Below are 54,709 nucleotides of genomic sequence, written 5' to 3' on the forward strand. Positions count from 1 at the left end.
GTCGGTGCCCTAACTCACGAAGGCTGGGACTGTAATTAAACGTCGATGGACAGAGCGCGAACACACACACGCACCCACGTAGCCTCAAATCTCTGTGTGCGTGTCCCCACTCGAACATGAGACATTCAATAACTGCGGGATAGACGGAGGCTCTGGGCGGCTGGAAAGCCCTGTCTTTTATTTTCTCTGCCTTTCTGCTGGACGTCTCTGCGTTGGTGCTGGAGGTCTTGCCGTACGTGGAGCTGTTGTCACTCTCACAGGCCACGGATCGGCTCTCGTTGCTGGGAGGAGACCCTAAAGAGACTCTCTGCTAGTACTATTTAGCTGGCTATGATGCGTCGCTGCTGCAGGTGTATTTTCCACACGGCAGGCCACTGTACAGCGAGGCGGGTCCTCGATTAATTGTTCACCCGGACTGATCTGGAGAGTGACTCGGAGATACACCACACCTTTCAAGGTAATGTGTTGTCAGCTAGCTAACGTCATTCACGGGGCCGACGAACGCAGTGCCGCTCCAAGCTAACGGTTAGCCAGCTAGTTAGCTAGCAGCCATTTATTTGCATGCATGACCGCGTAGCCAACCTCACGTTAAACAAGTGGCTACTTGGCCAGCTAACTGATATTATCTTCATTTGAGATTAGCACAAACGGCAACTTTTTTAACGTTAAATTGAAATGAATCTTTTTAATTAGCGTTTACCTAGCTTGTCCAACATGCAATCACTGTGCTGTCAATACTAACGCAAAGTAACACTGAGTTAATGCTACAGGTAATGATAACCAAAACTGAACAACACACAACATCAAGTAAAACACTGTTAAGTAATCCTGTGTGCTAGTATGCTAGTCCATTTGTTTTTCCCATCATCTTTATCCCATTAATACATTACATTCCCACTCAAAACAAACAAAAGGTGCGTTGAGAGAGATTTAAACACAAGTATGTTTGCATTAAAGCAGACACTCTTTAACAAATGACTAAATGTTATTCCAAAGGATTGGAAGAGGCAGGATATAGAAATATGTAATGTGTACAGGCTACAAGGAAGTTACTAGGTTAAGAAGATTCAGTGCCTGACAGGTCTGACTGCTAAAACAATCTTGTGTTGTAGTTGTTGGGAAATGCTTTTACTGCAATTGCACAGTCTGAGATTGTTTATCAGCATAGGGTTGTAAATAGTTTTTCCTTTATCAACATTGACCTTTGAATGCAGTCAGAATGTGCTTTATGTATGTGGTTTTGATTAAAGCACCGTAGTAAACTCACAGTCAAATAAACGTTGTTATAGTTATAGATTACAGGACGTGACATGCTTCTTTCAACATACAGAACATAATGTGTCTGACAGTTTTGATACTGCAAAGACATTTCACCCTGTCAACAATACACACAATGACTCAGTGATTGTGATTATGGCTGCCAGGATGCTACTTTGGTACTTATGCCTTAATTACTAGATTCAAGCCCCAATAGATGGTTCAGCAAGATAACAATAATAAGATGGTTCAGAGCACAACTCAAAACAATACTTTTCTCAATAATTAAACACTGGGGAATATTTTTTTCAAAAGAAAATTATTTAATGCAGCATCAATCTTCATTTAAGATCTTGGAACAAGCATTACAAAATGGCACACTGAATACTGAGTTGCTGTTATTTGACTGTGGCTCTTGTGCTCAGAATATGTGTAACATCATGTTTATTTCTGTTCTTTCAAGGATGGATGTTGATTTTTGTGCTGGTGGGGACAGTACCAGGAGAAAAATGGATCTGGCTGGGCTTGCAGAAGGCACAATGGATGTTACACCATTGGAGATGTATGACTCTTCCAGAGCAAAAATAGCTGCCAACCTTCGGTGGCTGTTTGCCAAAGCTTATGGCATTGGTAAGTTATGTGAATTCACATTAAAGCGATACCACTGTTATTTATCATTTTATTTTTATAGATTGTATATTTATTTTGAAATGCTGTTTGCATGTCTTAAAGTAATGGATGAATTCCTCAAAATATAATAAAAATAAATATAAAATTAGCAGCAATTTTTTCTTCTCATTTTCTCATAGTTATCTCACAAATTCAGATGTTTTTGTTGGAGGAGTGTTTTTACTTTTCTCAACGTATGGATCACCAGACTGTCTTGAAACTTTCAAAACAGAAATATTAGTAGACCTGTCCCATTTTATTATTTATTTTATGTGGAATGCAAAGAGGTATTAGGCTTTATTTGTTCTATCACAGCATGCTGATCTGCACTGCCAGTCTCTGGCACCCCATGTTAAGATTGTATCACTGGGCCTTATGGATAGAATTTGCTGTTGTGGTTGGAGCTAAGTCAGGTAGTGCAATAATTGTATGGATAAGTTGTATGTGTAATTCAGGACAGTGTTTTGTCGATGTTGAGCAGCTTTAAAATTCCAGCACTGTGACCACTTATATTTTGACATCAGGGGCATGTCCACATCCACTCTGATCTGATCTCGGCTACAGTGGTCATGATCACATGAAAATTAGTTGACACGATTAATTGTGTCATTGTCCAGCTTTTTCCTTATTATAGGTTTCTTTGCAGTGTAGAAAGTTGTTGCTGGTGTTGGAGTAGCATTATTTGCATCGAACGGATGTGTATGCAGAGCATTTGTAGTCAAATGAGCGCTTTGTCTCCTAAACTGTCTGTGACTAAATAGTGGTCAGCGGTACAAAATGTGTCCATGGTAGGGCTGTAGCGATACACTAATCTCACGATACGATACACAATATTCAGCTCACAATACAATATATATCAAGATATTCAGCGATTATTCAACGATTCGGTATAATTCGATACTCTTACATCATTTTCTGAACGATTTAAAGGGGACAAAGTGATTTTGGTGACATCTTGCGAGTGTTCCATTTACTTGGATTGAATTAATTGAACTGAAAACTAAAAACATCAATTACACAATATATGTCTCTGACTGGACAGAGTCTACAGCTGGACAAAATGAATTAAATATGTGATTAATGTGATGAGAAAATTAGTTCCCTTTATTGAGACAGTGCAAACTTCAGCTTACAAGCCTGAATAGTAAACAAAGTTCAGTATTGCAATTAACAATGGAGAGTTTAAAAAGTGCATCAAGTGGCCTGTTCTGAACAGTTGCTTTTTTAGCTTGACATTGAACACATGAAGCAGCCAGTCTAGCCACCAGGTAAGTAAACATAGTACCATGGCTTTCCCCAAACAGTCAATAAGGACAACTTTTAAACATTTAACTTTAAATTAGTCCTCGGCCATGAACGGCGTTAACGCATGACTCGTTTCCATGACAGAAATACACGCGTTACGTCATGTTTATGTGACTCCCGATTGTTAAAATGAGTCTCTAAAGTAACGCTAAAGTTTAAAAACAGAGGCACACATACGCAGTACACAGGTATGTATGGAGTAAGACAACTGTCAAAAAGACCTATCCATAATTCTAAACATTCGTATTCGTAATGATAAACATTTGTATGTAAATAAAAAAGTTGTACACAAAATTCTGTTCTCATACACATGAGTCTGAGAAATTGTTCGGTTAGGATTGTTTTTATGTGAGTATGAATCTAAAAGCTGTGAGTGCAAAGTCTTGTGAGTACAACTCTAATTTCTACGACTACGAAATGTTCTCTGTGAAGACTAATTCAATTTACGGGTACGAGTTGAAAAGTGTTAAAATGACGTCACATAGGTCACAGGCAGGTCACAGACGAAAGTAATCGAACGCCGATTGCACCAAAGCCGGCTGACAAGTGCAACTATGGACACCGCGAGGAAAGCATCGCAGCTAAGTCAATAACACATCCAATATTTGTTTATTTTTATTAAGTTATTTATTTCATGAAATTGTACTGTTTTAAATGGGGCCGTACCTATGTTCCCTGGGTCCTATGTTTCCTGCTTTGTGTGTGACCAGGGAACATCGAACCCTTTTTTCTGTGAACAAACCGGGGAAACTCTCTCTCTGCTGACAGATGTGCAACTGACAGTGACAGTTTTCCTCTCGTCTTTGAACAATCTGATTATATAAATGTTGAATCGAAATGTTTATTATTATTAGTATTATTATTATGATGATGATGATGATTATTATTATTATAATTAAATACTATTAATAATCGATATTAATACAAATATTATTCATGTTTTCTAATTTTTACCTGTAACCGCCATGTTCGTTTGTGGACGACCAGAGAATTCACAGATTTGCGCCGACATTATTTGTCTTGCTGCGCTCTTAACGTCTGTCTGGCTACTTCACACACCAACACACGGCGCAGAAATTATTTTCCAGATTGGTAAAAATAATGTGGAAGAGGTGTAGCTACATGTAGGGGAAACATATCAACAATATATTTTTCAGTTTTTAGGAGCAAACTAGTGACTAGACCAAGGGTCAGCAACCTTTACTTTCCCCCAATTAATCTGGAGCTGCAAAACCTATTTGACCCTTAAAATGAAGATAACACAGTGTATTAGGGGTGTGACGATACACTTAGCTCACGAGACGAGACGAGACACGATATTGGGTTCACGAGAACGAGACGAGACGAGATTTTAAGAAAATTACAATGACAATATATATGACTGGACCAACAGATTTATTTAAACAAGTTGCACATGCATTTTGAAATGTATAACTCTTTACATGCATGATGTAAGCAGGGTTTCCCCCCAGAAAACCGGCTAAGCCCGGTGGTATCTCTCGGGGCCCACTGACGTTTATTAACAATACTTAAACACCAACTATAGAGTCTTGCAAAAAGACACTCTTGAAATTAAATAAATAATATAAATTTTTTTCACTTAAGTTAAATATTAATTAATAATCGGCCAGTGAATCTTAAAACAAACCATGCAATGGTTACATTTAAAAGTAAAATAAAGCAACATAAACATAAAAGTGGTAGTGCCCCCTCATCTGCCTCATCTGGTGCAGACAAACTGCCCTTTTATTTCTGCGCACCGCCCCTGCGCTGTTCTCTTCTCCCTCTCCTGCGCCGTTCCTCGCTCTGCGCTCCTCCAAGCGGTCTCTTCCAAAGCAGACTGGATAATTTCTCTACGTGTTTTATCCCCACATAAGAATAATGATCTTTATGACGAGGATGGAGTACAGTCACGATAAAGTGCAGGTGATCTGAGTGAAACGTGACAGACTCTGAAGAGCAGAGCGCCCTTTTCATCGTTTTCACTCCGTGGTCTTTGTGAAAGAAGATGCTTTAAAGCTGTAATTAAGGGAATAACAGATGCATCAGATGAGCTGATGTCTTAAGTTAACTGCTCAAAGAGAGAGAACGTTCTCTGCTGTGAAATGAATGTCGCGGGGAGTTCATAATCTGTGCCGCACGCAGCCAAGTTTCACTTTTGCGCAGAGACTTTCCAGCGTTTAACAGGTGCGTGTTTCTACCGCCGAATTATCGCTGCATCCCTAAATATAACATCTTTATTGACAAGAATGATGTAACTGTAATAATGCCGGACTTGATAGTGTGACTTGGGTTTCAATCGGCACATGGACAAGCGTGCGCTGCGCTGATTACATGCGCTCTTGTTCCCCGAGGTGTATAAAAAATCTATTTTAAATAAATAAACAAGCAACGCTGGCGACCCGCCAGGCTTATAATACACTGGGGGAAACCCTGATGTAAGGATGAGCTTTTAATAAACGTCTTCTTCCACAAATTGAAACAAAAATTCTTCTTTTCCTTCTCCTTCTTTAGGTCACAAATCTCGCGGGACAGTTTTTACCGCGACGAGAAATATCGTCAAGTTTAATCTCGCGAGATCTCGTGGCACGAGATCTCGTCACACCCCTACAGTGTATAGTTTTATATATAGTTATACTATATTCAGAGGTATTTGAATCTATCCAAAAGTTTATTTCTAGTATGTTTGACAGAAGTTTTTTTAATACAAAAGGGGGTCATACAAGATACTAATTACATTTTTGTTTCCAAGGTTTTTTTTGTCATCCACTGTAAGCAAACTATAGTTTGTTGCATTTATGAAATTATAGAACAAAATGAAAACTGTTGACATTTTATTGTTGTTTCAAAAAAGGCATGCCTGACATCTGTTCAATTTAACATGAGACAGGAGTCCCAAACACTTTTATTGAAAACTTTCCCATGAAAGTCATCTGAAGTTCCAATAAGCGAGTAGCCTCTGGTCCCTGTAAACAACAAAATGCAGGTTTGATGCATTAAATGACACTGTTAACATAGTCATTTATGAACATACAGTACTCTATCAATTCCATATAGGCTGGACAGTCATCCAAAATAATGTTGTATTTTTAGCTATATAATATGTATGCCAATCATTAGCATGCAAGTTAATACAACAAATATCAATGATTATATAATTTATTATTCAGGGTTCGTACACTTTTTAGCAATAGTTTTCCATGACTTTTCAATGACTTTTCCATAACCTTTCATTGACTTTCCAAGACTGAAAATCGGTGCCATCCCAGTCTTACATGAATGTCCATTTGTTTTGACTGCAAAACTTTGTCCGTGGTCTGCATCTTACAGTAGCCAAAGTTTAAAGCTCTCCTTAAAAAGCCACTCTGTTGTAACTTTCTTTCATACTTATTGATTTTAATTATTATTTGAGTAATGCTTAAAAGTAATGGTTAAAAGAGAGGAAGTGGTTGTATTCTGTAAGGGCTTTTTTGTTCTTCACGTTTAGGCTCACGCCTGCAGTATACACTTGCAGCCACTGTGTGGCATCGTTTGCATGTGAATTGTCGTTCCATTTTTTTTTTTTTTACGTCCGAGGAAGAACGCCACCGGAAGTGTGTTGCCTTGTGTTTTTAGCTTCTCTGTTAGCTTTTGTGTTAGCCGGCGAAACCCACACGCCAGGACTGAATGATCGTCTCCGTACGCCTTATTTGCAGAGACGCAGTTAAATCATATCACACTCGTTGAAACTACACTTTCCTGGCATTTTGTCGTTGAATAGATCTCAAAATCCATGTGAGGACTGGAGGGTCGCTAAGCACGGTGATCTGCTTGTTTCCGCTTGACACTTCTGTGTCAATTTAAATTTTAATCGCACATTACATCATTTTATTTAGGTTTTACGCATCCAAAATATTGTCCATGCAATATTTCCATGACTTTTCCAAAACTTTACAGGACCTAGAAAATGCATTTACAATTTCCAAAACTTTTCCAGGTTTTTCATGACCGTACGAACCCTGATTATGATTATTATTATTATTATTATTATTATTATTATTATTATTATTATTATTATCATTATTACTACAGTCTGGACCCATGCAAACCACACTTGTGCGCCTGATCTCAAGCAAATGACTGCAGGCAAATAATAATTCTTATAGGGCTTTATTGAGTGTTATCAATGTTTGTGTCATCAATTGTTAACCTTGATTCAACCGCTTCAGAGTAATAGTGCTGGTTAAATAAACGACCCAGCTCTCGTCTCTGCAGCACCGCAACACAAATGCGCCCCGTAACCTCTTGTTTATGACAGATAAGACTACACAAATATACACATGGTGATGTTTATGCTTCGTTTTGTTCGTATTTTGCAGTGCTAATTAACTAGCACTTAAACCAACTTCTAATGCTAGTAATGCAATCACTAACTGAGTGTCACCGGCATGTCGTTAGCTTGCAAGCTAACGCAGTATGTCTGTACATCCTTAAACTGTATATTATTTAAAACAGTACAATTTCATGAAATAAATAAATAACTTAATAAAAATAAACAAATATTGGATGTGTCATTGACTTTACCTGCGATGCTTTCCTCGCGGTGTCCATAGTTGCACTCGTCAGCCGGTTTTGGAGCATGCAAATTTGGTGCAATCGGCGTTCGATTACTTTCCTCTGTGACCTGCCTGTGACCTATGTGACATCATTTCAACACTTTTCGACTCGTACCCGTAAACTTCAATTCGTCTTCACAGAGAAGATTTCGTAGTCGTAGAAATTAGAGTTGTACTCACAAGACTTTGCACTCACAGCTTTTAGATTCATACTCACATAAAAATAATCCTAACCCGAACAATTTCTCAGACTCATGTGTATGAGAGCAGAATTGTGGGTACAACTTTTTTATTTACATACAAATGTTTATCATTACGAATACGAATGTTTAGAATTGTGGATACGTCTTTTTGACAGTTGTCTTACTCCATAGGTATGCTGGTTATTTGTAGCGCTGCTCTTTTCCTTTGATAAACAGACCGCTCCAGTTTGACTGTAGGCTAACGGAGCTAACTGCTAAACAGTGGCTGGACTCCGGTGACACGGCATGAAAAACTGTTACTTTCTTCTTTTTAAACCCAAAGTGCTCCCACACATCTGCTTTTAAGCACGAAAGTGTTGGACTTATGTTCGCCGCTATTCTCTTAAATCTCCTCGCTCTCACTGAGTAAACAGGAAGAGGGAGACGTCGGCGTGTGAAGATGGGTCACTTGCTATAAATGCTCTACAGCACCACTAGCGGCTGGCTGACCAAATTGCTCTTCCTGCAAGGACGTGCCAGGCGGAACACAGGGATTTGAATGGGACTTAATGTATCGATACTCGCGCCTGAAAATCGATACTTTCTGGGAAAATAAAAAATCGATATATATCGCAGAATCTATAAAATCGCCCAGCCCTAGTCCATGGTATTTTTTTTATACCGGCCAACTGCGATAATGTGTGTCGACTTCCTTGAGGTCAAGACTAAAAGTTGCAAGGTTTCATGGCTGAGGGTAGCGTGTGTGGGGATTGAACACACCTAACATCTCCAGAGTTTCCCAGTAATTGATCGATGTCTGGCGACAGAGTCAAAACTGACGGTCACAAATTGATTCTGTCTTTTTTTGGCTGACGATACCGTCACTACAGTAGACCACACTACAGTGTTATATAGTAGTATTATATTATATAGTATGGTAGGACCATACATATTTTCAACAGAGTTGTAGTTATTGAATACAGTTTGACTTGAAATTGCCATTAATTATGTTATTATGCATTTGTATGCCATACTATTTGCAATATAACCACTACAAAATGGTCAAGATTTTCCCTGTTGATTATCTAACCAGAGAAAAACAAATTAAGACAAACCTTTATCTCTCTGGCCACGATTAAATCTCTTGACCAAAGGTACCGTATGTAGTGCCTAGCCGAGAGATGGAAATGCCCACATTTTATGCCCAAGTCTGTGAGCAAGAGGAGAAAAGAATGTACTCGTGTACATACCTACGAATATATTGCAATATCCTTGTACCTCACCACAAATATAGATATTCAAACGGTTCTAACCTATGGTTTTTGTATTTAGACGGAATATTTGAATGTCATTTTGAAGCAGTTTTGACAGACCGTTACCCCAAGATGTTTTGAAATTATACTGAGTTTTAAGCCATGTTGCCCATCCCTGATGCTAAAATAAATAGAAATATTAATCAGTAATGCCAACATAAATTGTTCTAAAAGGTTCTGTCTTGAACATTGAAACAAGTTTTGTTTCCTCCTCTTCATATGGCCTTTAAAAGTGTGAAAATGAATTATTAAGTAGTTAATATGAAAGGATGTGTAATGTTTTGTGAGAGTGTTACTATAATTGTATTTCTTTAATTCTTAACTCATGAATTTTATTCTTAATCTTTACTCGGGTATGGCAATCAGAGTCTTGGCTGTCAGGCAGGTTTTTAATCAACGATACTTAGAAATGTTGGCTGTTAACTGTTGGATGTGCTACAGGGTGTCTTATTATTATGATTATTATTAAAGCAGTTAAACATAATATTCCGTCTTGCATATCTGTTGCAGCAGCGCAATCTCAGATAAAATCATCCCTCATTATTTCAAGGCCAGTTCAAGCTTTCCTTTGTGTTTTTGTGGTCTCTATAGTAGTTCGAGTGGTTGCCTGTGTAGTAAGAGGTCAAAGTTCAAACTAGGGCTGAACGATATATCGTTATCGTATCGATATCGAGATATGAACATTCAAGATATTAATATCGAAAAAGCGACGATATAAACAATATAGATTTTTCCCCGCGCTCGCCATGCATGTACACCTCCGGCAGTCGAAATAAACATCTTTTTTACGATTGTCCTTGAATGCACCACTACGGCCAGCCAATCACAAACCTTATTTCATGCTTGCTGTGGATCGACAGCTGAAGCAAACCAATGACAAACATAGGAGGGCGGGAAAACGACATACAGTGGGAAAATCAAGAAAAAAGAAAGAAAAGTGACATGAGTGCGGAAGATGAGGCCGTTGCCGATTTTGTGCCAAAACATAAATCATCGATCATTTCGCCACAACCACGGACCTGTGGTCAAGCCAGACAACCGAACCTTACATCAGTTTAATGATCCATTTTATTACAACAAACTCCGAACTCAAGAGCCGCTGTCTGCAGACGTCCTTCTTCCCCGGGGAGCATACAGGTGATAATATAGCGCAGGAGACAACGGTTTAGCAGACTGGGACTTGAAGGAGGATCAATAGGTTTGCGCGATGACTGATAACGCATAGAACATTAAAGCGGAGCTGCCAGGGATTAAAACTAACTTTTTCACCACCGTCCCGGAAACGTCCCGAAAAACATTTTGAACCGTCCCGAATTGTCCCGAAAATCTTTTTTTACATTTTGAGTTGTTACTTACTGGTAATATAATAAAAACACAATACATTATGTTGATAATAAATAATACATTTATTTCCAGACTAGATTTGTTGTGTTGTAGATGACAACCAATACACTCAGTCACAGAACTGTGGTCTGCCGGACCTAATGCCACTACTCCACCATTTAGTGACTGCATTTAGTGGGTTGTAGTCGTCATGAGAAGGGCCATGCATTGAGATTTGCATGAGGCTGTTTAGGGCTGTCAAAATTACTCAAAAATGACTTTTGAAAAAACACAAATATTCGAATATCTGTATTTGTGCATGATATCAATGACGTGCATCTGGTGTGCGCTGCATCCGCTGCATCTGGGGGCTTTAAATCAGCCAGACTGTCAGGTGATGACAGCATGACGTCAATAACAGGACGAACTAATACAACCAGACATAACTACTTGTAGATGTAGTTTATTTAAGTTTAAACATATTTCACAACATATTACCTACACAACAATAAGTAAATTAACTAATAACCAAGAGCGCAGATCTCTCTCTCTCTCTCTCTCTCTCCCTCCCTCCCTCCCTCCCTCTCTCTCTCTCTCTCTCTCTCTGCGCACACTGGTTTAGAGACTTTCCAGCGTTTAACAGGTGATGTTCCACAGTGTACTTGCTCTGTTTCGACCGCCGAATTATCGGTGCATCCTTATATAACATCTTTATTGACAAGAACAATGTAACCGTAATAATGACGCACTTGATAATGTGACTTGGGTTTCAATCGGCACCTGGACATGCTTGCGCTGCGCTGATTACATGGGGGCGCATGCGCTCTTGTTCCCCGGTATAGAAAAAGCCGTGGTGTATAAAACAATCTATTTTAAATAAATAAACAAGCAACGCTAAGCCTGGCGGGGGCTTCATTCAGTGATTGAAACAAACATGTCAACATTAATGAAATGTTTAAATGCAGTGCGGGCGCGCAAAGCAGACGGCAGCGCTGCTGCTCTAGCGGCGCACAGTGAGAGAGGAGCAGTTTCTGCGTCTCACTGAACAACACAAACATGAGCGCGCAGCCATTTACCTTTTCACATAAGTATTTCACACCGATCACGAACCCGTTCTGGTTTACAGAAAGTGTTGAAAACTTTAACAGAAAAATTTAGTCAGTCAAAATTCTACAATATTGATCGTCCCGATGACGATTAATGACGTCCCCGGGACGACGGGACGGTGTTAATTTTAATCCCTGGGAGCTGCAGTAAAAAAATGTGATGATGATGAAAAGTTATTTTTTATTTATTCTTTGGTAACTTTATGTTAATGTTGATGACTTGCAGTGAGTTCTCATCAATAAAACTGCACTTTCCATGTGGAAAGTTTCCACAGTCTTTTGTATAATGTTTTTATTTTTCAGAAAAATGCTTGGTTTTCACCGAACCTGTAGTCATATCGTATCGTATCGTATCGAGATATCTGGCATGAATATCGAGATATGAAATTTTGTCCATATCGTTCAGCCCTAGTTCATACCCTGACTGAAAAAGAGATTACCGCCCCTTTGAGGGGAGAGTAGAAATGCATGCTGCTTTATGTTATGGAAATTAGAGATGAGCATCAGCTGCATGCTCCTTCATGAAGGGCCCGATGCCAACAATTACCTTCCATTTGCACCATGGACCATTACGTTTTCCCAATGTTAAGTCCCCTGGAAGTTTCACTGCAGATACATCTCTTGTATCACAGATGAATAGAAGTAGAGATGATTCTCAGTGACAATAGAACGTAAACAGTTGTCCCAAAGCTTTAGTGGCTCATAGGGAGGCAACTCTTTCTCAGGATCAGCCGCAATCATCTTCCTCTTTTGGAGCTGAATATATGTGACCCGACACGGACCAAGCGGGAACAAGTCGGCCGATCGCAAAACGAGAAAAACAGGAAAACGTTTTTTTTTTCAAAATTAGGGATTTCCGTTTTTTTCAAAATTACACAAGTTGAAGTTTTGAAGAAGCCACTACATGCTTCAAATCACAGTATTGTGGGTCTTAAAACCATAAACTTTGTGTTTGAATTAAGGTTGTTTTATCGCTGTGAATCGCTCCTAGTTTGGGTGTGGTGATCACATTCCAGAGCTTTTGTTGTTTTTTCAGCCAATCAGCTGACGATCACGGAGAATACACATGGCTAATTAATATGCAGAGAGAGAGGGAGGGGGAGAGAGAGTGTGTCGAAAGTCCAGCGCTTATGTGTGCAGTGTGTGTGTGTATGTGTGCAGTGCGAAATTAAAGTGTGGTCATCATCAAAGCATTCATCATCAAAGCTTTGTTTGACAAAGGAAGGCAAAGAGAACAGGACAATAAGTCAGCTGTGGCTGAGCAGCTTCTTCACAAGGACAGAGAAAGTACAGAGACGGCTGGTATGTGGACTGTTAGCATTTTAAGCTAGCGATCTTTATGCTAACGTGTTAGCAGACTTCATCGTCACAAAAACAACAAACAGATGATTATTCCGCGGCTGAAAGAGAGCAGGACAGACACAGTAGTTGTCTGAGATGATGACATGACGCCAGCACCGCGCTATCTCTTATCGAATTGGACATTTGGAGGCGAACAGACTTAAAACTGCGACGAAAAGGAAGCACGCCTGGACCTCTTATCTGATCGGAGGCACTGAAGTCTGCCGGAATACCTTTCAGTTTCTTATGGGGTGAGTTTACATTAACGTTGTTAATCTATGTTATGTAAGTGTTCATTCAAAGTCACATACAGACGCACATAGGGACGCTGTCTTTTAATAATCCACTGTGCGTTTCATAACGCCGTTTGGCTACATTGTTATTAGCTGTGCTTGCTTAGCTCGCTAGCTCGGTACTGTATTATTACAATGAGAATGATGCGCACATCGAAACTTTTGTTCGGTCAGATGAGCGTATTATAAGCCGTAAGAGGAGCATGTCACGGCCCTCTTTGAGATTTTGTACACCCGCAGGTTCAGTTTGATGATTCAAATGCTTTGAGACGAAACTCCTGTGTTCGAAACATAACATTGCATTGAATGATGTGTGAATGCCACACCTTTGCATGCATGAATCACACATGTGATTAACAGACATGTGATTAACACAATGTGTGATGAACGTGTTAATTACACGTGCGATTCATGCACATAAAGGTGTGGCATTCACACATAATTCAAGCAATACTACTGATCAATCTATACTGATTCAGTGATTAAATGCCTGTTAACATGAACCATGATCTGAAACAAGTATTTTTTTATTTTTTTTCAGAATCCTGGGCATAAGAATTGGCATGTGAAGTTGCTGCCAACCCATGTGTCCAAGGCCTCAGTTGTTGTCTATACATGAGGTCGGCTAAGGCTCTTGGTATGTGTATAAATTGATTCTATACAATAGCCAAATGCTTATATAGACTGCTATATGTAATGTGTAAAATTTGATTTTTTTGGAAAAGTAAAATAATTATTTTCATTGTGGTCCTGGCCCCACCTGGACTGACCATGGACAGGCAGACGTATCTTTTGGTAAAAATCAGGCCTTTCTGTTCTGATGAGGCAAAAGACTTCACATGCCCAGCACCAAAGGTTACAGCACAGAAGAGTAAGCAGAAGAGGGTGCATTTGTGATGTCATCATTTAGTCCACATATCAACTGTGATGGACAGAGTGGGTACAGCCACATTGTGGGGGAGGAACTGGTATTGAAGATGATAATATAGTCCATGGTCTGGAAAATATTGAACTCTCCTTCACACACTTAGATATATTTTATTTGATATTTGAAGTATGTATCTATCTTTCACCTTTCTTGTTTCTCATTTTTATTCAAGTGCTTTTTGTAACAGAAGAATTTCCCTCTGGGGATCAATAAAGTAAATTCTGATTCTTATCAGTCCACTGAAGTACTTACAGCAAATAACACTACATTGACATGAACTACATACATTCCTTTTTTTTTTTTCAAACTGCTACACTGTTACTGTCCTGTGGGCTAATAGACATCAGATGTCACTGACAGCTAGACTGGGTGGGGGGTTGTGGCCATGTTAATGTGATGCAAATGAGCAGCTACTCCTCAAGAAGGTCGAAATCTTTCAGGCTGAATTTCTCCCTAAAGCAGTTTGAGGAGTGTCTACATTCAAATGGCCACATCTTCTTCAAAAATGATCAGATGGACATGTGTATGACATTGTTGGAAAGCTTAGAAATCACGCTTTCGGAATCTGTAAATAATTCCAAATACACATATTAGGCCTGTTTGGTTTTCACTCCATGAGTCATATGGTGCCTGTTAACAATGCTAATGCTATACCATTGTTTACTTTGCTCGTATAAACAGTCCTGATGACGTAGTTCCATTGTAAACAACTGCAGCAAATCTCATGATGTGGGTGTAGTTGAGAGTCATATGCATCAAGTGTGAACTCGATATCATCTATCTATAAGGCAAGTTGTGTCTGTGTGTCTGTGTCAGGCGTATCTCGCTGACCGTTAATCAGATTGCCCTGAAATTTTGGATATGGGTTGAGAATGGCCCGATGGTATGCATCCTTGATTTTTAATTTTAATTTTCACTGATTTATCACGCAGGCAGCGGCTCATTTCACGCAGTTCAAAGCAGAATATGGTTTTATATTGAAACGACAAAGTCGGTGTCCATTCACCAATACTCAAGCACATATTTATTTAGCATTAGCATGCTACTATTTTGAGGCTAACTTAATGAACCTGTTTCCAAAGGTAAGCTAGCGAGGCTATGATAAGCATTAACGTAGGGCTAACATAATATAAACACTGTGTAACCTCATTAGGCACAACTCAAATTTTTTACATTTTTGATAATAAGCATTAGCGCAGCTAGCTGTTTGGCTGACATTTGCAACAGCATTTACGTTCCTTATCATGCATTACCGTAACTGAAAAATCTTCTTCAGCTCACACTATAGCAGGGGTGAGCAACCTTTACAATCAAAAGAGCTATTTTTGACCCCTCCCCCCTAAATACAATTTACCTGGAGCTGCAAAACCTATTTGACCCTTAAAATGAAGAGTATATAGTTTTGTATATAGTTATACCATATTCAGAGGGATTTGAATCTACCCAAAAGCTTATTTCTAGTATGTTTGACAGAAGTTTTTAATGCAAAAGGAGGTCATACAAGATATTAATTTAATTTTCGTTTCCAAGTTTTTTTTGTCATCCACTGAAAACGAACTATAGTTTGTTGCATTTATGAAATTATAGAATAACAAAAAGAAAACTGTTGACATTTTATTACTGTTTTTACCTGTAATAACCAGCACCCCCTGCTGATGACCCCAAAATGTAAATTGTCGCAGAGACGTCTGCAGCTCCCGTGCGTAAAGACGCAAATGCCACTGTTCACCAAACGGGTGCTGCAAAGTAACAACGCATCACTCACTGTCAACTAGGGCTGGGCGGTATGACCAAAAATATATATCACAGTATTTTTCAAAATTTGAACGGTTTCACGGTATCTGACGGTATTTTTTTTTTTTCTTGCATAATTAAGATTAAGATTAAGATTCCCTTATTACTCCCGCAGTGGGGAAATTTCCAATCTCTGCATTTTAACCCATCCGTGAGTTAGTGAACACACACAGCACACAGTGAGGTGAAGTACATGCTAACCCAGAACAGTGAGCTGCCTGCATTCAGCGGCGCTTGGGGGTGTCAGGTGTTCACAGCATTTTCTACTGGTAGAGAACATAATTACTCCAGTAGATTAACTTAGGATGGTCTATTTTACTGTCATGAATACTGTAGAATAACTCCACACTAGTACAGGTTTGCATGGCACAGAAAATGATGCTGTTTACAAAGAAGAGCTCATGATTCTAATGAAGTGAGGAATCGGAATGCAAAGACAATTACAGAACTTTGACTGTGTAAATGAACATCTTTTATAAAAAATCCCCGTGTTACCTGCTGATGTGGAAGGTGCTGAGTTTAACTTCATGCATTCTTGATATTCCAAGACATTGACATGCTTACTAGGGCTGTCAAAATTGCTCAAAAATGATATTCGAATATTCCCTCTAAAAAACACAGATATTCGAATATATTCTCATAGTATTTGCATCGTGCATCTGGGATGCGTTGCATCCACTGCATCTGAGAGCTTTCAATCAGCCAGACTGTCAGGTGATGACAGCATGACGTCAATAACAGGACAAACTAATACAACGAGACATAACTACCTGTAGATGTAGTTTATTTAAGTTTAAACATATTTCACACCAGAGAACATTCTCTCTCTTTGAGCAGTTAACTAAAGACATCAGCTCATCTGATGCATCTGTTATTCCCTTAATTACAGCGTTAAAGCGTCTTCTTTCACAAAGATTAAGACCACGGAGTGAATACGATGAAAAGTGCGCTCTGCTCTTCAGAGTCTGTCACCACTCAGTTTCACTCAGATCACCTGCACTTCATCACGACTGTACTCCATCCTCGTCATAAAGATCATTATTCTTATTTGGGGATAAAACACGTAGAGAAATGATCCAGTCTGCTTTAGATAAAATCAAAATCAAATGAGCGCTTGGAGACGCAGGAGCAACGAAAGGCGCAGGAGAGGGACCTCTGAATCGTAATCGAATCGTGAGGTGCCAAGAGATTCCCACCCCTAGTATTACGTCGGCTGCAGGAGGTTGCGGAGCTGATTATCCTAACTCTTGGTCAATAATGCTCGTCTGCTAGCTGGCTGTAAACTGGAATGGATTTCCTGAAGGCAGAGGCGTGCATCATTACTCCACATTTTATTAAGACACACCTTTGTTCAGGAAATCCATTCCACTTTTTGCAGCCAGCTAGCAGAGCAGTCGGGGAATAACTTGTGAATTAAGTCTGTATCAGAACTCGATACTGGATCGGATCGGCCTCACCCGTTGTTGTTTGTCCTCATGCTCCTCCCAGCCCACTAAGTACATTTCATCTACCTGGCCTGTGGTGGTAAGAGGGTGGGGGCAGCTGCTAGATTGCATCTGGGTCTGTGGGATCAATCAATCAAGTTTTATTTGTATAGCACTTTACAATAGCCAGACGGTAGCCAAAGTGCTTTACATAAAATCAATAAAATAACACATAAAAACATAAAAACAATATGTAAAAACAATACATAAAAACAGAAAGTGCTACTAGTGCTGCAGGGTGTTAGAGGCCTTCTAAAAGTGCATAAAGTAGAAAACCGGTAAAATAAGTACACCTGAGAGAAGGACTACCCAAGTCAGAGTTAAAAGCCAATCTAAAAAAGTGTGTCTTCAGCTTCGATTTAAAAAGGCTGAGGTCAGTAGTGGTGCGAATCTCAGAGGGCAGTCTGTTCCACAGCCTGGGAGCTGCAACAGCAAAAGAGCGATCGCCCCACTGTTTACGCCTGGACCTCGGGACCTCTAACAGGAGCTGGCCAGAAGAACGGAGGGCTCTGCCATGATCGAGAACAGTTAAAATCTCTGACGGGTAGGAGGGAGCCTGGCCATTAATGGCGTAAAAAACAAACAATAAGAGTTTAAAATCAATTCTAAAACAAACCTGTAGCCAGTGGATGAAGTCATTAACATTATGATTTTCAATTACACAATTACTGTTTAACTTAACTTATTTTCAAGTAGTTATGTGTGCTTCACCTTGCAGAATACATTGGTTTTGTGCATGCCTCAAGTCAAGTGCTCTTTCATCCCATGCCCATTAAAGGCTTTGGTTTTTGAGAATGACTTCACATCCAGTGCAATAGAATCTCTTGTTTAGGTCAGAGCTTCCTTTTTGATTTTTAGCCTTGGCTGAGAAAGGATCATTTTCCCCCTGCACTCTTTAGGCAAGAAGCTGCTACTTACAGTTTCAAATGTCTATATTTGCCCCACGTAAACTGAAGCTGACTTGGAGAATAAATAGTTCAAATTCAAATTCACACCTCGATATTTGGGTTTCATTCTCTCTCGCTATGTCAAAAGCTTTTGAGAGTTGTGCCAATAAGTTGATTAAAAAAAATAACAGGCTATGCAGGGTTTTCCCCAGAAAACCTGCTAAGCACGGTGGTATCTCTCGGGCCCAGCGGCGGCCCACAGCGTTTTTGTAAAAATAATAATAATAATTAAAAGTTCACAGGAAATGTTTAATTATGACTATTATGTGTTATTGCAAGACAGTTATTAACAATACTTAAACACCAGCTATAGAGTTTCACAAAAAGACACTCTTGAAATGTAATAAATAATATTCATTTTTTTCACATAAGTTAAATATCCATTAAGTAATCGGCCAGTGTATCTTAAAACAAAACATGCAATGGTTACATTTAAAAGTAAAATAAAGCAACATAAATATAAAAGTGGTTGTGCCCCCTCATCTGCCTCATCTGGTGCAAACAAACAGCCCTTTTATTTCTGCGCACCTCCCCTGCGCTGTTCTCTTCTCCCTCTCCTGTGCCGTTCATCACTCTGCGCTCCTGCATCTCCAAGCGGTCTCTTCCAAAGCAGCCTGGATAATTTCTCTACGTCTTTTATCCCCACATAAAAATAATGATCTTTATGACGATGATGGAGTATAGTCGCGATGAAGTGCAGGTGATCCGAGCAGTATGAGTAAAACGCTGGTGACAGACGCACTTTTCATCGTTTTCCCTCCGTGGTCTTAATCTTTGTGAAAGAAGAATATTTAACGCTGTAATTAAGGGAATAACGGATGCATCAGATGAGCTGATGTCTTTAGTTAACTGCTCAAAGAGAGAGAATGTTCTCAGGTGCGAAGTGAATGTCGCGGGGAGTTCATAATCTGTGCTGCACGCAGCCAAGTTTCGCTTTTGCGCAGAGATTTTTCCAGCGTTTAATGGTTGCTGTTCCACAGTGTACTCGCTGTGTTTCGACCACCGAATTATCGGTGCATCCCTAAATATAACATCTTTATTGACAAGAACGATGTAACCGTAATAATGACGCACTTGATAGTGTGACTTGGGTTTCAATCGGCACCTGGACAATCGTGCGCTGTGCTGATTACATGGGGGCACATGCGCTCTTGTTCCCCGGTATAGAAAAATCTGTGGTGTATAAAAAAATCTATTTTAAATAAATAAACAAGCAACGCTAAGGCCACCAGGCTTATAATACACTGGGGGAAACCCTGCTATGTATCTTGTCTTCAGTTCAAGTTACAGTTAAAAAAAAAAAAAGTACTCTTTCTTCTTTTGCAGACCATATTCCAGATGACCTGAGGGATCCATTCTACACGGATCAGTATGAGCAGGAACACATAAAGCCACCTGTCATCCGCCTACTGCTGTCATGTGAGCTTTACTGCCGAGTCTGCACCCTCATTCTCAAGACGGAGCAGGCAGCGTCTCTACAGTCCCACCTGTCCGTCATCCAGTCTCTGTCCCGTAAAGGTATTTATGTCGTGGACAGTGACGATACCCGCGTCACAGAGGGGGACCTGGCCTGTGTACCCATCAAAATGGTGAGTGGTTGTCCTCAACAATGGCTTTTGTTGTAAATCAGCATTTTCATTGTACACTAATATGGTCATCAACATACTCGGGGTGAATTTAAATACTGAAATTTTTATACTCTGTAGCTTTTACAAAATGTGACTTGTAGCTATGGGTGGGTGCTGAATCCTGATTCCAGTATTTCAGCTCACCTGAATCACAGCACAAGTTTTAGTTGGGTTGTGTATCGCTGCTTATTACCTGCATGGTTTTGCAAGTTACTGGTTACTGAAAGTCATTTCATCATGTTTCTGCCATACAGCGATGCAGGCTGGCTGTGTGTGGAATAGGGATGGTATGGAGAGAGTTTTGTTCCTTTATTATTCAATCAAACAGAATAGATTTGAAACCAAAAAAGAGATTTGAGAGCAAAAAACAATAAGTTGCAATGAAAAAAAATTAATTTGAGATCGAAACAGAACAGGTTGCAATTGAAAAAAAAATATGAGAGAATATATTTCTTCAAATTCAATCAAAACTAATGTTTGTAAGTAAAAACATACAACCATTTTGCTTATAAATCAGTCCTCTTTGCTTTCAAGTTAAAAAATTTTGTTTGCAAATCAGTCCTCTTTGTTTGCAACTACAAAAGTTTTGGTTGCAAATTCAACAGCACTTGATGGGTGGGGCCTACGCTAGTGGATGGGAGAAGAGTTTCTATTGGTTGGTTTGACCTGACTCCGGCGCAGCTACCTGCATCACACCCACTTCTCCCCTGTGCTGTGCTGCTACAATGTAGGGCTGTGATTAAAACATTTAGTGTTGCATGGTACTCTTGGTGCCAAAACGTCACGGTTCCTACACAACAGTGCTACCGCTGAACACAGTGCCAGTTTCCATTGTGTCTCGGACTGTGTCCCGGACTGTGTCCCGGCGGTAGTCCACGACACAGTGGAAACTGGCACCGCGTTCAGCGGCGACTCTGCTCAGGCTGTGACTCGCAGAGAAAACCATGTTGCTGCTAATAAGTGTGATTGCAGCAGCAGGGCATTATAATTCATTACTTGTGTTGTTGTTGTTGGAAATGTATGGCAGGCTGTAGCGATACGATATAACGATAAAGAAATTAAGAATCAGTTAGAGATGTGCTACATGTGGATTTATGGGCTACGTGTCATGGGGGGACATCGGGTAAGTGGTGAGGGTTGAGAAATTGAGGACGGGGTAGAGAAAGTGCGGCTCGTGCAAAGTCTGTGTGCTCATTCTAAGTGCATGATGGGAAATTCCCTCAGCAGTCTAAACCTATGGCTGCATAAGATAGACTATTCTAATCAAGACATACCTGATCTAGTTTGACTATAGGCTATGTTAAAGAGGTAGGTTTTCAGGTTACCTACCAGACTGAGTCAGAGTCAGTTAGACTGTCTGACTGAAAGTGGGAGTTGTTCCACAGGAGAGGAGCCTGGTAGCTAAATGTTCTACCACCGATTCTACTTTGATTTAATACATGAAATTGTGGTGGTGCCTCATGTGATAGATTTGGCTCATCTGAGGTTTGGCACATTTGAGGTGGTCAAATTTTAAATGCCAGTTCAGGCACTGTTGAAACACAAGCACTATAAGAAAAACAGAACCTGACCAGTCTGACTGTTGTAGCGCAGACTGCCTGTGAGAGAAGAAGGAAACAAGGCCAGTAGCTACAACAGCCTTGCATATTACCTGTAAAGCTGTTCCTGCTTCTGATTTATTATCTTACCACAGTGAAATCAGTGAACGTAGCTCATGCTTTTATTTCCACCCAGCAGTGCAGCCATTTCAAACCACAGGCATTTGTCACTGGGAAACCTCTGTTGTGTAGGGTGGCTTGAAAAACTTGTGGATATGCACATCATTACCACTGCAATAGTTTGATATTATAAACTGTATAAAAAGAGGGTGTATGGCATGTTTAGAGTTTCAGATTGATTTGAGTGGAGCCTTATTATTCATTCAAATTATCTATTTGATGATTTCATGCGAGCTCAGGCTGAGATTAAGATTTGTAATGTGTTTATTGTACAATGATCCTGAGGCCTGTTTCAGAAAGCAGGTTTAGTGAAAACTCTGAGTCTGTTAACCCTGAAATGAGGAAAACTCTGGTTTTTCGGGTTTCAAAAAGCCAGTTCAGCTTAACTCTGAATCAGTTACCCTGGCAACATACGCCGTGGACCTAACCTGTTCACTGGCAGGTTTTCTTCAACTAACCTTGAGTTTCTCTCTGTCTCCGCCCTCTTTCAGACACACACGGTATTTGAATTACTCATTCATTCAGTCAGCAGAGTTTTGGCGTAGTATAGTTCTGCCGTCTACATTAGAAGTTATATTAGGTGGAGACTATTTTCACTACCATTTCATGTGCTTTTGACAGTGATCCCGTGGATGAAGGTGCAGCATTACAGCGCAGAGAATTCAATATTTCTCAGGAGATGATTATTAGACCGCGCATAGATTTCCAGACACTTATCTTTTTGAGCAGTACCATTTCACATCACAGTTCATCATTTACATCCACAACCTAATCCGTCCTTACATTTACATTTTACATTTTTTTTTACAAATGGGAGTTTTTTATAGAACGTCGGAGATGCAGAGCACTTGAACATGATATAAATGAGAAGTCATTCATGTGTGTGAAAACAACATTATGTTGGGGATAAAACAACGGTACAGTCAAACAGCCACTTAATATTTACTTTACAATGTAAAACCTGATCAAAATGAGGTAATCCCATGAGATTATACCGAGGTCTTACCTGTTTGAACAATGTTTTTATGTTTCATATTAAACTTCTGCCAACTGCGCTTCTCCCCCTCGGGATTACAACTAAATGAAATAAATTAAAAGTCTACCACTCAAGCAGTTTCCCCACATAATATTATTGTGATTGTGCAAAGGACGACATTTAAACTTCCGCATCAACAGCAATGTTCTCTATCGCCGTCTCCCCTTCTTTTACTGCTGCAGCGGTGTTACACTTCCTTCTAAAAAACTTTCTCAAACTCACCGTATGAGCGCATTAAGATTTACAACTCCACTGAGGTGAAGAACGTCGCCCTCTGCTTCCCCGTTGTCATGGTGACTCGTCGAAACGGGGCTCCATTCATGTTGTCTTTTTATACTTGTGGTGCACGCGCTTAACTCGAGGTGAAACTACTCCGAGTTGAACAAACTAACTCAAATCGGCTGTTCTGAAACCGAAAACTCAGAGTTTCCTATCTCAGAGTAGATCAACTCAGAGTTCAGGGTTAGAATGAGAGTTTGTTGAACCTTTGTGAAACAGACCCCTGCTTGTCTTCTCTTTGTTGCCATTTTGTATTTTACATTGTTTTTATTCAGCTCTCGTAGTAGTGACTTCAACTATTGCGTTAATAGTTTCTTCAGTATGGTTTTTCTCACAACACATCACTCACAATATTATTGTCAAAAATACTCACAAATTTTAGATGCTCCTAATGCAACATTTCACTGTTGATTGTATTCGAGTAAGTCAAACTGTTGACAAAGAGGTTTTGTCTTATGAAGGAAACCGTTGCTTTGACTCTCCTGATCCCTTTCCGTTGTCACCATCACCACAACAATATTGTCACAGATCAGCTTTAAAATATGTTCTAATGCTCCTGGTATGCACTGAACATCCTGTAGGTCATCACTGGAAATGGCAGCACCACGTCACAGCCATTGTCCCTGGCAATGGGATCTGATGTCTCACAGTTTAACCGAGGGGATAGAATGAACACTAATTAGTTCACTTGATCTTGGCCATCTTCTTAATCTTTTTCTTCTGCTATGGAAACTAGCATTGGTACCTATCTGAAGACTTGTTAATGTCCTCTGCATTAGGCTCACAATATAATCCACACTGGTCTGGGTGTAAGCGACCTGACACAAAGCATGTTAAAGGGGCTTTGTTATTTTTATGATTGCCAATATTATTATATATATATAATATGTATAATAGGAGACATATTATGCAAATTCAACTTTTTAATCATTAATACATTTGGGACTCTGGAGACCCTATGAGTAGAGGAAGTGTGAAAAATAATGACTCACTCATGTTCTTGTGGTCCGTCTAAGTACAGGAGATAAAACACTCGATGTTGACTTCCGCGCTCATTGTTACGTCACAATGAGACATTCTTGGAATTGTCGTCCCGCTGAGCACCGCTTTGTAGCAGTGAAATAATGGCCTCAAATGATGACCAAAGGTCGTCCAAGAAAATCCTTAGTTTACATGCAGTGAAATAAGTGAAATTGATTGTCCTGTGTTTTTCTTTCTCACTCACCCAGAGTGCTCACATGCCCATGATCGATGCTCTGATGATGGCCTACACAGTGGAGATGATCAGTATCGAGAAAGTGGTGGCTTCAGTCAAGTGTTTCTCAACCTTCAGTGCCTCCAAAGAGCTGCCCTTTGACATAGAGGATGCTATGGTCTTCTGGATCAACAAGGTTCGAACAACAATATCCATCTGGTCATGATGGTCATGCTTCATGCTCATTTTTCAGGCTGCGCCATTTTTCATAAAAAGCTTTCACATTGGCATCACAATTCACAGTGGAACACTTGTGTTCTTGAGGCCTGTATGTCAATGGTGCTCAGAGACAAGTCTGCAGATAGCAGTGCAGATCTGTTGTATGCACTCCAAACGCTCAGGCTCACATGCAGTCATCTTTAAAAGGGTCAAATGCCCGAAGCAGTGAAAACCATGACGCAATGTCTCCATGAATCATCATATGATGTCCCGCAACATAACTGTCATTGAAATGGAAACGGTCTGTTACTGATCGTTAATAAATGTAGTTTTTTCTAATGTTGATTAATCTATACATTTTGAAGTCCACAAAATATCAGAAAATATTATTTTTCAAAAGCATCTAGAATGTAATGACTAATGCAGAATATCCTATCATTGAGAGGGTTACATTAGATTTATTTTTACATTTTCTATTACTGACTAAGATGATCATTCCTTAGTAAGTGGAATATTAGAAGGACATTTCCTCCACTAGAGTCCTTATTGAAATGTAGGATGAGTTTGTGTGCGTGTACATGGGTAATTATTTTCCATAATTGGCTTTTTACGACACAAATCTGCCAAAAATGCAAATGAATTTGTGTTGCCAAACTCTGCTTTAATGTGAATGTTAGTAGTTGCCTGTTTAGAGGTGCTTTAACCACAAATGGTGATAACAAAGAAGAAAACATCATTTGTTTTTAGAGTTTTTTTTTTTTTTTTTTTTTAATAATGAAAACAAACATTCTGATTTTTGGGCTTCTTAAATGTGAATTTATTCTGGCTTCATTGCTCCATTTGACAAAGAAATCTTTAAAACAGAATAATTTTCATCTGAGGTCATTAGTATTTCAAGGTTTGGGTCCAAATAAGTACTCGGTTAATCGAGAAAATAATTGACAGATGAATTGATTATGAAAATAATCGTAACTTACAGCTCTAATCATGAGTTTCATTTGCTTTTTGATCTTTTATTGAATCCATTATCAGAGCACCCATCCTTCATCTCATTTAAAATTGGCTTGTTTGTTTTGTACATTTTAATTATAGGGCACATCTGCTTAATTTCTCTGAGTTGAATGAGATACTGGATTAATGGCCTGCTGTATTGCACACACATTTATTGTGGCCAGATATCTACAGAACATATAAACAGGCTGTTGGATAATCTATTTAACCTGGTTTCTCTGCTTGTTTCTTGAGGACATCTATATGAACTGAATGTGTCATTGCTTCTTCTTCAGGTGAACATGAAGATGAGAGAGATTGCAGAAAGGGAACACAAAGTCAAGCACCATCCTCTGGAGTCCCCCAGCCACCAAAAGGTAAAGAAACCTATGTATTTACAGGTCCAGATCCTCAAAAGGCCATATGTGGTTGTTAAAAGACTTAATAATTTGAATTTCATTAGAAACATTCATGTAGCCATCATCTCTACCTAAAATATTAATTTTTCGCTAATGGCACTGACACTGCTGTCTTTTTCTGTTTAAACTGGAAACAGATCCAAACCTTTTTTTTCTGTGACCTGATCTGTTAAACTTTCTGCTCCTGTTCCTCACCTGTACCTCCCGCCCCTCTCTTATCCCTGCAAACTGGATAGTCTCCCTCCAAATGGTATTGGAAGCTAGTCCCTGTAAGTTGGATGCCAGCCCTCCCACCCCCATAACCCCATTTTCTTCCCCTCTCCCACCACGCATATTTCTGTGCTGATGTGTGCGCACACTTCAACACAGCTCATTTAAGCTCATTCTGTGCTGCCAGTGTGTCTGCAAGGGGAAGAGAAAGCTGATGGATATATTTTTTTTACGCCTAGTGGCAAATAATGTCAGCCTGGTGAAAGACTTTTCTGACCTTTGTCAAGTATTCAAAAGTGTGGTATTTCATTTCAAGCTCAAGTAGGCAACATGGATTTGTTGTGCAAGTGTGTTCTTCCTTAAGTTTTAAACCATAGTGTGAGAACAGTATTAGGAAAGTTGGAACATTTTGGCTAGTTTTGCTTTTCTTATTATACACCTTTTACAATAAAAGTTAAAGGTCCCATATTATACCCTATCTCTCCAAGTCAACCTAGTTCCCTGTTGTCCAAATTAACATGTCTGTGACATGCTTTGGTCAAAATACTATAAGGATGAAGCAACACAGCAGTTCAATCCCCATGCCAAAACAGCCCTGTTCAGACGGATCTGTTTAGTAGTATCTCTTTAAGTCCACCTTAAAGGTCCACCTTAAAAAAAAAAAGAAAGAAAAAGAAAAAGTAAAACAAAACTTAAGGGACAGGAAATGACATCCACCACAGAGGCTACTGGGAGCTAACAGCAGGCTCTAGCAGGCATTTTTCACAGACTTCCGGTTTTTGGATACTGTTGCCCTCGCCAGCGCTCTTGCGTTTTTTAGGGAGCTCGCGGAGCTCCACGAGACAACAATTCCAGGAATTTAGCGCACTGTGACGTCCCAATGAGTGCGGAAGTCATCGCATGTTTTATCTACTGTACTTAGACTGAGGAGGACCACAAAAACATGATTGAGTCTTCTTTTTTCACACTTTGCTGACTGATAGGGCCTCCAGAGTCCCAAATATAAGGATTTAAATTATTAAAATGTTGATTTTGCATAATATGGGACCATTTTTAGGGTTAGTATTTGGTTGTTGGCGCTGGTTTCCATCATACGGGACAATTAAAATAATTAACTATTTACTCACCCAGAAGCCACCCATCGCGCACTGTTCCAGCCTGTTCAATTTGCGCATCACATATGATTTGAACATTGATGGAATGAAAATGTTTCCTATTAACGTAAACACATTCTGTGACGGCGCTTTTATAGCGATGTGTGTGCAGTCAATAGCTCCGATTACATTAGGGAAACCGGCTCTCGCTGAAAATTGCGCTTTAATGTTGGCCTGTTCAACAGCATTGTATGGGAGTGTGATGGCTGGCACACTCCTGACCGCATCGGCTTATGAGCCAATTATCATTGTTTGCAAGTAAATCCTCGCGTTCCCTAAATACTCGCTCACTTCAGATTGTTCATAAGTGTCTCTGATGTGCACATCACTCTGATGACTACATATTTTCACATTATTAACAGTTTCCCAGCATCACCACTAAGTGTCGCCAAAGGAACAATAGCTGTAGAAACGGGCGTACGCCAGCCATGAAGTTGGCGTGGGCACCGCACATTTCCACGGTCATTTCACGTTTCATACATCTGAACGTGAGCGTGGAAAAGGACGTACGCCACGTTTTTGTGCGTACGCAACCTTCGTACATGAGGCCCCTGGTCTTTATTGAAAATGAAGTTTTTGGTTATGTGAATCGTGGGATGCAAATGACCCAAAATTGCTTACGTTGAAATTTAAACTAAATAAAATGTTATGAAAGCCAATCTGTAAATAGACATGAATCAACCTACTGCCAAACTTGCACAAGAGTGGGTGGTGGTGGTAGCATTTGATATTAAAAGACCCATAAGGCATTTTATGGTGAGGGCAAGAAGATAGGAGAATTAATTTTAGTTGACTGCAAATCCATGCCTACACCTCTCCTTTGCTTTGCAGTCCCATCCCTTGTCACCTTTCACTGACCTGCTTTGCTATTCAGCCTCCAGTCGCTCTAATCGGCTCTCACACTTGTCCCTTCTGTTCCCGTTGTCTCTTCTGTCAGCATCTCTGCTTTTGTATGTTTTATGTTTGTGTGTCAAACTGATGTTGTGCACGAGCTGGCTCACAGCATGCTGGAGCTCACTGAAGTCGTATAGTGTTAGTGTTTCCTCTGTCCGTAATAGAGCTTCTGCCTAGGGTTTGTTTCATCAGCTGGTATATTTTTTTAGACGTATTGAAGTAGTTATTAAATGGTGTTTATTTTGATCTCAATGTAGTTTTGCTGCTTGCCTTTTCTGTCCTGTACATGATCAGTTTAATAGTATATGTGGCAGAGCCATGCAAGGAATTAACCTGTGGACTTGGCTAGGGATGGGGCCGATTTGATCCAGTATCGGTATCGGGTTCCGATACAGACATAATTCACGGATCAGATCCGTCTGTGTGTGTGTGTCTGCTGAAAAGTCTCCTCAAGTGATTCCCTGACTGCTCTGCTAGCTGGCTGCAAAAAGTGGAATGGGTTTCCTGAACTGAGGCGTGTCTAAATGAGACGCGGAGTAATGATGCACGACTCTGTTGAGGAAATCCATTCCACAGTTTACAGCCAGCTATCAGGAAAGTATGATTGACCAGGAGTTAACCAGGAAGTTCAGCTCCGCAACCTTTAGCCGACGTAATCACAGCCATCACCGTTTTAAAACACCTGCTCGCTGAGGAGAACAGTACTGTGCAAAACAGTGAAAATCACACTCCTCCAAGCCAGAGTTTATGTTAGCCGGGTTCATATGCCGGTTTTTGTGTCCCTACTGTGGTCATCAATCATCTCCACCCCTGCTCTCTCCCTGTAGTTGATGTGTGGCTGTCAGAAAGCCAGACACCGCTGCGCTTCATTCAACCAAATTATAGTAACTCACTTGACATTCTCGGTAACGGCGTTGCAACGATAGGAAAAGTAATTTATTAGTTTACTCCGTTGCTGAAAAAATCACGCCGTTATATTTAAACGCCGTTACTCCCAACACTGGTGATAGAATCTTCTTGGTGATGGCTCTCTTCGTCAATTCTCTCTCTGCAGGCCCTATAAACCAAGGGAAGTGTCTGAGAGAAATATTTACGACCAGGGAGTTGGTAACAAGGGTCAATTACTTTTTTCAGCCACTTAAATCTGTTATTTCCCACTGTGCTTAATTGCACCATGCATTGTGTGTTCTCGGGATGGCACTGCTTCAAGTGTCTTCTTCGATAACACTGTTGCTAGAGGTTTTCGTGGGGATTTTCTGTTCTAATTTTCTCTTTTAACTCGCTCTCATATCTGTCAATGTGCATGGCTACAGCCATTAAAGCTCCCATAGAGTGGTCCTGTTGCACATAATGTGTCCAGCCATGGCAAAAGCGTTCACAAGTCTACTTTGGGACATTTGGAGTTATTTACAGATTCAGAAAGCGTGATTTCTAAGCTTTCCAACAATGTCAAACACATGTCCATCTGATCATTTTTGAAGAAGAGGTGACCATTTGAATGTAGGCACTCCTCAAACTGCTTTAGGGAGAAATTCAGCCTGAAAGATCTTGACCAACTTGAGGAGCCAGGCCAATGGCTGCTCATTTGCATCACATTAACATGGTCACAACCCCCCACCCAGTCTAGCTGTCAGTGACATCTGATATATGTTAGCCCACAGGACAGAAACAGTGTAGCAGTTTGAAAAAAAAAAAAGGAATGAATGTAGTTCATGTCAATGTAGTGTTATTTGCTGTAAGTACTTCAGTGGACTGATAAGAATCAGAATTTACTTTATTGATCCCCAGAGGGAAATTCTTCTGTTACAAAAAGCACTTGAATAAAAATGAGAAACAAGAAAGGTGAAAGATAGATACATACTTCAAATAAAATATATCCAAGTGTGTAAAGGAGAGTTCAATATTTTCCAGACCATGGACTATATTACAAACTAGGAGCGATTCACAGCGATAAAACAACCTTTATTCAAACACAAAGTTTATGGTTTTAAGACCCACAATACTGTGATTTAAAGCATGTAGTGGCTTCTTCAAAACTTCAACTTGTGTAATTTTGAAAAAAACGGAAATCCCTGAATTTTGAAAAAAAAAACTTTTTCCAGTTTTTTCTCGTTTTGCGCTTTGCCGACTTGTTCCTGCTTGGTCCGTGGCGGGTCACATATGTTAGTTATGGAGGTCTACTTACATACATTAACTTGTTTTTATGGTCGAAAACCTCCTAGTTGCTGTAAACGAGCTGATAGAAATCTCTCTTTTCTCTTTCTCTAGTCGGCCGCAATATTTCAGACATAAATCACCCCCAGAAGACAGAGTGTGTTGTGATTGGCCAGCCAGCGTAGAGCCTTTCCGATCTGTCTTGTGATTGGCCAATACCCGGAAGTGACCTATGCAGCACACCCACTCTCAGAAGCGCAGCTCCCCCCTGTGGAACGGTGGATGCACTGCTACTCATTATCAAAACATTGTTTTAACAATGTTTAAAAATAACTTCTTCACGACTCCCCGCCGGAGTCCCTTTTATGACTTTGACCCAGAGTCAGACTCACGGTCAGATGACACTGTCGCTCGTGAAACACCTCCACAACGCACGTTATTCTTCTTCTGCGGTTCAATGTACGCAACCGGATGTACCCGGACTAGTGCCCGGAGCAGCACGATCTGCTGTTCAGGAGAACCGCTGTTTACGTAACAGGACCGGGTTTTTTCAGAGATCTCACTGAGCCTGAGATTACAATAAAACACAGCGTTCTCAGCAATGGCTGAACTGCTTGTTTTGAACCTTTAGGGCTTGGTAAACAAGGTAATGACGCAGATACACACTAAAAAACAGCGTTAATTGGAACTTCGGGTCTAGGTCCGCTTTAAAACATTACCACGCGTGCATCAACCTAAGATGATGTGGCAGCTATTCCAGCCACACCATTGGTTCAAAGCACACTTGAAATTAGATCTATTAAAGTTTAATCAAGCATATCTTGTTTTTAGGTGAACCCAAGTGGTGATGACTCTCAAATTTACAATTGATGGCTCAGCTGTTGTATGAGTTTGCATAAGATTTTAGTGTTGTTTTTTAACAACTATGTTAAATATGCTTTTAGTGGCACAGAGATTGTCGAGTTGATTAATCATTACATGGGGAGAGGTTTTTCCAGCATCCTGCAGAAGCATTATTATAGTGCAGCTACAGCCATGATGCTATCCTTTGTGGATCACTACTTTTCAGATGCATCTAATAGTACTGAAACAGAGGTTAATAAACCATAAACTTCCTCTGTGACAGATTCTGCACTCTGCAAATGCACCATGTTTCTTTATATCTAAATCTGTGTCATCATAGAGAGCGTTTTCTGCAGCCTGGTGGGCAAAGCATGTGGCTTTTTCAAGCAGCAGCCTTGTTTTATTAGGATCACAACATGTTGGAAGCTGAAATGAGCACTGGACATGTCCATCATACTTAACAGATGCATATAATTGTTGGTATAATATTTGGTGTGAGCAATTATCTGTACCAGCTTAAGTGGGCCAGTGATTACCCCAGTTTGTTAAATATTAGTGCTGGGCACTAGGTTAAAGCATGTTAACGGAAAAAGACGTGTGTGACGTTATGTTTACGTGCTGTGACACCGGAGTCCAGGCACCGTTTACCAGTTAGCTGCATTAGCTCCTTTAGCGCTGTTAGCGCGCCTACTATCGAACTGGAGCGGTCTGTTTATTAAATGAAAAGAGAAGCACTACAAATAACCAGTGTATCTGTGTACTACATATGTGTACCTCTGTTTTTAAAGTTAAGCGTTACTTTAGAGACTCATTTTAACAATCCGGAGTCACGTAAACATGTTTTTCTGGTGAGTCGTCATGGAAACGCGTCATGCATTAACATGCGTCAGTTGACGCCGTTAACCACAACTATCGCGCCCAGCACTAATAAATATGCTTTTAGTCAGTCAGCTGTGTCACCCTGCTCGTGTTGACTGGGCTCCACTCCAGGTCACCTTCTCTTTGACCACCAACTGTGTTCACATCACTGCTCCAACATCCTCACCTTCAATGTGTCTCATTGGTTCTCCCTTTTAAATTGGTAATAACAATATAATAAAATAATAGTGTTGCTCAACTCGGCAGCATCTTATGATGAATGTCATTAAACCTGATGCTGGATTAGTTGAAGAGGAGTTTCACCTTGAGCTTTTGAAACGCCTGGAGAGAATCTTGATTTGATGCTTAAATGAATTGGCTGGCGCATTAATCGTCCTACCATGTCGGGATGTGTGTGTTTTTCTTTGTAGCTTTACTTTTTCTCCCTTCTTAATTCTTAACTGCCATCCTCTCTCCCTGCTGGTTAGGTGAGGTATCGTCGGGAGCATGCCTCAGGCCAACATCTGGCCTTCCCTTTAGTGGAGGACCTGATGAGGGATGTTTGTGATGGAGCTGCACTGCTCACTGTGGTCCACTACTACTGCTCAGACATCATGAAGCTGGAGGGTATGCTGTGCACTGTCATGTTTATTAGCTTCACAAAACTAATTATCAGTTGCCCTCAAAGAATTTGAATATCATCAGTCTATCTTTCCTGACAATGAAGTTAATATCCAGAACCTCTGTCCATGTGTAACACATTTATGGCACCTTCACATGGCTTATTGGTTCAGTTCTGTGTCTGTGATATGTCTCACCATCAGATCATTGAACGTGTACTAATGTGACCTCTTCTCTGCCTGTCTGATCAGATATTCGCCTGAAGGAAGTCCCCTCTGTTAATGATAGCCTGTACAACATTCAGCTGGTTAGAGAGTTCGCCAATGAGTATCTGAATAAAAGTTTCTACTTGACAACAGAGGATATGCTTTACTCGCCACTCGTGCTAAAGGTTTGTAAACTAAAAAATTATGTATTTGAAAATAAAGTAACTCACTAGTACAAGTTAAATGTCTGGATTCAAGCCTTTTTTTAACCATGTTACCTATTCCTTGTAGCACAATGTCATGGTTTTTATCGCTGAGCTCTTCTGGTGGTTTGAGACCGTCAAGCCAGAGTTTGTCCAGCCCAGAGATCTGCAGGAGTTAAAAGATGGTAAGCATCATGGTGCCACTTCCTCGCATACAGGATGAAAGTATCACATTGGTGAAAGACTGACTGAATCACATCTGCATGTGGTAATGCTGCACACTGTGATGTTACATTATTCTCATCAGCTGCATTGGACATTTCTTAACCATGACAATCCTTGTCTCAAGTTACTGGAGAAGTAATATCTGGTGATGATTGATTAAGACATTTATCACAAATTGGACCCGCAGATATTGCATTTCAAATACACATTGCTGTCTTGTCTCTTTGATTTGCACACAATTGCATGTAATTGCAATCGTTTACCCCTGGTTTCACTGCATTAGTGACAACAGTCCTTAGCCACTGTCTGTCTGAGGTGATCATCATCTTTGTCCTTTCCTCAGCACGAGCTGCAGCTCAGCCCAAGAGTGCACGACCATCAGTGCCCATCTCCAATGCCACCAAGCGCAGCTTCCTGGTTAGTCCTAGTGTGGCCGATAACCAGAGCAGCCCTGAAGTCTGTAACAGGTACTTCCTGCACCCTGACGACTCTGACCCCCTGTAAGTCTTCTCTCACTTTTCCTTCTCATTCCACCTCACGATCCTATCTGCTAACCAGTTACAGTTACTGTTTAAGGTTAAGTAAATATGCACTTAATTCTGTCGCATCATTCATTTCATGTGTCTTTCACCTTTCTCGTCTGCACCAAACTATTATGATATGCACCAAGTAAAGCTAAGCTTTACATGTATGAGTGTGTGCTTGAAGGCTGCGACTGTTTTCTTTTCTTTGTTGATTTATCTGTCGATAGTTTTTTCAGTTAACTGATGAATTGTTTGTTCCATAAAAATTGATCAGGTAATTATATTAGGGTTACATTAAAACACAGCTGGATGTTACCAGATTTACAAACGCTGATATTGCAGCCTGGTTTTCATGTTAAGGTTAGTTTATCTTAAGTTTAGGGGTACATGCAACATACTCTTGACCTCGGTTAGGTCCATGAATATTGGTACATCGACATAATTCTCTTTATTTTGGCTCTATACACCACTACAATGGATTTGAAATGAAACGAACAAGATCCAGCTTTAATTTGAGGGGATTTACATCCAAATCAAGTGAACGGTGTAGGAATTACAACACTTTCTATATGTGCCTCCCACTTTTTAGGGGACCAAAGGTAATGGGACAAACTAAACAATCATAAAACAAACTTTCATTGTTTAATACTTGGTTGAAAATCCTTTGCAGTCAATTACAGCCTGAAGTCTGGAAGGCATAGACATCACCAGACACTGGGTTTCATCCCTGGTGATACTCTGTCAGGCCTCTGCTGTAACGGTCCTCAGTTCCTGCTTGTTCTTGGGGCATTTTCCCTTCAGTTTGGTCTTCAGCAAGTGAAATGCATGCTCAATCAGATTCAGGTCAGGTGATTGACTTGGCCATTGCATAACATTACATTTATTTGCCTTAAAAACGCCATCCAATGAGCTCTGAAGCATTTGGCTGAATATGAGCAGATAGTATTGCTGGAAACACTTCAGAATTCATCCTGCTGCTTTTGTCAGCAGTTACATCACCAATAAATACAAGGGAACCAGTTCCATTGGCAGCCATACATGCCCACGCCATGACACTACCACCACCATGCTTCACTGATGAGGTGGTATGTTGTGGATCATGAGCAGTTCCTTTCCTTCTCCACACTCTTCTCTTCCCATCACCGTGGTACAAGTTGATCTTGGTCTCATCTGTCCAGAGGATGTTCTTCCAGAATTATAACAGCTTTTTTAGGTGTTGTTTGGCAAATTCTAATCTCATCTTCCTGCTTTTGAGGCTCACCAATGGTTTACATCTTGTGGTGAACCCTCTGTATTAACTCTGGTGAAGTCTTCTTTTGATTGTTGACTTTGAAACACAAAGTCAACAATCTTCACCAGGGAAATAATTATTCTGTCGTCCACCACAGTGGTTTTCTGTGGTCTTCCAGGTCCTTTGGTGTTGCTGAGCTCGCCGGTGCATTCTTTCTTTTTAAGAATGTTCCAAACCGTTGATTTGGCCACACGTAATGTTTTTGCTATTTCTCTGATGGGTTTGTTTCGATTTTTCAGCCTAATGATGGCTTGCTTCACTGACAGTGACAGTCCCTTGGATCTCATATAGAAAGTTAACAGCAACAGATTCCAAATGCAAATGTCACTCCTGGAATCAACTCTAGAACTTTTACCTGCTTAATTGAAGATGAAATAATAAGGGAACAGCCCACCCACCCGTCCATGAAATAGCTTTTCAGTCAATTATTCTATTACTTTTGGTCCCCTAAAAAGTGGGAGGCACATACATAAAGTGTTGTAATTCCTACACCGTTCACCTGATTTGGATGTAAAAACCCTCAAATTAAAGTTGAAAGTGTGCCGTTGGAGCACATCTTTTTCGTTTCCTGTCAAATCCATTGTAGTGGTGTATAGAGCCAAAATAAAGAGAATTGTGTCAATGTCCCAATGTTTATGGACCTAACTGTAAATACCTTTCACTCTACCTCTTCTACTCTGTTTGTGTGCCTTTGCATGCTGGAGGGGGAAAAACACACGTCAAAGACGCACTGACCTGAGATAAAACAAGTGCTGCTACAAAAAACACATGGTAGAGGAAACACTGACTCTGTTTATAGGAATGAACAACGTTGTTTCGGAGTAAACAAACCAGAACACAAAAAAAAACCGTATATTTTACAAGGTACAAATAATTTCATTATTGTATTAAGAGTTGCAAATTCATTTAATAATTTAGTCAATTCCTAAATGATTTTGTTGCAGCTAGGGCTGCTACAAAATCTTTTCCTCACTATAAAAACAAGATGCAAGATGTGAACTGCATTTGATTGGCAGAAGTTGCAGCCCTTTGTTTGGGTGTGACCTTCATACTGCCCTGAGCTAACAAATGATTTGTGTGACTGCTTCGCTTGCATTATTCTGATGACGGTATTTCATTCTACATAAATTAGTGTTCCAAATGACTTTGTATTGTCTGCTGTTCTTTTTGGTTTTAGTAAAGGGGGTCCAACCTTCAGTCCTTCCCACCCACTTCTACCCCTACGACAGAGGCAGCAGATGCAGCAAGGAGAAGACACTCCAGGTTTGCGATTCCGTTCAAACTCTTTGACTCAAATGGATGGACAACCCAGAGCCTCTGTCGCTGCATGGCCTGAGAAGAGGCAGAGGTATGGAGCATAGTAGCACACATGCATTTATAAATCTAAAAGAAAAGCTGCCTAAAAAGTTCAATTTGTTTTTTAATTATTATTATTTTTCCAATGCACTAATTTTCTAATGCAGCTAATACCTGTAGCTGTCAGGTGTGTGCAAAAACAGAGTTACAGTGGATATTTAATTCATTCATCTAAAAACAAGGCCTTATTTGGTATTATTTCAAATCGTTCTTACAAAAGTCTTGGGAAAACATTTATGATTTGTTTATCTAACATAATTAATGTAATTAAATATGTGTTTGTATGGATATATGTGTATATATATTATTTTATTTACACCTCTTGCTGTAATATCATGCAGGTCAGAGTAGTGTAACCAACAAAACATTAAGCAGATATTCAAATTCTGTACATTAAAATAAATTTTGATTGTCCCGATCCCTAACTAATCAATGTTTTTCTTTTCATTTTTGTTGTAAAATTGGTCTTAAATTTATTATAATAATTTATTATATAAGTCGCATTAAAAAAGATCATAAAATATCTTGAATTTAACTTGCCTTATGCTGGAAGAAACTTGTTGTGTTTTTTGTTTTTTTTAATTATACTGACAAAAATGTCTCTGTCTCTGTAGACCGCTGTCCACCCTGAGCCCCTTCATGTTGCATGCAGCCACAGACAGTGATGCAGACATCGCCTCTGGTGACAATATTAGTCTGGCTCGGTCTATAAGTAAGGACAGCCTGGCGTCCAACATAACCAACATCACACCCAAACACCAGACTTCTGTCCACCAGCCTTCACAAGGTGTGGTGCGCAAAGTCAACGGCCACAGCCTATTGAGTAATGTCAACATTGAAGATGAGGATGAATCTCTGTTGGCTGTTGCAAGGACTGATTGTACCACCATACAAAAACAGGTTGATGGGACACCAGCAGCTGCCACTGTAGGACCTAAACCTTCCACACAGTCCAAACCTGCAACAGATAGCTTTTACCTAGAACCACTGATGCCTGCCGTGCTCAAAACGGCTAAAGAAAAGTCTGTATGCCTTAACAAGGAGGAAGAGTATGGTGAGGGGCCACAATCGTCAGGACGGGGCTCATTACGACGAGGAGATGGAGCTACATCAGCCGTTCGTAGGAAAACGCCCATCAACTTAAACCAAACATTTACCCCTCCAGCTGAGGAGACCGACTCGTCAGAGGAGCCTACACAAGGCCAGACAGGTTTCAGGCTCGCTTCCACAGACGGTATGGACCTCCTGTCCAGAGAGTCAGCAGGTGTTTTCTACCTGCATTCAGATGCTGAAGAACCAAAGTCTGGTCAGGGTGTGGACACTGAGCTGGAAGACCTGGATGAGGAGGAAGAGGATTTGGATGAAGCAGTTACCACTAAAGACCCTAGTTGGCCTAGGAAAGACCTCAATGAAGAGGATGAAGAAGAGGAATCAGCCAAACTACAAGAGGATATGAATGTGAAAGAGCATGAGGACAAAGACATAAATGGTGGCAGTGGTCGCTCCAGCCCTTGTCTCAGCACTCACTCCCAGGCCAGCAGCATGGCCAGCGGTAGTGTGCGCATGACCTCGTTCGCAGAGCGCAAATACCAGCAGCAGCGCTTTGGCAGCAACCATGACCTACGCTCCAGTGCCTCTAGCTCACAAAGGACCACCCCAGATGGATCAGAGAGCAGTGGGCCGCTGGCTTCCTCCTGGAGGATGAAAAGAGATCAGAGCCCCTCGTCACCTTTGGGAGGATGCATCCGTACAGGTGATGGTGGTGGTAACGTTCTGTCTTCTGAACTTGTCCAGCTACGTATGCAGTTGGAGGAGAAGCGGCGGGCCATTGAGCACCAAAAGAAGAAGATGGAGGTGCTGTCAGCAAGGCAGAGGCAGAAGCTTGGAAAGGCAGCTTTCCTGCACATTGTTAAGAAAGGTGGAGGCAGGAGTGAAACTTTACCCAACCCACTTAAAGCTGACATTCCTAAAGATGAGCTCAATGGCGAAAAGGGACCAAGAAGTAAAGATGATGTATGTGCTGATGCCTTGAGAGGGGCAAAAGAGGTGGCAGCAACCACAGTGCCTGGTGCCTTAGAAGCAGACAAGAAAGTAAACAGTGGAAGCTTCTATTTAGAAGAAGAGTTGGACCTGAACGAGTGTAGCCGCTCCATTGAGCTGCTGAACGACGCCATCGGTAGCATCCAGCAGCAGATGATGCAGCTGTCAGTGCAGCAAGAAATGTTGATGAAACAGAATGTACAGTCCCCACCTGCTGCAACTCCACCTCCTCCCACTGGTGAAAAGAAATGTGACTCTAAGTCAAGTGCAAGTTTTCATTATGTGGAGCACCTCTCTAGCACTAACACTGCCCCCACCAGGAAGCCCCCCAAGCTGAGCTCAGGCCGGAGCTCCAGATCCAAACCATCAGAGCTGAAAATAGCCAAGGAACAAGGCAGACACACATCCAGGACCCTCACCCCCACCTACAGTGGGTCAGAGTCGCTACCACATCTAAGGCATTTAGGTGGGGGCAGGTCCCCCAGGACCGAGCAGCCCGACAGCCCTAGAAACCTTACCACAAGAGAGACCGTCGATATGCATGGCTCCAGCCACATTCGGAGCCCCACCTTCCACCTTCATGACGAGGCAAATATGCGTTTGCCAACTCGAGTGGACCTGACGGCACTGGTTTCCCCAGAAGTGGTCTTGGACAAATGCATGTCCAGCACCATGAGAGAGCCTGAGCTCAATTCTTCAGACACTTCAGAGAATATCTCATCAGAGGCGGTGCAGCGCAGCAAAACCCACCTGATCGAGGTTGATCTGTCTGAGCTGAATGCTACTGATGATGAGGTCGCTGCGGACGCAACAACAGAAGCAGGTGATGGAGAGCAGAAATCAGTTATGGGCTTCTTCTTCAAGGTAATGCAGTTTTGATTATTCCCCGACTTATTATTATATATGTATTGTAGCTTCATAAAAGATGAATTGGTTTACATTTGATTCATTCCCATCAGGGATTAAAATTAACACCGTCCCGTCGTCCCGGGGACGTCATTAATCGTCATCGGGATGATCAATATTCTCTTTCGGGACGACCACGGGACGAAAGAGAATTTTGACTGACTAAATTTTTCTGTTAAAGTTTTCAACACTTTCTGTAAACCAGAACGGGTTCGTGATCGGTGTGAAATACTTATGTGAAAAAGGTAAATGGCTGCGTGCTCATGTTTGTGTTGTTCAGTGAGACGCAGAAACTGCTCCTCTATCACTGTGCGCCGCTCGAGCCGCAGCGCTGCTGTCTGCTTTGCGCGCCCGCACTGCATGTAAACATTTCATTAATGTTGACATGTTTGTTTCAATCACTGAATGAAGCCCCGCCAGGCTTAGCGTTGCTTGTTTATTTATTTAAAATAGATTTTTTATACACCACGGCTTTTTCTATACCGGGGAACAAGAGCGCATGCGCCCCCATGTAATCAGCGCAGCGCAACATGTCCAGGTGCCGATTGAAACCCAAGTCACATTATCAAGTGTGTCTTTATTACGGTTACATCGTTCTTGTCAATAAAGATGTTATATAAGGATGCACCGATAATTCGGCGGTCGAAACAGAGCAAGTACACTGTGGAACATCACCTGTTAAACGCTGGAAAGTCTCTAAACCAGTGTGCACAGAGAGAGAGAGAGATATATGCGCTCTTGGTCATACTTATTTTTGTGTAGGTAATATGTTGTGAAATATGTTTAAACTTAAATAAACTACATCTACAAGTAGTTATGTCTGGTTGTATTAGTTCGTCCTGTTATTGACGTCATGCTGTCATCACCTGACAGTCTGGCTGATTTAAAGCCCCCAGATGCAGCGGATGCAGCACACACCAGATGCGCGTCATTGATATCATGCACAAATACAGATATTCGAATATTTGTGTTTTTTCAAAAGTCATTTTTGAGTAATTTTGACAGCCCTAAACAGCCTCATGCAAATCTCAATGCATGGCCCTTCTCATGACGACTACAACCCACTAAATGCAGTCACTAAATGGTGGAGTAGTGGCATTAGGTCCGGTAGACCACAGTTCTGTGACTGAGTGTGTTGGTTGTCATCTACAACACAACAAATCTAGTCTGGAAATAAATATATTATTTATTATCAACATAATGTATTGTGTTTTTATTATATTACAAGTAAGTAACAACTCAAAATGTAAAAAAAGATTTTCGGGACGATTCAGGACGATTCGGGACGGTTCAAAATGTTTTTCGGGACGTTTCCGGGACGGTGGTGAAAAAAGTTAGTTTTAATCCCCGATTCCCATGTTATAGGATGAGCAGAAGGCCGAGGATGAGCTTGCTAAGAAAAGAGCAGCATTCTTGCTGAAACAGCAGAAGAAGGCTGAGGAGGCTCGTCTTCGTAAACATCAACTGGAAGCTGAATCTGAGCTGAAACGAGATGAAGCTAGGTAACCAAGTTGTCATGCTTAAATATTTGGATTAGAAATGCTATTCAACAAAATAAGATGCTAATAACCAGGTGTTTAACTGCTTCAGACGGAAGGCTGAGGAGGAGCGCCTTCGCAAAGAGGAGGAGAAGACGCGTCGGGAGATAATAAAGCAGGAGTATCTGCGGCGGAAGCAGCAGGAGATGTTTGAGGAGCAGGGACTGGTGAAGCCGAAAACCCCAAAACCCAAACCGAAACACAGAACAAAGACTGTGTTCAGAGAAGAATCCTCCAGCGACAATTTCTCCAAGTGCTCTTCAACACGTAAGATTGTTCTATGACCAGTTTGACGTTAACCCAATACTCCATCTGTCAGTATTTGGTTTTGTTAACAAAGTTGTTGGACTACCACTCTGGTAGCCCTCACACTATTGTCATAAATAACAGCCAAACATTACATCGAATTGATTTGCTGATGTACTTCTACCTGCATGTATTCAGCCCAATTTTGCAACTCTTTTAATGAATAAAAGTGTGACTTTTAATGGAAAACACAAAAAAATTGTATAGACCCCAAACTTTTGAACGGTGTAGCGTTTTAGCACTGGATCTTGACATGTCTTTTGCAGTTTTCTCGGTCGTATGAAGTTGAATTTTACTTAGTTGTCAACACGCTTACAAACCAGCACACTCCTGATGTGTTTATTGACTTGAACACTTATTGTATATTTCACAGCTGAAAACCTGAGCACTGCCCAATCAGGCTCCAGTCTATCTCTGGCCTCCGCTGCAACCAACGAGGCCGACAGCGTCAACTCTGGAGGAGCTAGCTCCCAGCGGTAAACTGCACAGTGCTTTTTAAATGTTTATTTGTGTGCTTGTATTTAAATAATATTTTGTAAGCGTTTTTTATTCTTGAGACTAGTGTTTAAATCAATCCTGTTTTCATGGTGTCTTCCAGCTGTGACTCTGTGGAGTCATTTCCCGGCAGTCGTACCAACAGTCGAACCGCTGAGAGAGACTGGGACAACGGCTCCACTGCATCTTCAATCACATCCATGGCAGAATATACAGGTCAGTGGGTAGAATCACACGCTATTCTCAGCATTGATGAAAAGATCGGGATTCACCTTCATGTTTAAGGAAACAATAATAATATTATATTATGATATTAATAATTAAATTGCAGTTATCTGCCACGGCGCCTGTTGTGTGATGTGTACCTCGAATTAAGGTGGTTTTCCCTCTTTAGGTCCCAAACTCTTTAAGGAGCCCAGCGCCAAGTCAAACAAGCCGATCATCCACAATGCAATCTCACACTGCTGCCTGGCTGGCAAGGTCAACGAGCCGCAGAAGAACCAGATCTTAGAGGTTAGTCGTCTTCAGGAAACACAAATATTTGTTGTTTTCTTTACATATTCATTTCAGTTATGCAAACTAATGTTTTGATTTATTTTTGTTCTTTTGTGGACTGGACACAGACATTTTTAAATCTTTGACTCTTTGTAGCTATTTATCCAAGCAGAAGAATTGTTTTCAGAATGCAAAGCCTGGATAAGGAGTCACTAAATGGCAGACTCTGATTTTGCTCTGGACCAAGATCCACCGTTCTATCCAGACCCAGACCTGTTTCCATAAATCACTAATAACATTGTCATTTAGTGACCTGTAATCTAGGCTTCGTTAATAACTGCCACGTTTTGATGGAGCGTTCGTTTATCAACTGGAGCAGCTTTTCCTGCCTTTAATGCACCAGACGTCCAGGAAATGCAGACCAATTATGAGCTGTAAATGACCAAGTCACAACACTCAGTAGCAAACTGGAGCCACACGGGATGCAGCTTGTGTGCATCGCTGAATCTTAAATCATTTTGTTTTGTTTCACCTCAACATAGACAGAGAAAATCATCTGTCATTCCCATTTCAAAGTAGCATATGCCACAAATCCAATTCTTCCTGTTTGTTTCAAAGTAAATTAACTTTACTGTCACTTCTTTGAATCCATACATTTTTAAACGGCTTTTATTGTGAAATATTTGCATGATCGACATAGCAGCTGCTTCATGTGTGATCAACAGTGAGTGAAACCCAAGTTAGTGCATGTTTTTGAGGGAGTGTGCATTTGGCATGAACTGAATGTCAATTTCACCACCATAACAATTTGGCAGAACAACAGGCCTCATGTAATCATAGCAGCCCAGGACGACCACGTCGGGTGTCCTCACCTGAAATATTAGCTCAGATTAGCCACTCAAACAGCTGACCAAATAGTTGGTGCTCGTCGACGAGGGCTGCATGTAATGATCTGTATCCAACATGTTTTGGGACCAGAAAAGTTGTTTCCCTCTTATTCACTCTCTGGATTTCCCTGCATTTCAATCACTGCTGTTTACGTGATTCCTTGTCATACAACCGCTATGATAGACAACTGTCTTCTACTTCTTTGATAACCAGGAGCTGGAGAAGTGCGAGTCCAACCACCTGATGATCCTGTTCCGTGACGGCGGCTGTCAGTTCAGAGCCCTCTACTCGTACTTCCCCGACACCGAGGAGATCCAGAAGCTGACGGGCACCGGACCCAAGAGCATCAGCAAGAAGATGATTGACAAGCTGTACAAGTACAGCTCGGACCGAAAGCAGTTTACTGTCATACCTGCCAAGACTGTGTCGGTGAGCGTGGATGCCATTACCATCCACAACCACCTGTGGCAGCCCAAGAGAGGCACTGTGCCAAAGAAGAGTGTAAAATAGCAGGAAGGACTGGTCAACCCTCTGTCAGACAAATCATCCTTTACTCATCTTGCTTGTGTCCCACATCAACTGCTCATCGCCACGTTTACCGCCACGCTCGCTCTGGAAAACCTACTCAGGAGCGTCCACATCTACCAACATGTGGTGATGTGTAGGTCAAAATGGACAACAAAGGAGGTGTGTGTGTGTGTGTGTGTGTGTGTGTGTGTGTGTGTGTGTGTGTGTGTGTGTGTGTGTGTGTGTGTGTGTGGGTGTGGGTGTGGGTGTGGGTGTGGGTGTGTGTGGGTGTGTGTGTCAGTCACAGGTGGTCTGAGGGTCTGGTGCTTGCAACAAAAAGAGGAACGTGGATTGAATGTGCTTCTTCTCTCTGTGATCTCAGTGCGGTCTGTTCAGACATTGTCTGGTCTGGCTCTATTTTCTACAACAACCACGACTCGAACATGTGGCGTTTTGAGTTCTTTCTCTCTGGTTCATAAGTGGTGGATGTTTTAATTTTTACATGAAGTATTTATTAGTTCAACACTGTCATGACGGAGAGTTCAGCTGCAGTAAAACTCAAATCCTTTCCTCTCTCCAGGACTTTGGAGGACGGGGATTATGGGGATTTCTGGTCATTTCTTTTGGAACATCTGAAAGGCATGACTTCTGTAGGACTGCTCTGTCGTCCCAACAAAAGAACTCTTCCTGTCATATCTGGCATTGCCATTTTTTTTGCCTCACCAGGGATTTACCCCCCAGCATACCCTGCTGCTGAAGTTGTTTTTGCTCCTTTGGGACGTCCTCTGACATCCGTTGGCCTTTTAACGCATGGTGGTACCATCGTCTATTTATTAAAGCGCTTTTTAAACTATACGCTGATCGTGTAGCTCTGGATGTGTGTATAGCAGAAGGAAACAAGTCAGTGATGGTCATTTTTATTTTTTATTTGAACACTCCCTCGCCACGAGGGTGTGAGAAGAGGCTTTGGTACAGAAATTATGCTTTTATTTTGGATTTTAACATTTTTTTTTGCATTCTTGCTGTTTAGAGTTTGAGCTGATGTTATGTGTTTTCATCATAACAGGAATTCTCTGATGTTTAGGGCTTAGTTTTTCTGTCTCTCTCCACTGGGCACTCTTGAATTGTCCTGTATAAAGGTGCACTCATGAACACTTGCAGTCCAAGTCTTCTTTCATGCTAATGCTAACGTCTGTCCTGTCCTTAATCTACAGCAGGAGCACGCACACACTCTTATTGTGAAGAGGGTTTTTGTACCACTGCAGCTGCTGTGAGTGAATGAATGAATGACAGTGTTCGTTTTATTCTTTATTAGATTCCGTGTGTGTGTGTGTGTGTGTGTGTGTGTGTGTGTGTGTGTGTGTGTGACTGTGGTTCAGATGTACTGACATTAAAGAACATTCCTCCACAGTGTTGACAGACACTGCCACATGGCCTCGATCGTCTCTCTCTGTCTTTGAAACGTAATCAAAGTGCTTTTATTTTGCTGGAGAGCAACCACAAGTGTCGCACAAGCACTTTACTTTCTCTATGTCGGTGGAATTTCACCTTTTTAAATGGGCATAAATCCTTAATTATTTATGGAAGGGATAGTTCAGGATTTCTAAAGTCATGTTGTGTTGCATACAGGTGACTGCACTCTACACTGCATGTGGTGAGAAGCAGCCAGGTGTGGTCAAACATGGCAACACCAGGAGACGAGGGGGGGGGGGAAACAGATGTCAGCCTTTCAGAAAAGTCTCACCTTAAGTTTAAAGCTCTTAAGAATTGATATTTCACCAAAAAATGGCTTTTACATCAGGAAACTTCAGTTTGTGTCATTTTGTAAACCACTGTACCTCTCACCAAATCCCAGCAGGGTATTCTGTCTTCCAGTTTTTCTGTCTTGGGGAAAAAAGGGACTAGATTAGATAGAAACTGGTAAATACTTAAGTCACACAATAACACAATAGGACCAACTGATGGAGGCCAATCACAGTTGTTTCAGTAGATTTACAAAGCAACACAAAAGCTTGACTTTCTGGTCAAAAAAGGCTATGTAATGTCGAGATTAAAACAGAATATATTCTTGAGATAATGAACCCTACACATGTAGATTTGGTTCGGTGAGTAGATTTTGTTAAGTGGCTGAAATCTGTTTTGTTGTGTTTAGAAATCCCAAACTATCCCTTTAATTATAACTGCTGTCGTGCACTCGTAAAAGTGTGAAAACTAAACCAAACACTAAGGTGAAATACTGACATAAAGGGCCTCTACTGATGTGATACTACTGCTGTCTCGACAAACATCAGGATCCTTGATTTCTGCTGCGTTGTTTTTGGGGGCGTGGCTTAGGGAGGGGCTCCGCCTTTAGTACCATGTGAGTGTATTTTTATGTTCACTTAAAAGATTGTATTGGCATTGGTCACCTTTTTTGTTACACTAGTGTATTTTTTCATCCTCGTCGATTGTCTTTGATCCCATGCCATCTATTTATTTTAAAATGGAAGCACTGAAACGGAATAAATTTTCAAGTGAATAAAAGTCACATTTTTCATTTTGATTCTTTCCTCATGGTTTGATTATTATTTCTTCACTGTTTTCTTTCCATTTACTGCTTTTAGACCCCACGCTGTTTAAGCATGTCAACATTTCTTTTCCACAAATGTATGTTTTTACCCTAATTTATGGCTCTTTTGCTGGACATGCTATTGCTATTAGCAACTGTGCCATGAGAGCTGATGTCTGATGAAATGCTCGTTTCCACTGATCCAAGATTTTATGGGTTCTTCTTCATATCATGCCCCGTCCTTCCTCAAAATGTCATTTAACTCTTGTAATTTAGTCAGTAGATAAAAGATAAAATACAAATGCTCCAAAACTGTTACTTATGATTAAAGTTGGTTCTATTTTAATCACAAATGCCCTTAGATAGTTAGATATTACCTTCAATTTTAACCTAAAGATGAATCTAGCAACGGCAAACCTGGTATAACCAAAATACAACCAAACCGTAACGTTGTGTGGAAACCACGGTGCAATCATAAGAGAATGTTTCAGTTCAACGTTTAAGGAAAGTTAGGCTCCGACCTAACTCTGAGGGAACGTTCCCTAAATGTTAGTTTTAGGTTTGGTTGTAGCTAACCTAAGGAGAACCTTGAGAACCTAACGCTCTTCAAAAAATCGCCAAAATTGTCATGGTTGCTGTGGCCACACCCCTTTTTTAAGACAAGTTTGTTCAGGTTTGTACTGAGACATTTTGCACCACTTTTATGTATTTTGCTTAATTTATATAATTTTGCCAGTTTTTGTCCATTTTCTAGGGTGGCCCTGAGGTGCAAAAAACATGAAAATCAAAATATACAAATCACAAAATATAAATGCAAAAGCAGAAAACACAAAAAAATTAACTCAAAACGGAAATGCAAATCAAAAAACAAATTTATTTTGTGTTTGTTTATTTCTTTTAATTTGCATTTACGTTTTGTGATTTGCGTTTGTGGGTTTTTTTAGTGCCTCAAAAATACCTTACTAGTTCCAGGAATTGCAATAGGTCCTCGCACCACTGTGTGAGTGCTCAGGCCCTAATGAAACAAACAAAACAAAACATATCACACAAATTGATGCTTAAAAATTGGAATTGGTTATTAGTTCAATAATCACGTCTGTGGTGGAAGTAAATGTGTGATTTAACACCGTGAAATAAGTGAAATTGTTTTAGTTTCCCCTTGTGATTCTCCAGTTCTGCTGTTCCAGTTGGTCGGTGGCGTCACCGACCAACTGGAACAGCGGCTTTTAAAAGTCTTCCACACCAGCGCACATCACCACGCTGAACGTTCATCTGTCATAGCAACTGCAACATAGCAGTTGGTCTGTTCCACACCTGGTGGTCCAGGAGATCATGAGACCATCACACGCGGAGAAACGTCCCTCCAGATACTGTAGGAGTCCAGATCACCGCAGACTTGCCACCATGTCAGGTATGTGAGTTCATTTAACCCTGTAAGACCCAAATTAAGAAAAACCTAAAAATAAAAATTATTTGACCTTTCAGAGGTCTTTTTGCTTATGTACTTTTTTAGAGAAATGTAATTTTGCAAGGTTGGGCCTTGGTGGTAGCAGAATTTCTGTATTTGTACTCACCAGGGTATCCGCGGAGTCTTAAAAAGTCTTAAATCCAATAATTTGAATTTAAGGTCTTAAAATGTCTTAAATTCTCATAAAATCTCATAAAAGGTCTTAAATACAATTTTGAAAGGTCTTAAAAATCTATTAACGTTACTTTTATTTAAAACATGCATAAACTTCAGTTTCGCTTTGAAACTGAAGAACTACAACACGGAACTAAAGTAGGCCACCTGTGCTGCCCGGGGAGAATTTATCAAGCACCACTGGCTAGTGTTCTGTGCGCACTCACTTTGTCTGAACAACAATTCACAACAACTAAGGGTTCATTTGCAGAGTAGATTGATTACTTAGCTCCATAAATGTATAACATTTATAAATAATCACACAGTCATATTTTTATGAAATCATTTATTAAAAATAAATAAATAAACAGGCTAAACTCTAGCTTTTTCTAGCAACTTCTTCATTCCTTTTTTTCTTTACATGACTGACTTTCATTGTTAGTGAAAGTCCTAAAACAGTTCTTGTCCTCTGCAAAGCAAAGGTGAACATTACACTTGCTGCATTGTGTGTTGGTGAATCCTTTGTGCAGCATCCTCTCCCTCTTCATGTCCTTGTGTACGTCCAATGGCAGGTGTGCACATCTCTTGGATGGTCTCTTCTGAGCATTCAGAGGCTTCATGATGTCACTTTCTGTGTTGCTGGGCTCTCTTTACCTGAAGATGAAATCCAGACCAGAAAAATCAGTGTTGTGACTGATGAAATATTTTTCAGGCCAGTGACACCTGTCACGGTGCATGTTGTGTTTATGTGTTTTTGGCTCTATGTCCATGTAATTATCAGCTGGACAGACCATGGGTGGTTGGTTTTCTTTGTCCACTTGTTGACAGACATCTTCATCTGAGTCTTCATCACTCTCATCAGTGTCATTGAGTTCCTTCTCAACTTCACTCTCTCCAGTTTGGATGATATCAATCACATCCTGCACACTGTATCACAGCTCTCTCCTTGCTGGTGGCATTCTGAAAAAAAAGCAATGTAGTTACATATATAAATATGCTTTTTATATTGTAGCACATAATCTGAAGGAATAGATAGGGTGGTGGACCAAGTCCTCTGAGTAGAAATGCTTTCAAGGCAGACAATACTATTGTATACAATACAATATACAATACTAAGAAGTCGCTTTGGACTAAAGCATCTGCTAAATGCCCTAAATGTAAATGTAATTGTCTTAGACTATGGTCTCTACTTATCATACTAAAAGAAAAACATGCAAACCCCCACTTACATCCACACCCCACATTCAGGAACATTTACACCTTTCCCAGAACTGAATTGTCTGTTGATATCCTCTTTGTGGACAAATTTTAGCTCAGTCTGATCAAATTAACTATATATTTTTTTAGACATAAAACTTTTAAATCAGTCAAATTTGACCAGAACACAACACAAGGGTATAATGTATGTAATGTATACTGTTCATGTATAAAGAAAATCCTCTGTTTCAGGCTGTGGTGTTGTGGAGGGAAAACAAGCCTGCTATTTTTGCTACCACCAAGACCCAGTGTTGTAAAATTACAACAATTATGTAACAAGCTCTAAATGAAATTTGATGCATATTTTCCACAATAACTAAATATGTACATGCTCTACACATTGTAATAACAACCAAAAAACATATAAAAGACATTTTACTTACTTTAATCTGATGAATCCAGTCCAATGAAACAAAGAGATTTTGTTCGGAAGAAATATTGAGAAGTTATGTGCGTTTATGGCCATAAATCAGGACTTATAAACAAATGTAGCATCCACTAACATTGTTAGACTGAACAGTAAGACCCAATGACTATGTACATGTGGTAAAAAACCAGATAACATATAACAGATTGTTTTTTGGGATGGCTAAAGGTAACGTTGTAATTTTACAACCGTGTGTGTCCTGTACATGTGAAGAAAATGTGTGTTCTCATGTGTCCCCACAGTCGCTGCTGTCCTCGTGTTGTTGCTGAATGTGCAGCTCAGTTGTTCCTGTGACGCAGAAGGACAGTCGCTCATCTGCCACGGCGTTCCTTCATGTGAGTACTGGAAATGTCTCATATTCAACAAAACAAAGACTCTAAAGATGAAAGAGTGTTTTCTACCTTTTAAACACAATGAGACAAATGTAATATGTGATAGACTCAAAGTATTTGACAACTCATGAATAAATCAGCTTGATCTTAATGTTTTAGAGCTATAACTAACTTTATTTTCATTTACTCTGCTCAATTCAGCATTTCCCTAAATTAGATTAAAAAAGCTTTCCTTTTTGTGGTCATCATAAAGAGCACTGCATCGCTAAACATTACCACTAGATGGCAGTGAAAGCACTTTTCATTTTCTATGTAGATTTTCTTTGTGCAGTCTTGTATAAAGTACCTTTAAAGGGTTCTTGATTAAAAGTACAAGTATCTTACCAATGAAGTCACTTTTTATAATATTACTGAAATAAATGTATATGACATTAGCTGTACTTAAGTAGCAAAACTAATTTGATATACTCTAATCTGTGGCTCAGTGGTAGGATGAGTTTTCTTTCAACTGGAAGTGAAATTTTGTAGTAACGACTAACAAAATATTGAATATATATATAAAATTAAAAATATTTAGAGGAAATGTAGAGTAAAATTAAAAGAATGCTAGAAATATAAATAAAGTAAATTACAGATGCGGTCATTTAGTTTCTTAACATAATATTTCTAACACTGTCATCAAGGTCACTGAACTTCACTCCCTCTGCCACCAGAAATGATTGGTTTACTTATTTTGTGTAACAAAACACAAACTCAGTATAACTGAGTGATTCAGAAAAGGACTTCGGACTTAAGATATTAGCAAGCTCAAACTTGCAAGCTAATTTAGTGACTAAATCTGCACAGACGAGCAGAATGATTATCTTTCAAAAGATAGGTAACATAAATAATAACAAAAAGAAACATGATAGTTAAAATAATGTAAATGTTGAATACTACGTACATTTTCATGCACAAAATAGAAGTCAGTAAAAAGGAACAACCCTCACTGACAATGAGTCTGTCTGTAAAATTCTTAAAAAGTAGTGGTAAGTACAAATTTGGATGTAATTGCTCCATTTGTACTTGAGAACATTGAGAAGTAAACCATTTCTTTCTCTCATGACTTGCTGTAATGCACTCTCTCACTCTTTCACTCTCTCACTGGACTACACTTTGTTCACATTACTCCAATTTTAGCATCATTGAGTCATTTTAAAAGTCTTTTTTAAAGCCTTCATGGTCTTGCCCCACATTGTCTGTACACTCCCTCACACAAGTTCCTCTTCCTGTTTTTTAGTCCTCCCTTAAAACACTAATTTTTTTCTCTTTGGCTTTTAACTCAGTTTGTTTTGTCCTCATGTCTGTGTACAGCACTTTAAATGTTGCTTCTTTAATAAAGTTGGCCTGGATTAGGAGGTGAAGCAATTCTCGTCTCGTGGTCCGTTTATGAAAATCCGACTGTATGAAATTGCAGCGGAATGAAAACAGGTTGATAACAGAGTTTTAAACGTGGTCGCTTCACCTGAGACCTGAGCCACAACATAAAGCTCTCAAATTCCTGTTCCATCTATGTTCTAACCCTCATCTATGGTCTTGAGCTGTGAGACAAGACTGAAAGAACAAGATCATAGATCCAAGCTGTGGAGATAAGACAGGTGAGATAAGGTGAGGAGCTCAAGTAGAGCCAGCTGAGGTGGTACGGCTCCCAAAACACCTCCCCTCTGAAGTATTTTTGGATGTGTCCACCTGGGAGGAGACCCCTGGGCAGACCAAGGACTTAAACTTGGAAACACCTTCAGGTTCTTCTAGAGGAGAAGAGTGTCTGGACTTCTCTTCTGAAACTTCGGATCCTGTGAATTCTTACACTCTTTCCTAGTTTTGAAAATCTAATCTCAGGTTTATTCTCCTCTCCATTTTGCAGATTTCAGGTCTGGTTGTTTGACCCTGCTGATGTACGTGAAAAATGTTGGGAACATCAACTCCACGGTGTTTCACAGCAAAAGTCTGGCCTCTGTGACGCGGCTCAGGATGGACGACGCTGACATCACAGGAATCGCAGAAGGAGCCTTCGATTCTTTCCAGAACCTGACAAGTGTCAGTTTGATGAGGAACTCTTTGACCCAGGTTCAGTCAAACTGGTTCAGTCGGCCCAGTGTCCTCAGTGAACTCAGCCTCTCAGAAAACCAGATAGAGGCTGTGAATGAGTCCATGCTCGGCAGGTTCACCGGCCTCACAAAGCTCAGTCTGAGTAAGAACAGAATCAGAACCATCGGTCCAGACAGTTTCGGCTCACAGAGCAGTCTAGCAGAGTTGGACTTGTCGGAGAACAGGCTGACCCGGCTCTCACCGAAGGTCCTCGGGTCTCTCAGGTCCACCAAGATCAGACTGGATGGAAATCCCTGGGACTGTTCCTGCATCGCTCGAGACTCTGTTCTCTTCATCAAAGGTTTGTGGAAACACGAGACGAAAAGTCTGCAGGTTTGAAGAACTCTAATGTGAACCTGCTTCTGTTCCCAGTTCTTCAGAATCGATCTCAGCTGGACAGAGAGTCTCAGGTGACCTGTGTGACTCCATCATCCCTGAAGGGTCTGCCGGTGTGGAACACGACGGCGTGCAAGACGTCGCCTGAACCAGGATCTACATCAGTGTCCGTCACAACTGCAGCCTCTGGTACAGCACATTCTTCTTCCATGGTTTTGTTTATTACAGGAAGTTAAAAGGTCAAATTGAATTGTGTAAAATGTGTTTATTTAAAGGTGAAGTAAGTAGTTTATAGTGACATCTAGAGGAGAGGCTGAAATTTACAACAAAGAACTGCTCCTCTGCTCACCTCCTCCCTTCCCTGAGCGCTACAGTATCCTCAGCCGATCAAATGTCGTCCTCGTCGTCTTTCATACGGTCAGGTACTGGTGTTCCTTTATCCGCTGTAAAATACGTGTGCTCCTCCATTCTAAACGCGTAAAAAGATCCGCTCTCAGCCTCGTCTTGGCGCTCGATTTGTTCTCGCGCGTTTGTCCTTACAGGCTCCCGTAGAAACATGGCGTCGTGGCAATGCAACAGCGGCCTGCGACCATGTTATTTTACATGACTTTTTGAAACACTACGAAAATGAAACAAAAAATATTATACAGCGACTAGACAATGCAGGAGCACACAATATGTATAAAAAGTGGATTTTGGGTAATTTAAACCCATAAATACTACACAGTGTCCCTTTAAATGTTCGTAGCAAGAATATAATGTTTTTCTGGTACACTTCACTTTATAAGAGGATACAAAGGTTTTATCTACTAAAAGATGTCACAGGTTCAGTGAGAATATGTTATAAACAGCAGGAAAAGTGACTTTTTTAAATTTTAGAAATAAGTGGTTATGTATAACAGCTGAGTCGCCTCAATTCTATAACATGGATTGTGCTTAAATGATGGATCATTATCGGTGTGTGATGCAAAATAAATTCCTTTCCATTTCATAAAACAAGCAATTAATTCAAAAACCGACACACGTCTAAATAAATGATCCTATCTCAACATTTTATCAGTACATTAATAGAGAGGTGGTGTTCACTGGACTCTTTTGTTGTTCTCGTAGACAAATTAGAAACAACACAATCACAACCAAAGACGGAGAGTTCTGTTCAAACCAAACCCACTGATGGAGCCTTTCAAACTTCACAAACTGGTAAACATATGAGCAAGTTCAAGTTTAACAAGTTCAAATGAGTTTGTGTTTGTGATTTTCTCTGTCGTTCTCTGTCGTTCTCCATCTGCAGCGTCAGAAACTTCTGTTCACCTCAGACCAACTGACCTCCTCACAACAGTCTCCACACACACCGGTAACTTCATACTCACCCACATTCTCTTTACTGCAGTTATATATATATATATGTATATATATATATATATATACATATATATATATACATATACATACATATATATATAAATATATATACAAAAACAACAACACTAGAAGTCAACACTTCACACCCAGGCTTCCACAGACACATACCCGCCCCAGGGGGGGCCCCAGACCGGCCACAGACACTGCCACACACCGCCCCTAAACCCTGGAAGTCAACACTTTGTCACTTTTTCACTAACTGCTGGAGCTCCACACCCAGGCTTCCACAGACACTTAAAATAAACATTTAGGATAAAGCTAATAATAATTCAAAGATTAGAATTTATGAACTCGATCTGGATTCAATGGTCACCCATTTTATTTTGATTTTATTCTCTTATTTTACCGAGTCTTTTACAAACAGGTTAAAAAAAAGGAAAACAGTGTAGAAAGCATGACATTGGAACTAGAATTCTGACAAATTTGTAGTATTAAATGTAAACAGTGGTCTTTATCAGCTGTTCTTTACAACCAAGACGATGTGGAGGCAAAAGAAAAAATTCTACTTGCGTTTGAATTACTTTGTCAAATCTACAGTAAACCTTAATTTTCCTATAGCTATTATTATAGTGCATTATAGTCTGCAAAACTGCAATTTTTTTGCTGGAAAATGACAGTATTTCACCTACAGATGGCGCCACAACAGCATAAGTATTACCAATGACTGATCATGATGATACATGTAATATATTTTAATACAGATTTTACATTTTGAAGTTCTCTGTTGTTCCCTTTAGCAAAAGTCGACTTCACCTCTATCATAGCGTCAGTTTTTGTAATAAGAAATTCAGAATTATTAAAATGAGGAAACGTAATGTATGTTTCTGTCGTTCTTTCTAGGAAATTGCGTGAACTCGAACCCAACATTGGATTCAAACGCTGCTCAAACGACACTGTCTGTCCT

At 40.4% G+C, this 54,709-nt stretch overlaps 1 protein-coding gene across 1 annotated transcript; it reads left to right on the plus strand.

The window, feature by feature from the left end:
- The first annotated feature begins 305 nt into the window (after positions 1-305).
- Positions 306-43,910, plus strand: camsap1b (calmodulin regulated spectrin-associated protein 1b). Its single transcript, XM_083905493.1, has 18 exons — positions 306-457; positions 1,721-1,887; positions 19,864-20,126; positions 24,428-24,589; positions 25,899-25,979; positions 26,258-26,290; positions 32,623-32,761; positions 33,007-33,146; positions 33,253-33,349; positions 33,733-33,889; positions 36,382-36,552; positions 37,175-39,464; positions 40,872-41,008; positions 41,097-41,311; positions 41,724-41,826; positions 41,949-42,061; positions 42,240-42,358; positions 43,442-43,910. Exons 2-18 carry the CDS (start codon positions 1,722-1,724, stop codon positions 43,736-43,738), a joined length of 4,683 nt encoding a protein of 1,560 aa, XP_083761619.1. The 5' UTR covers positions 306-457; position 1,721; the 3' UTR covers positions 43,739-43,910.
- The last annotated feature ends 10,799 nt before the right edge of the window (positions 43,911-54,709 follow it).

Source organism: Microchirus variegatus, assembly GCF_963457635.1.
Source record: "Microchirus variegatus genome assembly, chromosome: 18".
Lineage (NCBI taxonomy): Eukaryota > Metazoa > Chordata > Actinopteri > Pleuronectiformes > Soleidae > Microchirus > Microchirus variegatus.

Coding starts and splice junctions, on each gene's coding strand:
- camsap1b (XM_083905493.1), top strand. CDS start 1,722: ATGGATGTTGATTTTTGTGCTGGTGGGGACAGTACCAGGAGAAAAATG. Junction 33,350..33,732: donor TCTGCAGGAGTTAAAAGATG/GTAAGCATCATG, acceptor TCCTTTCCTCAG/CACGAGCTGCAGCTCAGCCC. Junction 42,359..43,441: donor AGAAGAACCAGATCTTAGAG/GTTAGTCGTCTT, acceptor TTTGATAACCAG/GAGCTGGAGAAGTGCGAGTC.